Source organism: Mauremys reevesii, linkage group 2 (genome assembly GCF_016161935.1).
Source record: "Mauremys reevesii isolate NIE-2019 linkage group 2, ASM1616193v1, whole genome shotgun sequence".
In the NCBI taxonomy this organism is placed as follows: domain Eukaryota; kingdom Metazoa; phylum Chordata; order Testudines; family Geoemydidae; genus Mauremys; species Mauremys reevesii.
Window position 1 is genome coordinate 246246357 of NC_052624.1, and position 54876 is coordinate 246301232.

A 54876-nucleotide genomic window follows, 5' to 3' on the forward strand; every position below is an offset into this window, starting at 1 on the left:
CCAGCCCTGGAGCTACCACAGCCGGGGGAGAGCCACCTCTCCCCCCTAGCCCAAGTGCTGCTGTAGGGAGAGAGAGCTGCAGGGAGTCCTCTCTCCTCATCGTAGGCCTGGGGAAGCCTGCACCCCCAAATCCCTCATCCCCACTTCAGAGGCTGCACCCCCAGCTGGAGCCCTCACCTCACCCCCCACCCCAACCCTGATCCCTCATTCCCCCGCCACACACACACACCCCAACCCTCTGCCCCAGCCCTGATCCAGTCCCAGCCTCAGCCATTACCTGCTTCTGCCCACACACCAGATGCCTCACTTAGACTCTCAGCTACACTACAGTTAACACTTTGGTTTAGGCTTAGGCTTTTGCCTCCCAGCTCTGACCCTTGTCAGATGGGGCTGGTTCTGAATCAGAGGCTTTGGCTCTAACTGTTAAGACAGACTCTTGCTCCAGCCACTAGGCCAGACTGCCCACAACTTGTTTGTTGACAGGATCACAGCATAAAAGGGATGGTGTCTTTGGGCACCAAGTCAAGTCTGCTGCCTGGTAAATGCACTTGAGGGGTAGACACCCTTCCCCCCCAGACTTTCTTCAAGGGGCCTCTGCCTGTGGGGATCAGGCAGCCTATACTGGAAGAACAGCTATTGCTGACAGGGATCTCTCTAAGGCAGCACTTTAGACCTCAACCCTTGGGATCAGAGGGTGACCCTAGAATCTTTGAAGGATCTCATTGCCTCAGTCTTCTCATTTAAAAAAAAAAAAAATCAAGCAACACTCTGACAGCATGTCCTGAGTAGCTATTTGTAACTTCAATGCCAGGTCAAGAGGTGCGGCACATTGTGACCACTGTAGCAATCACCACGGAGGCAGTGTTTGCCAGGTCCAAGGCTGTCTGCTTTGCAATTTTGGTCACCACATGACCTTCAACCAAGACAGTCTGAAAATTATCCCTGTAATCCGGTGGCAGTTTGTCAATAAATGGTTGTAAAGCACTCCAGTCAACATGGTTGTATTTTGCCCAGAGTGCCTGGTAGTGTGAGATCCTCACCTGGAGACTCAAAACGAAGTAAGATTTCTGGCCCAGCAGGTAGAGGCACTTTGTCTCAGGGATCACTCTCTGGCAGCCTTGATGGGTTCTCTTGCTGGCTGCCATCAACACTAGAGATCCCAGTACCAGGTGCAACCAGAACTGTCCATGCCCAATAGTTGGGATTTGGTACAGTCTCTCTGCTCATTTGGACGTTGGTGCCAGTGATACCAGTGTCTGCCATTGGCACCCACTAAAGCCCTATAACTCCTTGTTGATCTATGATGCTATGCATCTTAGTACTGATGAGCATAGGATATCAAGGCATTTATGTGGTATATCCTGCATCTCCTGAGCGCTTGGAACATGTTGTAGTTCTCAGAAGAGGTAGCAGACTGATCTGGAGCCCGGGAACAACATTTTCACATTGCAAGGCACCCCCAAGGTGTGGTTAGTAGGGCATCATCTGGACAGGAGGTTGTAGCTGGTACCATCTGTCCCTCACTCTAGATCTGTTGCCCTGGAGCAGCCTACTCCTGGCTCTGGTCTGAGAGTTGCAATGGAGACAGGTCCAGTAGCTGGAGTGCAGATGATAGTCTATGCCAAAAGTACAGTATAGTAGCCAATTGTGGGTAGTACTGAGATGTTATGGGGGCCTAAATGCTCCACATGCCATGATCATATGACATCGGACCCCATGATGTTTGGTCCCAGTGGTCCCAGGACCAGGCTGGGTCAATACTACACACTGCCATCAGCCACAGGTATATGCCTCTCATCCCCCGAGCGAGACTGATGCTGTCAAGTGCTGGAACCTGAACTGGGGCCAGCTGATGGCTTTCCTGGGAGTCCGAAGAGAAGAGGGAAGAGTCTTCCAGGAAGGGTGGGGCTCGCCCTGTAGGTGTAGGGGGAACTTGACTGGATGGTAGAAGCAACAAAGTCACCAGGCCCAGAAACCTGGGCAGTGTCGGGGTAAGCAGCTCCAGTAGTTGAATGGGTGCCAGCCTTGGGGATATGGCCCAAGGCAGTGGAGCATCTGCAGATTGGTGCTCAGGCAACTGCACTGGAGCCAGTGGAGGAGGCAACAGAGTGGCCAATACTGAAGTCAGGCTTCTGCTGGTACCATGCTAGCCAGTGGTCTCTCCAACTGCCCAGCTATCAAGGTGGCTAAAATGGCCACAGCAGCAACAGATGGAGCCTCTATTGTGGCCAGGGCCACTCAGCTGCATGGGGTCCAATGCTCAGGGAACTTCTCTTCAGTTTTGAGGCACCTTTAATGTCTGACAGCCTGGTGGCCTTATGCAGCCCCAAAGTCAGATCCAGAGAGGAGGATCTTCAGATTGTCTCCTTTGAGGACTTATGCTTTAAGTCCAATTTGTCTCAGCTTCCCAGATGAAGAAGCCGCAGGCCTGAGTGACTCTTCAGTAGTTTGACATTGAAGCTGGGGCAGACTGACAGCCTCTGGGCTCCTGAGGATCCAGGTGCCCAGAGACCATGATCAGAGACCAACCTCACTGCCTGTTCCATGAAAAAAAGCTCTTGCGTGCCTCTACTTTGAGTGCTCGGTCCATTTTGAGAAGCATCTGCAGATTTCACAACCTTCCAGGACATGTCCCTCACTGAGGGAGAACAGATCTCTTGTCTGTGGTTCAGAGGCATGACTGCCTTGCAGGACAAGCAGTTCTTAAAGCCCAGGGACTTGCCATGGTCAACCATAGAGACTGGTACTGCCAGCAACTGCAGGGAAGGACGATTTCTCTCTCCCTGACCACCCCCCCCGCTCAGCATCCCGTAGACCTAAGTAAGTAACACTAAAGTAGAGGTAAATCCTGAAGGGAATTGCTCCAACATATACCACAGGCAGTGAGAAAGAATTGGTGTGATGAGGCAGCTCAGCCATTTATACCCTCACAAAGCATGTAAAGAAAGGAAGGGTACATGTGCCACCCCATTAGATACTGCTGACTAAGAAAATTCTCCAATGCACGTGCACTAGACTTGCATCCACCTGTACTTTTTAGTGTACATACTTCTTGCTAGGAAGTGCTAACACTTTTTATCTGGCCAGAGCATGTCATTTGGCAAGATCACCTCGGAGACTTTTTTATGTAACAAATAACAGGTGCAAGATAACGGATGCATACAATAGAGTTAATAAGTAATATATTTGCATACAACACATAGGCAGAAATATTTTGATTATCTAAAAAAGCCTACACGTTGTGAATTCCATTCAAATACTCCTTATTTACATCTGCCCTTTGCAGCCTGTCACCGGAGGCAACAAAATGGAACAAAAAACAGTGCTTGCTTCATCTGCACTTTCATGCAGGGGCAGCCAAACTAGTGACATCCTATCAATCAAGGCTCCACTGAGTTCTGAGAATGACTCTTCAGAGAGGTCAAATTTTTAAAGAACACAGCACCCATGTTGAGAGCAAATGTTTAAGTGAGCTCAGCTCCCATTTAGACATCAAAATTAGTAGTCACATTTTCAAGAGAACTCAGTATATGGGGTGCTGCGTGCTTCTGAAAGCCTGGCCCATATTTAGGTGACTAAGTGGGAGATGGGCTGTTGTGAAAACCTGATCTAAATTGCGATTGCTGAGTACTTTTTAAAATTTTGCCCTAACTGCTTCTCTATGGGTGGTCAGATTTTGTACTAGAGATGACAGCAACTCCTTTTCTACATAATCTTGTTGTACAAATATCCTTTTTGCACAACCGTCTAGCCATCTATGAAGATTGAAGAGCCATTTGTATAGTAAATTTACTTCATACTGCAACATTCTATGCTTCACTGAAATTCCTCAGAAAAAATTGGAGGAATGGTGAGCCTTTCCAGAAAGGAAACTACACCTTCTTAGTTCCCAAGCCATCTTTGTTAAAGTTCCCATTACAGAGTAACTTTCAATTTACACCTGCTGGGGAATAAAGGCCTGATCAAAAGCCCATTGCAGTCAATGGGAGTGTTTCCATGACTTCAATGGGCTTTGAATCAGGCCCTAAATTCAATTAGGGTGAAAGTGAATTGTACTAAAAAGGGTTACATTTGCTGGGGAGTAACTAGGAGAAGAGAGGTTGTGCATGAGCTGAAGGACGATAACATCAAGGAAGGTTTATGGTGACATGCTTGTCACTTAAGTGGTACTTTTCATCACACATTCATGGATAACTAAATTTGGCATTGGAACTGCTCACAATTAACAACTTGGTAGGAAAATCTTTAACAATGTTTTAAATTTCAGATCAAGTTTATTTTAAAGTAGCATATCCATTAGGGTTGCCAACTTTCTAATCCCTGAAAACCAAACACCCCTGCCCCACCCTGTCCTGCCTCTTCCTCTGAGCCCCACCCACAGCCCCATCTGTTTCTGCCCATCCCATCACTCACTCTTCACCCTTGCCCCCGTTGCTGACTCCCCCATGCCCCGGGACTCATCTGCTGCCTGCAGAGCTGGGGTGGGAGGAGCTGACACAGAGGGTCAGCACCCAGATTGAGAAGCTGGGGTGGGGAAATCAGGGCACAGCCAGGTGCAGACATGTTACACACACATGTACACAGATGGCGCCAATACCTACCTTGGAGCCTGGTCCGGGAGCCAGACAGTTTTCTCTGTTAGGCTGGGGAGTAGGAAGAGCAGCAGCTGCTAAGCAGAGCCATTCTTCTAGGCTCCAGCAGCAGCCAGTGACCTCCAGGGGAGTCCAGTCACTGCAGGTAACTGGACTTTTAGTATCCAGTCAGCTGTGCTGTGCTGACCTGACTTGATGCTGCCAGTTTCCCCTTTCGACCAGACATTCTGGTAAAAAAACAGACACCTGGCAACCCTAACATCCCCTAATTTTTAAGAGAAAGGACACAAGTTTCAAATCCTAAATCCAAACTGGTTTTGAGTGTTAGGTCCTCCACCAAGAAAGAAGCATTTTTTTTGGAAGCCACACATATTAAATTGACTATAACTCACATGCAGCTTCGTCAGTGTCATTCAAAATTTAAGATTTTTTTTTTCCCATGCTGAGCTTCAGGAAAAAAAAAAATCAGGTCTAAAGGATGTTTTTGTTTGGCCCCAGCTGGTGGAGCCAGTAACCCAGGAATTCTTCTTGCACAGGGGGAAATCCCTGAATGGCAGAGTCAGTGTAAGGCTCTGTGCCACTACTACAGTACTTGCTGCCCTGTTCAGGGAACACAGAGGGCCTGGCCAGAGTGGCACTGCTTTCCGGCTCTTACTGGCTGACCAAAAGGCCCCTTGGGGTCATGGTCACTAGGCACAAGTTATGACAGCCCTTGGCACAGTCTAAGTAGAACTAGGACACAGTCAAAATTGACTTGTTTACGTTATTCAGTTAGACCTAGCCATAAACAATATTTGCCAAAGCATATAATCTTAGTACAAGACAGATTAAGACAGGGGTTCTCAAACTGGGGGTCAGGACCCCTCAGGGGGTCGTAAAGTTATTACATGGGTGTCGCAAGCAATCAGCTTCCACCCCAAACCCTACTTTGTATCCAGCATTATTAATGGTACTAAATATATATAAAAAAAGAAGTGTTTTTAAATTTACAAGGGGGGGGGTCCACACTCAGAGGCTTGCTATGTGAAAGGGGTCACCAGTACAAAAGTTTGAGAACCACTGGATTACGAGGATCTTTAAAACTCAGTAGCCAAATGTACAAAAGAAGGGTATAGACAGGTAGTAGGGATGTCAGCAAGTGGCTCAGGAGTTTGGTAGTGGGATACAGCATCCTTCACCACAAAAATTGCCGTAAGGGCTGATACTGAGTGCATCTGAGCACTGGTAACTCTTATAGCTAACTATGGGCCTAATCCATTGTAGTCAGTTTTAGCAAAGACTTCAGTGGATATGGAGAATGGAGCTATCTTCTCATTTCTTTGGGTCAGTGTTGAGATACATTGGCAGGGAAGCAGGTAGTGCTACACTTGTGGTCTGTGAATAAACTGCAAGCTTCATTTTCCAGCATCTTTTGCAAATATTAAATATGCTTAAAGTTGTGACATTTACCAAAAAAAAGAAGAAATTCATGAAAGGATTTGAGCAGATTGTGACCCAAGAATCTCTTAACCTGGCAAAGGGGTTACAAGAATATCCTGATTCTGGTTCACCATTTGAGGTCTCAAATGAAAGCTGGGAACACACAATTCATAAAGATCATTGTGAAATGTATGCATGTATTGTATACTGAAAATATATTCTTAAACTCTGTATCAAGGTATTACTCACCAGCAAATGTGAAAAACAGGTTATTTCAGATAAACATTTATCTCTGTCCTGATGTAAATTAAGCATTGTAAGCCAACACAATGGATACCTATTTGCATACAAAGTCAAATGTAAACAAGGAAGTGAAATCAACAGAAAAGGAGCACACAGGAAAAAACCAGACATGTGCAGAGGGATGTTACCCTGTCTATGAGTAAAGGCAATGAATTTTGAGGGTATCTGTAAAACAGAAAGACGACACCCGGGTATCCTTATAAATGTAACCCTTCTGCCCCTCTGAGTTGGCAGCAACAAGGGCCGGATTCAGTATCCAGGGGTTCCGTTTCAATAACACAATGCAAAACCGGCTCGAGCCCCCACCCAGTGACCTGGGACAATTACCTACCACCCCCCCGGGCGCCTCTAGGAGGCAATACTTCCCCACTCGCAAGCACAGAGTCCGAGTGTAGCAAAAATCCTTTTAATAAAGGAGGGAACCAATGCGGCATCACGTTGGAGAGACACCACAAACAGGACTATACACAAACCATAAGCAAAAAAACCCACCTCCAAGTACATTTGGCACTGTCCTTTCCCCCTTAGGGTCTTAAGTCCAATCACCCCAAAGTCCAACAACCCAAGAGTCTCTGTCTCTGGTCAGTGCCACCCCAGAGTTCAAAAGTTTATCTGCAGAGTTTTACCCCCCCAGCCTGGGTGGAAATGGGGGGGGCACACGCAGGGTGTTAAGGGACACCTTACGTGGGCCAGGGCCGACTGCCCCACTTCTCTGTGGAGTTCTGCTGCAGCCTTCACCATGACTGGCTCCACTCCATCAGCTGTGCTGCTCCTCCAGCCAACCCGTGGACCACATCAGCCGTCCCCGCGAACCGCTCCACACTGCTCACTGTTCCACGGGCTGCGCCAACGTGCTGCAGACTGCTCCGCTCTGCCAGCTGCTTAGCGATCGATCTTCAGGCTCCCCCACTCAGTGATCTCAGCTCAGTAAGCTTAGCTCTTTTAGTGATTTCAGCTCTTAGTGGTTTCAACTTGTAGTAGAGGAGCCCCAGTGCCACCTTGGCCCAACGTGAATTCAGGTCAGCAGCCTCCAGATAGACTCCTAAAGGATTCAAAATTAGCTCTGCTCTTTAACAGTGGAGAGAGGAGGATGTGCAATTGGTGTTCCAGGCCCTCAAAAGGGGCCCATACCATCAGGTACACACACCAGTCCCCAGCCTCTCTCCCTTCACTGGGTTTTGGAACCCATGTCCCTTGTCTAGCAAGTACTATTTAATGTAGGTTGAGTCATTTCTGTCATAAAGCAGTCTCATAGTTCCTCATTCACATAATTAAGGTAACAGCACTTTTTTTTTCCTTCCTGCCCCAATAACAAAGAAATTGGGGATTCCACAGTGTGAAAATAACCATCCCATGCTGCTGTGTGTTATACTAAGTGGAGTGGGTTTACCAATGCAAATGCACATTCCTAAAATTCCTTTGCCCACTCCTCATAATGTACCACCAGATGTCAGGGTAGATCTCATCCTGACTCTGCTTACATAAAGAAAGTAAACGGACGTGTTTGTATTAATGAAAGCTGGGGACATGGGCAGCTGGTGGACCCCTCATTTGGGGAGGCTAGCTCCTGGCCCCACCCCTTCCACATGAGGCCCCGCCCCCCATGGCCAGAGCCGCCTCCTCCCCCACTCAACTGGAGAAGCCCCCATGGGCTAGTCAGAACCGTAAGCCCCTTTCCCCTGCTGCGCCAGCAGGCTGACCCGAGCAGCCCCAGCAGCGCCGGTGGGCCAACACGCAGGCTGGCCGACCTGAGCACACAGCCCCTGCCACCTGAGCCATCCCAGCTCCAGGCCAGCCTGAGCAGCCCCAGCTGGAGAATGAGAAATGTGGCACGCCTCCCCCTTCTGAAACCCCCAGATGCTCAGCGGAAGAACGCTGAGCTTTTTATAAGTGCCAGGCAGGTTCCAGGGTGGCTGAGGAGGCAGTAACTGCTCTCAGCTTCCCTGGTTCATTAGTAAACTCCTCAGATGCCCCAGAACCTGCATAATACTAAGTAAAAACACACAACCCACATTCTGCAGTAGTGGCTGCACTAGGGAAGGCTGAGCCTTCCCTGGCCTATTGTACCCGCTGCCTATGGCTGGGTCTCAGCCAGCCTTGGCTGAAAAAGTGTTAAAGAGAATTTTGGGTGAGAAACTTTTTTAGACATGAATTTAACCTGTTACTTAAGCTTAGTCTCTTGTTATGTTTGGTCTCATGTTATGGTTTTGTTTGATATATAACCATTCCCAACCCCCCCAAATATCGGTGTACTCTATCACCTGAATCTCTAGTCTTTGATAGTAAACTTATTCTTGTTTTCACTATAACGATATCTGAGTGCTATGGTGTTAAGCAAAGTACTGTTCGGAGTTGAATATTAAAAGTTGGTGTCTAGTGTTCTTTTGAGTATAGCAGGCCTAGTAATACTATCAGTGTTCAGTGGATAAGAGGCTGGACACTGCAAGGAATGCTCTGAGTGGGGGGGGGTTGATGTGTGCCTGTTGCTACCTGTACAGAGAGAGCGAGGTCTGCAGAGGCCTGGAAGGTAGTGGTTATGTTGCCAGAGACGGTTGGTTTTATAGAGCTAATCCACAGCAAGCAGAGACAAGATTCCTTGACGCTAAGGGCAGGAAGTGGTGAGGATCCTCACAACCTGGGCTGCCTGCCCCTGGAGAGCATCACATATACTATGGCAAAACCATAAAACTAACTAGATAATGCAGTGACAATGCTGGTCACTTACTGCTCCAACCTTTGGATCTCTAGCAATAGATTTGAAAGTTTGAGGTTTCTGCTTTGTAATTGAAGTCTTAGAGGTTACATTATATGAAAGAGACACTGGGCTTAAAAATGTCTTTGTTACTACACGTATTAGTTTATTACTGAGTTAAATACGTGAAATTACTCCTGCTGGTCATGTTTTGTCAGGGCACTCCTGTAAATTAAGCATCAATTAAGGCTTTGGTTGAATAGTTTTATAGTGTTACATATAAAAGTATCAGGTCTGTGACAGCACATGGCTGCCCACTTTAGAACAGAGTTCTACTCCCAGATTTACCAGCCATTCTTGTCACCAGCATTTTGGCCAAATCGATACAAGAATGGATCTGAGGACATTAGAGGGTGCAGAGGTTTCATGAGACTTCTTTTTTTGTGTGTAAAAAGAATGCACCAGGTATAGCTATATTTTTGAGAGAGATTGAAAACTGGGTGATGAAGCAAGATCACTGAGGAGTAACAGATCTGCAGATTTTTCCATTATGATATCATTGAAAACCATTATGTTTTTCGTAGAAGTCCCTCCTCACCTTATTATGCTTTAATGTGTTTAAAGTAAATGCAACTCATTGAAAGATTAACTCAATTCACTCTATTTGACAATACAAAGGGCTGTCTTGAAGTACCTTTTCCAATGCTGATACATGATATGTGATGTCTCTGTTTAAAGGAAACTACTGTACCTTTAATTAGAACAAGAAGACACAAAATTCAATGCACTGAGAATAAGGGCAGGAACACTATTTAATAAAACACTCAAGTTTATTCTTTTCTTGTTACTATCAAAATGGCAATAACCTAGTTAAAATTATTAGCAAAAGTCATTTTAATATCTTGTTATAAGATTTCATTGCTAATCATAATACTTTCAAGAAGATGAAAGTTCCCTTTATAAGAACAGTGTTTCTGCTGATTTGCTTACTGAAATATAGTGGTGTCCATTTATCTAACTTCTTTTCTACTGGAAAAATCAAATCAAAGAAAACGTTTGTGGAAATTTTTAGGGAGTTAGCCAAGGAAGAAGTAATATTACACAGTGCATATATTTCATAATATTAAAACTAAGGTGTGGTGGGTTGGACTTACCTTTTTGAGCACCCCCTAGGATCCAGACATAGTACTACCACTCTTCAGCTCCCAGGAGGCTGTCAGCCTACTTCTGCAGGTCTTCTGTGGCTCAGCCCACCAGCCGGATCACACAGTCCAAAACCTTTCCAGGGTACAGTCCCTTCCCATTCTGGGCCAACTATAAACAAAACAGTTTCTTACCCTTTGAAGCTAAATTTCCTCTCCTGAATTGGGTCAGCAGGATTCCCTCTGAATTCCTGCCACTGATTATAGCCTGGGATCAGACCGGGGCCTTTAGTAATAGTCTAGGGAACATCCTTCCTCACTCCTCTGGCTCTGGCCACACTGACTTGCTGATAATAGGCAGCTTCTTTTATTTTAGTCTGGTGGGCCTTGATTGGGTGTTGCTGGCTCCCAGTCCTTCTAGCTGCTGGAGGACCAAATCTCACTGGTTTCCAAAATGGCTACTCTTCTAGGCAAGCTGGGAGGTCGAATATTTGCTGTTCTTTTCCTCTCAAGACTGTTTCCTAGGGCAGGATGCAACGGAACAGCCAGTCAGGGGCTTCCAACAGAGGGCTGTGAAGGCCTGGTACACCCGGTCACAAGAAGTTTTAAATCCAACAGGAATATCACTGTTACTTTATTTTGTGACTGAGTTGGGAATAGGAACATAAATATTACCACTATCTTATTTTGTGAATAGGATCAGAAATGTTATTTTTAAATTATACTGCATTGAAAATGTAAATAATGCTTTTCAAACCACAGAATAAGGGCTTGTCTTCACTGAAAATTTAACTCAAGTTAATATTGCCACTAACTTGAGTCCCATGCACACCCCCCCCCTTAACTTTAGTGTGATGGTGCTTTTAAATCGAGTTGGCTGGCCAATCAGGGGGTAGAAGCTAAAGCTCGAGTGACCATAACTAAGGCTACGTTTTAGTCATGGGTATTTTTAGTAAAAGTCACGGACAGGTCACAGGGAGTAAACAAAAATTCACGGCCGGTGACCTGTCCATGACTTGCACTATATACCCCTAACTAAAATCTTGGGGGAGGGCCGCGGGGGGGCAAGAGGCACCGCGGGTGCGGGGGGGGGGCGGTGGCACGTGGCCTTTGACCCTCGCTGGCAGGGTGGATAACAATCAATGATTTAAAAAAAAAATGCAAAAAAAATCAGATTTTTTTTTATTTAAGCTGGATTTTTTTGATAAAATGATTTTTGAGGAAAAAACCTATCTAAAGACAGTTTTAATTAAGAAACGTTATAGCTCAGAGATATCTCATCAGGGAATAGAGATTATAAATTCTAATTCTATAGTATGAGACAATATATTCATGTAATTTTAAAGGAAAGTTTTGTAAATGAGTTCCAATAGTTCATGGATTAGGGACCCAATTTTACGGGGTTCCAGGGGCTTCTGTATAGATTAATCTTTCTACCTACCCAATGGGACTCAGTGCTCAGTCTAGAAGATACCATCAGAGATGCTTAGTTTTGCAGTTCTCAAACTGTGGATTTGTGTCTCCAGAGATAACATGCTTGTTAACAGCAAAAATGTTTTTAAATAAATAAATAAATAAATAAATATGTAGGGGTGAGAAATAACAGACCTGACCCCTATTGTCCCTCTACAAATTTGTGTACACAGAGTCAATCCCTTACCTCTCTCTAAAAGGGCAAAGTTTCAAAAAAGTTCAATGAATAGAAGATTGTTGGAGACGGAATAGATCTGGACAAGGAGAAGAAGTCTGGAGATAAATGTGGGAAGGGAGGGACAGGCAGCAAAAACAAAAGTGAAACTGGAATATGCTGCTCAAACGGAAGTCTTGAGGTCTTTCTGAGCGTAGCCTTCATTGATTTGAGATCTACCATACCATTCTCTCACTAGAAGGGAAAACCTGGGCTGTAAAAGAGACCCAGTTTGGGAATATTTTAATGAAGTTCTTCAACCTGTGGGTAAGACAGGCATGCGTGCAAAATGTAAACAGTGCAACGAAGAAATGCGAGGCCTGGTTGCCTGAATGAAACATCATCATGAGACATGTTCCTTCTCAGGAGGAAGCTGCGTTGAAGATGATGAAAGGAACATGTCTGAACATGCAGGATTTTCAGGTTGGTATACTTTATTTCACACTCTACTTCTTTCTTAAGGACTGCCTGTCTTTCTTCTGGACTATTCTTGAATTCTCATGTTTGAGCAAAAAAATATAGTTGTTGCTCTATGGTACTATCATTTTAGATGCAGTTGTGATAAAAAATAAATAGCTGAAATAGGCAGATCTTCCTTTTACAATTTCACCTTTAAAGTAGTACTGTCAGTGAATGCAATGAGTAATACTAAATGAGCAGTATGGTAATAATAATTAAATAACTGCATTGACTTATTTTGTTTAGGAGAAGCCACTCTCAACATACAAGATTCTGAAGACTATCCACCTTCAAGATCACCATCATTTTCTCTAGTTTCAGAGTTATCTGCCAATGATAGTGTTTCAGTCACATCATGTATGTCACATAGTCACAGTATATCACCTGTAGCAAAAACAAAAAGAAATCTCCATCAACTATAAATAAGTTGTGATAAGAACCAGTAGATTACAAAAAGAGGTAATTGATGAAAGAATTGCCAGGTTTGTTGTGCAACAAACTCTCCTTTCCATATGATTGAGAACCCATACTTCATTGATATGGTTCAGTCATTAAGACTAGAATACTGTCCACCCAACAGAGCAGATGTTGCAGGCAAATTGCTGGATAAAGTATATGAAAGAGAAACTGAGCAGCGTGTAAAAGGTCTAGAGGGTAAAATTGTTAACTTGAGTCTTGACAGGTGGAGCAATGTCCACAATGATCCTGTTGTATGTGCTTGTGTGACAACAGAAGAAGGGAATGTCTTCCTTACAGAAACAATTGATACATCAGGAAATGCACACACAGCAGAATACTTACAAGAAGTAGCAATAAAAGCTATAACAAACTGTGACAAAAATTCAAATGTCTAGTACGCAGCTTGGTCAGACAATGCTGCAAATGTATCCAAGATGAGAAGAAGTTATTTAGAAGAGAGTCCCAAGCTAACAACATAGGGTTGCAGTGCTCATTTGATGCACCTCCTAGCCAAAAACATCAGTGTTCCAGAAATAAAGGATAATGTTGAAATTGCAAAATACTTCCGTAACAACCACTTTGCAGCAGCTGCTCTGAAAAAAGTGGGAGGAACCAAGCTAACTCTCCCAGAAGATGTGCGACAGAACTCAGTAGTGGACTGTTTTGAGCATTATATCAAGAACTGGCCTAATCTGATGACAGTTTGTGAACAAAATAGTGAAAAAATAGATGGCACTGTCACAGCCAAAATTCTCAACATTGGGCTTAAGAGAAATGTTGAACACATGCTGAGTACCCGGAAGCCTATTTCTGTAGCCGTGAACAAAATGCAGGGAAATAGCTGTTTTATTGCTGACGCTGTTGAAATTTGAAAGGAACAAAGTGAGATCTTAAAAAGAGAAATATGCAATGACAGAGTTAAATTACAAGCATTAAAAATGAATGGGGCAAGCACTATCTCCAGCACATTTTCTTGCAAATATTCTCAATACTTGGTACCGGGGTCAAACCTTAACCGCGGAAGAAGATGAGTTGGCTATGTCATTGACATCCAGCAATCATCCCTTCATAATGCCAACTATAATAAACTTCAGAGCTAAGGGTGAACCATTCAAGAAATATATGTTTGCTGATGATGTTTTAAAGTCACACCAGTGAACTAGTGGAAGTAACTTAAGCACTTGGATTCTGAAACTGTTGAAGTGATATTCTCACTTTTAACAGCAGTAGCTTCTTCGGCGGGTGTAGAAATAATATTTTCTTCCTTTGGACTAATTCATTCCAAATTGAGAAACTGTTTGGGACCTGAAAAAGCTGGAAAGCTTGTTTTTCCTTTTCCAGATTATGAACAAACAGGAAAATGAAGGTGAAGATGACTGAGTTAGCTGCAGAATCCAATATTTTAAGTTTCTCATGTTGACCTGGCTGACATAGTCTATTCATTTATTTATTTTTTAAATTCAGTTAACTATTTGAGTTAAAAACAAAAAACAAACCTGATTTTAAGAAACTTGAATGTTTAACTAAATACAAAAATTCATATGCTTGTTTTGTTAAAATATGTTTGCTGTTGAAGAAAAAAAAGCTAGAATACATAATGCTGATTTAGTTAAATAGAACAGTTTAAATGTCTGTCTAGTGATGTTCTCCTCCTAATACAGCATGGCAAGAAAATCCTCCAAAATATTAATGATTAACCTGTTTAATTGGAGATATTTATGAAGTTATTGGGAGGTGAACTATCTGCTTCAATTACTTTTGGTAAATGAAATAACCAAACAATCATTCATTGCCTGATATAGTTGTAAAACTAATCTGAAAAGTTTTCAAAATAAATCACTGTTTAAAAATGTATAGTGTGTACCTTCTACAAATGAAACCTACATCTATCTCTGAGTTGTGAAGAATATGCATTAAAGTTATAACAACCAACAAGAATGCACTTTTATGTAGAAATCCATGATTAAATAGAGTCTTCCTGACTAATGATTTCAATCAATTTGATTTAAATCAAATCCACCCTGCACACTGGTGCTGGGGGGGGGCTGGGGGAGAGGGTTGGTGGGGGTGGCAGGCTCCCTACCCAGCTCCATGGCTCCCTGGAACTGGCGACATCCCTCAGCTCCTAGGCGGAGGCGTGGCCAGGCAGCTCTGTGCGCTGACTCTGCCCCGAGCACTGGCTCCGCAGATCCCATTGGCCAGGAACCATGGCCAATGGTAGCTGAGGGGGCAGTGCCTGGAGATGAAGGCAGCATGCAGAGCCCCTGCACCTCCATGTAGGAGCCAAGGGATGTCACCGCTTCCAGGGAACCCCTGAGGTAAAGCGCTGCCCAGAGCCCTTGCCCTCTCTCAGGCCCCAACCCCCAGCTCTTAGCCCCCCCACCCAAACTCCTGCTGCTGCTGCTGGGGGAGGAGGGTGCGGGGGCCCAAGACTGCCCCAGCAGCAGCCAGTTTGTCTGACCCAGGGGCTGCCCAAGCTACTTAGGCAGCCCCTGGACCAGCCACACTGGCCGCTGTAGGAGTCACAGACGTCGCAGAAAGTCACGGAATCTGTGACTTCCTTGACAAACGCGCAGCCTTAACCATAACTCCTCAGGAGCTAATATGACCACTCTGCAATGTGAATTAAGGTGAGCTCCACTTGAATGATGGTAGTCCTCTAATGCCTTCCCCCAGTGTCCTCTGTGTACCCAGAAAGGGCAGACAAGTTTTCCCACAATTCACTGAGAAAGTATAGCATGCCTCATCTTACTGTAGTGCAAGGAACCATAGGACATACTCCCATAAGTCTTAGTGCCACACACTAGCGAGTGCAGCACTAATGTAGATACAGTGGTTCAAGTGTTATTTTACAATGTGGCTGCTCGAACTTGTGCTAGGCTAACTTGAGAGGAGTAACTCCAGTGTAGATAACTCAAATTAACTCTACAGTGAAGACATACCCTATAACAGTGATACTCAGACTGAGGCTCCCAGCTGCAAGTGGCTCTTTAATATGTCTCCTGCAGCTCTTTGCAACACATAATATTAAAACACTGTAATTTAATTATTAACCAATCTAAGTTACTAATGAATCAGGATGCTTTTACTATGTTATTAACCAATTGTAATTGATAAAATAATAATACTCGGTCAGTCATTTTGCTGTGAGAATATATATATTATATACATATAAAATTTTAAATAGTTTCCCTGTCATACTGTTTAAATATTAATATACAGTGCTATAGTAAATAAAGCTATGAATTCACACTACTGTGGTTCTTTTGGGTAACGTTGATCGCTAATTTGGCTCCTGAACCAGTGAGGTCTGAGTATCACTGGCCTACAACTGTTCCTCCCCTAAGAGTTCATAATCCAAGGCCCCAATCCTGTAATATGACACAAGTAACAACACTGAAGGTAGTGGTAGGTCATCCCAGGTGAGGTACTAGAGATTATCAATTACAAAAACTAAAAAGAGAAGATTTGATCAGGAGTAGAAAGATCAATTTTGGATTCATAGGCATAATTGCTGTGTCATAAAGTGTATTGATCACAGGAGTGGGTGCTGTAAACTTCTGAATTCTAATCCCGGCTCTGCCACTGGCTTCTTGTATAGACTTGAACAAATCACATACAGAAAATTGTTCAAAAATGGCTAAACATTTGGTCTGTTTTTGTGTGCCCAATCTCAAACACAAAGGGACCAATTTTTAGACTTGCTGAGGACCCTAGCTCCCACTGACTTCAAATAGAACTCAATATTGCTAACCTCAAGAGATATAAATTAATGAGTCAGACCTCCCTCCCATCACGCGGGTAGTTTTTTTTTTTAAATCATGTTTTTAGTCTGTCTTTAGACTTTTTAACTCCCCTCTATTCCTCTGCCAATGCGCGTTTTATAATTTCAGGTTGAAAAGTCAACCTTTAATGCACACAGAAATGCACACCGCTCCTTGACAGCCCAGATAGAGACTTCGCTTACCTCTCCTCACCCCTGAGGTAAGGGAGGCCATGCTTTTCCTAGCATTGTCTTACTGACCCCTCAGCAAGATTTCTTTGCAACCTGTTGCCCTGGCACTTCTTTATCTGGGACTCAATGGCACTACTTTTTTGACTCCCCACTCCCCTGGGTCTTCTCCGCCTGGCACCCAGCAACAGCTTTTCCCCAACTCCTTCCTCCACTGCCCCAGGGCCTCCTTTGTGCTCTAGGGCCATACCTGAAAGGAGGGCTTAGTGGCTGAGCTGCTGTCATGTCCTTAGCCCAGAGGCTCTTGCACAGAGCTCTGCCTCCATTCCCAGCCCTGCAAATGGTGGGACCAGAGTTGCTTCTTGTGTCATTGCAACAGCTCCTCCTGCAGGCGGCAAAATCCGTGAAGCACGATCAATTCGTGCGAGCTGGCAACAGTGCGGGGGCTGCTTGGAGGGCACTCTCCTCACCCACCAGTACCCCCAGGCTGGGGAAGCAGCCATTCTACCCTCTCCATCTCCTGCCCCGTCACTATCCTTTGCAGCCCCCCACACCTACCTCCACAATCCCCTGCTCCCCACTCACCTTTCACAGCGTCGCTGTTGCGCCTCACAGTTCCTGGCATGTCCCGTCTAGCCCCCAGACCATGATGCAGCACAGGTATGGTGCCTGAGGGCATGACTTCAACCTCACTGAAAACAGCGGGAGGTGGCAGCCAACTTTATTACGGGCAGCCTCACTCCCGATGCAGATAGACTGTAGGGAAATGGCAGCCATCTTACTTGCTTCAGCCCTTTAGCAGTAATAGGAGAAGGCGGCCATTTTTAATAAGGGAAAATTCGAGCGTTGGTGGCCCTTCACTATGTTTTCATGGGACAGGTGGAAAAAACCAAACCACCCCGACTACCACCACCACAATTGCTAGATTAACAATCACATTGTGAGAGTTGTCAGCACTGAGAACTGTGAGTACCCACTGTTGGGAGCTGACAAAGAGCTGCACAAAGGAAACCATTTACGGTGCACAGGTTTTATTGATTTTACTAGAGCTGTGCGACATATTCTTCAGTGCCATCTACTGGCACCTTTTCTATTCTCTATGTACACACTGATAGAGCTCGCTGGTAACAGTCCACACTTGTGAACAGCAGGCCCAATGTGCCTCAAACTGAGCAACTGAAAACTCTTCTATTCTACGTAGGTTTTAATACCTTGCTCGTCACGGTAGCATCTGAGCACCTTCCAGTAGTGCATTAAGCCACCTGAACACCTCTATCACACATTGTTTAGTCTCTCATCCTTTCCCCAGAGGGAGAGGAATCTGTAGAGAAGTTTCTTGTAGGAGTGTGTTGTCTTCTTCTTAGATAGATAGCTATAGATATATACACACACATCTGTTGCTATGTGTTTATATGAGAGAAGGCAAGATCAAAGAAAAGAACTTGCACTTGGAGTGAAAGGTGGTGAGGTTTGTGATGATCCTTAGCTCCTGGGGAGTTCATGCCACAATTCTGGACTGCCCCTGGAGAGAATTCTGTCTCCTGCACAGAAGAGCTTTACTCTTATTGTAGAGAGGTCCACTGTGCCAGACAAGCATATCAACCACAGTCTTCATCCCAGAATTTTAGATGATCTTTTAGATGTTGTGGACACAGGTTTGAAAATAAAGAGTAAGACCTAGAACTTGATTCAAGGTACATGATGTTAGTGAATATCCCCCACCTCCCAATTCTCTTAAGTTCTCTGTCTCAGCTTCCCCATCTGTACTATGGGGGTAATGATTCCCTCACCTTCATGGGGGATTAGAGACAAAGATGGTGAGATGATATTATTTAGTGCAGCAGTTCTCAACTGAGGGTCCGCGGAACCCCAAACCCTTTCAGCAGGGCCATGGGGCCCTGCAGTTGAAACCAGGTGCCCCAAGCCCTGGCACCCCACCCTCCCCCATGGGGCTGAAGCTGGGAGTGGCACAGTGCTGAAGCCTGCTCTTCTCTCCGAAGCCAGGAGTGGTGCAGGGCTGAAGCCAGGAGCCCCGGCACCAGGGGCAGCTCTAGGAATTTGGCCGCCCCAAGCAGTCATGCCTGCGGGAGGTCGACTATAGCCGCGGGACCAGTGGACACTCCGCAGTCATGCCTGCGGGAGGTCCGCTGGACCAGCGGCTCCGGTGGACCTCCCGCAGGCACGAATGCGGAAGGTCCGCCGGACCCGCCTGCCGGCAAAATGCTGCCCCAAGCACACGCTTGGCACGCTGGGGTCTGGAGCCGGCCCTTCCCGGCACTCCCTGTGGGCAGAAGCCCTCAGCCCATGAGCAGATTTGGGGGGGCACAAGGGTGTGGGCCCCCCAAACTGCAGTCCCTTACCCAGAGTGGGGCAATCCAGGGGTAGCTCTACCCCCCAGCATCTCCACTTCTCCCCCAGCTCCCTTCAGGCCAGTTCTCTGGCCAGGTTGTAGGTGGGAAGCCAGAGCCAGGCAGTGCGGGGAAGCTGCTCCTCTGGCTGATGGTGCCATGGAGGGGGCAGCTGTGGCATTCCCCCATCTGCTGCTGGTGCCCAGGGTTGCAGCTGCTCCTCAGCTCCCAGCACTTTAACTGCTCACGCAGCCAGTAAGAGAGGGGACCCGGCTTGGGCCAGCAGAGCCCTCCTGGAGCAGCCACTGTAGGGGGAGCCCTCCTGGCACACAGCCCCTAGCTATCCCCTGCCTGCACCCTGAGCTACTCCCCTGCCTGCACAAAGCCCCTAGCTTCCCCCTCCCTGCATCCTGAGCTACCTCCCTGCCTGCACACAGCCCCTAGCTATCCCCTGCCTGCACCCTGAGCTACTCCCCTGCCTGCACAAAGCCCCTAGCTTCCCCCTCCCTGCATCCTGAGCTACCCCCCTGCCGTCACACAGCCCCTGGCTATTTTCTGCCTGCACCCTGAACGGTTTTCAAACTTTTTGAGCTGAGTCCCCTCTTTGAGTTATATTTTTTGGTTATGGCCCTGCACAACCCAGACCAGCTGGGTGGCCTGCTGAGGTGAGTCGGGGGGGGTGGAGGTGGCACTCACTCCCCGGAGCCCGCTGTACAGAGCTGGCCCAAGCCCCATCAGCCTTTGCCCCGCCCCCCCACCAAAATAGAAGTCAAACTATGCCTATGCCCCAGGGTCCCCTCCCAGCCCAGAGTCCCCACCCCTGCTGGGCCCTGGAGTTTTTATAGCATGTTAGTGGGAGGCCTCAGCAAGAAAAAGGTTGAGAACCTCTGGTTTAGAGGACCAACTTCTGTTGGTGAGAGAAAGAGAGAGACAAGCTTCCAAGCCACACAGAGTTCATGGAGGATGTAAGAATTAGCTTATTTAGCACTTGGAAGATGTTAGAAGCAGTAGGTAAGGGCTAAGGTACAAACTGAGCATCTGGATACAGGTGCAGAGAACTCCCATTGAACTAAATGCCTAGGTAGCATGTATATTCCTCTTGGCAGTAGGGCAGGGGAGGCAAGTGCTCTGTAAGTGACAGGTCAGGGAGCAGGCTTGCCCTGTGCTCTCAGCAACCCTACAGTTGGTATCCAGCCTGTGAGCTCCCTGGGCGGGAGCTAGGGGCAGGTGGAGAAGAGAGATACAGATGCTCAATGCCCTGGCAACCTGACAAGTGTAGTGTGAAAAACTGCTATCTGACTTGCTATTTAGGGTGAACTGAGCACATTCAGTAACATCTGCTGAAGCAACTGCCCTTCACCCTACCCTTACTTGGCATCAGATTCTGCAGACAGCTTTTTGGCTTAAAAAGGGGCAAAGGGGGCAAATCGGAGTGGGGGGGCTGGCAGTGGCCAGGGTCTGAGCAGGGGATGGAAATAGACTGGCGGGGGGGGGGGGAGGGTTCAAGCAGCTAGAAGCAGGGTTAGGATAGGGGCTGAGGAGAGGCAAAATCAGGAAGCTGGAGTTAAGTTCAGGGGTCAGAGGCTGCCAGAGGGCAAAACACTGCACAGGGTAACAGTTATACCCCTGTGGACTGAGACACCAGTGTTTGTAAAAATAGAGTGGGGGAAAGTGGGGGCAGATTTTTTTTTATTTGGTCAGAGGGGCTTTTTTATTTCCTGTCCCACAGGACAGTCCATCTCAGCATGGGCTTCTCAGGGCTGGGCATCCCAATGCCTAGTCACCTCAGCTCCTTCCTATCTGATATAATCTACTGAGGCGCGGCAGGAGATTTAATTCAGTGAAATATTTTACATATATCCTCTCAGACACAAAGAATCGCTCATCAGTTTATATGACTGCATAAAGTCTCATAGCAGTTTACAAATTGTCTTATCTGCTGCTGGGATTCCCTGAATTGCGGCTCCCTTCCTTGTAATCCATTTTAAATATACTTTTGCTCCTTTTAATTGATTACTTTTAAAAATGTTATTTTCATTACTCTTAGCACTTCATAATTTACCTTTATTATCACTGAGCAGATGCATGTCATTGTACTATTTAATTTATATTTTAATAACATACTCATCGAAAATATGTATAAGCTGCATAATACATGATGTTTTAAATGACCTCACTCTATTAAGAGGTAATTGACACATTGGTACAGGAAGCAGGGTTGTTTGAAAGCTGAAGACTTTATGCTTCCATCTCACACCACTGTCAAGTTTTTCCTTTAGACGCTCTTTGTTGCACATAAAAGAAAGTTAGTGTAGCCAGAGGTGGGCACTGGGCAGAGTAGGCAGATGTACCCCGATCGCTCACAATTTGCTGTCTATCCCCGGACCAGAGGACGGGAAAGGTGAGAAGGTAGCAAATTTAGGACAAATCAGCAAATAAGAACAACCTTGTATCAGTAACTGCTACCGGTAGCAAATCACACCAGAAGCAGTTTTTTACACTACCGGCACTAGCGACCCGGCGGAGGCGGAGGGCGGCACTGCAGGCAGAGGGTGATTGACAGGAGGGGCGGTGCACCAGGCAGCACGGCGGCCGCCATGGCACTGAGCTGCGGGGCTCGCCACGGGCCCTGTTCCCGGCAGCTGCTGGGGCCAAGCGCCCGCGGGCGGCTCGTGCGGCCGGCGGTCTGGGGAAGGAGCGCGGCCCCGGCCTCCAGCCAGCCCGGCCCCGGGGGAGAGGTGCAGTACTGCGCCGAGCTGCTGCGGTGAGTCCGGTGTGGGGCGGGCGCAGGGCTGTAACCCCCGCCCCCACTCTGCGCCCCAGCCCCATGGGGGGAGGGGCTGTAACCCCCGTCCCCACTCTGCGCCCCAGCCCCATGGGGGGGAGGGGCTGTAACCCCCACCCTGAGACCCGTGGGGGCGGGGGCTGTAACCCCTGTTCTCCCAGTGAGCCCCAGGCCCTTGGGGGAGGAGGGCTGTAACATACTAAAAAAGCAATAAAAGGCATGACCCTAATTTACTTAGTAGTTGTAAGTCACCTTTAAAATTAATCCTCATTTTGGGGGAGGTGAAGTAACACAAGCAATGTTAGTCTTAAAATGTATCCCCCTGCGGGGAGTTTTACCCTCGTGGATGAGGAGAGTGGAGGTAGAACTGGATTTAAAGCACGGAGAACTTTAAAATGAAGACTAATCAGTTTCATTGAAATTCACTGAAAATGTTCATGGCTATAGTGAGATGTTTAAAGGGACACACTAGCATAAAAACACACTTCTGTCTGAACATTCTTTGCTTCCTTGTTGTTACAAGCTACACCTAAGCTGAAATTTATTACAGGGAGGAAAAAGTCTCTCTCTAAACAGGATCAGCAAAGAATCCTGTGGCACCTTATAGACTAACAGACGTTTTGCAGCATGAGCTTTCGTGGGTGAATACCCACTTCTTCGGTGCATCCGAAGAAGTGGGTATTCACCCACGAAAGCTCATGCTGCAAAACGTCTGTTAGTCTATAAGGTGCCACAGGATTCTTTGCTGCTTCTACAGAACCAGACTAACACGGCTACCCCTCTGATACTCACTCTCTAAACAGGGGGTGGGGAGACTTTGTATCATTAGTTTAATTGTTTTCCCCTATGTACTCACTGGGTCAGTTTCCTCTGTTGTTTGAGTGGGGGTTTTCACATACTAAGGGGAGAGAATAACTTCCAAAATAGGGAAATGTCATTGTACAACTATCAATACTGCAGGGGCAGGTGTAGTACTGGATACTTTTGTAACTCATTTTTAAAGAATGACTAGATTTCAAAGTGATGGTATTCCTTTGTTAAGATAATTTTAAAGGAACATTTGGTTGGTCTGTAATTAACTATGAAAGTGCCCTTTAAGGACCTGCTCCTAAGCCTGTTGAGGGGTAGGTGTCAGAGAGGTAGCCGTGTTAGCCTGGATCTGTAAAAAGCAACAAGGAGTCCTGTAGCACCTTATAGACTAACAGACTTATTGGAGCATAAGCCTTTGTGGGTGAATACCCACTTCATCAGATGCATGATCTTTCCATGAAATCGAAAGGTGTCTTTCCATTGACCTCAGTGGGCTTTGGATCAGGCTCCAGAACAGGTTTAGAAAGTAGTTGCCCAAGGTCACCCAAAGTACTTTTAGGGATTTGTTCTGAAAATTCACAGTAGATTTCCAGTTACTGTTTTTACTTCCACAAAGTACTTGTCTGCAAATCTAGTTTTCTTTTTGCCTTGACACTCATAATTAAATAGTTAAAACTTGCCCAGTTATTTTTTATTTTTACCTTGTCTATGAAACAAACATAACTAAAATGGGGTGGGAGGGGATCAACAGTTCTCATGAAAGTGAGTAAATGTGTGCCCAGATGTCTGCCTCTTGAAGTTAGGGGCTGTACCTTGAATGCAAAGTTTCACCCTATGAATGCAAGGGGTGGAAAAAACAGGCACCTTAACTATATAGACAGTTTTGAATTCTGCTTGCAATAAGAATAGTTGAGTAGAACTCTGCATTTTATGGCACGGTTTTGTGTGCTGCAGTTGTTTTTAATTTAATGGCACTCCCAAGTGGCCAAAGGAGTGTATATCAGTTTAGATCAGCAGCATGCTACCTATAGTCCATATGTCACAGTTGTAAACTTTATGCTGTGATTGGAATTGCAAACAAACAAAAGGACATATCTACACTTGGAGCTGAGAGTTTGATTCACAGTTTGAAGAGGCATATTTGCATTAGTGCTCAGTGAGCCTACACACTGAAAATAAAGTGTACATATGGAAGCATAAGTGGCAGGAGAAGCTAGCTGCCCTGAGTACATGCCCATCCAAGATCCTAAGCATTTACTTGGGGGTGGCTAGCCCATCCAATGGCTCGCACTACTGCAGCTATATTATATGTTTAGCTGTTAGTTTCATCAGAGCTAATGTGGGAATGTCTTCTCAAGCTGGGAATATCACCTCCAGCTCCAGAAGTAGACATACCCAGAAACTTCACTAGTTAAACAAACAGTTCTCTGCCAAGCTCCAAAGAGTGTTGTGTTTTATAATAAAATATTACAATCTCTGTAAGCGTGGTTTCATTAGAACACAAGATTGGAAGTCAGTAGATTTGGACTGTAATTGCAGTTTTGCCACAGACTTGCTTTGTGACTTGGGGCAAATCTCTTAAAGCCTGATTCTGAAAGGTGCAGTTGCTCCTGCTGGTGCACAGGGTGTTCAGATTACTTCCCAGGGGGAGTGAATGAAATCTGTTCTTTTAACTGTTTAAAATAAAAACATATATTTTTGCTTTGGTCAGAGTTACTAGTTGAGCTCACAATTCACTCCTGTTAGAAGTAAGTTCAGTGCTGACCAGCTGAATGCTTAATTTACATATAGTTATAAATAAAATGTATAATCTCTTTTTGTTTGTCATATATAGGAAACGTGACTATGAAGGGTTTCTGTGTTCTCTATTGTTGCCTGCAGAATCCCGCACCTCTGCTTTTGCACTGAGAGCCTTCAATGTTGAACTAGCCCAGGCAGGTATTAAAATATATTTGTGAAATACTGAACTATAACAATCATTTCAAGACTCCAGGTTGAACTGTAAAGAAGTGTTCTATGATGAGATTAAAGTTTTGTGTTTCAAAGGATGATAAAAAGATGGTCCACCACAAAACCCCAGATCTAAACACCTGTAGAAACTGAGGGGGCTTGGAATCTAAACTTGGATCTGAATTGTGCAGCTGACTCGTATCTGTAAAGGATCAAACCAAAAACCTTGAGAGCAGATTCATTTCTAGGTCTATGCTGGCAGAGACTTGGCAGACTTTCAGGAGGGAAGGTTGCAGATTTAAAAAAAACGCAATGTGATTACATTTTCTCTCTGCTATATGGCTGTAGTAGGCTATACCTCTCTAATGTCCCCTAGGGAAGAGGGTGGGCAGTGCTCCTGTCTCTGGTGCAAAGCCCTCCAGCTGTGCTGTTCAGGGCATCTGCCCTCTGGTGGGAGGAGTTAAAGTAGTCCAAACAAAAAGTCAGTATGCTTCCACAGCCCTCAAAAAGCAGAGCCCTAGGCCTTCAGGAAGCCAAGGAGAAAAATAAAAGAAAAAAGTACCTGCCCTTCTCTTTCCTGAGAGGGCTTGGGCAGCCAAGGCTCTCAATCCATTTCCTGGTCAGCAACCCCTATTGCAAAGTGACAGGGAACACCTTCAGAGTGCCACCCTACACTGAGCAAGCATCATCCTCCCTTTTAAGGACCTGCTTATTTTCAGGCTTGACAAGCCTCACAAGTGTGCTGCTGTGTTAAGGCTGATTTTGCCCGGAGGAGCTCTTTAACTCCTTTCTGACTGGGGTAGAGATCTGCCCCACCACAGTGACTCACAAACTGCCAGTGCAACCACAAAAGTTGATGCTTGCAAGAAAGGCCTGGCTAGAACAGCCCAGGGGACGAGCTGATTAAACATAATCCTGTTTAGCCTCTGTTGTCAGGACTCTTGGCAAACTCCTGGCAGAATTTAAAGCTGCCCTCCGTAGCAGTGGGAACAATGCCTGTGATCCCCTGGGGTGGATTCCTCTGAGGTGAAACTGGTCCAGGATCTGAACTTTGTGTGTTTGAAATCCAGATTCTGATCTGGATTTTGTGGTTCAGCCCAGTCTCATAATACATGTGCCTTCAGAAGAATATTTGAAATAGCTGCTTGTCTTTGGGTTGCAGTAGTGCAATGCTGAATCTTTAAAAATATATTTTATATCTGATTAAAAAGTACAAGAAAATCTCAAGAGCAGTAAAACAAATACTCATCACAAAAACAAGAATTACATTAGTATGCAATAGCTTGCTGAAGTTCAGTATTTTAATTACCAAGTGATGTATATAAAAACATTACCTACTAGCAACGTTTAAAAATTTCTTGGTAATTTAGTTGAACTGAAGGCGGTAGATGTGATTTTTTTTTTAAATGATAGGTAAAGCAAGTGACTAAGGTGAAATCTACAACAAAGCAATCTTTAATAATTTATAGGAAGATTTGGGCAAAGTGTTTGATCTTCACTGTGGCATATTAGACACATTTTTGTTTCTGTCAGAGGTATTGGCCCTTCCTACGAACAGCTTGTCTATAGTCATAAATAATAGTCATAGACTTATTATTGGAAAATTGCACGACTGGAGAAAAGCTGGTTTTTACACAGGCATGACTGATGAAAAATCTTAATTGTTGCATATCTTGGTGAACTGAAGGAGCGCCAGTTGAAACTTTAAGTTAACTGTCAGAATTTTTTTTATAAAATACCTGAATAACTTGGCAAAATTTTTAAAGAATAAAATTGTTCATTTAGTATGCTATGTTTGCAGGGTGAAATCCTGCTCCGATTATTTCCCCCTCCCCAAGTTTTGCTATTGATTTCAGTGGGGCTAGAATTTCACCCAACATGTGTTGTTTCATTTGGGATATATGTGGCCATATTTTTGAAAGAAGCTGAGTGCCCACCTGTTGATTCACGGGTAAGATGCAGTTGCTCAGCACCTTTGAAAATCAAGCCGTTAATTATTAGGGGCTTGTCCCTGTGAGATGCTGAGTTTTCAGCTCCCCAATGCAATGTACAGGCTCAGCATCACTGGCAAGGGTACTTACTGCCCAAACCTGCAAGATGCTAAGGTATCCAAACTGGAAATAATTTAACATTCTGCTTTGTACATCATCACAAACAATTGAACACTGGAATCCAAGCTCTGCTGGCAGTTTTCTTGATGATAGATATGTCATTATCTGACTTGTTTTCTTGCAACTGTTGAAATCCTGATAGTAGTAAAAATTTGACTCACTCCTGCAAGCCCTCAGTGTCTTTAGTGCCTTCCTTTTGAAGTCATGTTAAAAAAAGAAAAAAGTACATGTGTGTGTGTATATGTATAAAAATTGCATTTATTTTATTTTCTCCTCCTACTCCTTTGGTACGTTGCTCACTGTTTTAGATTGTAATCTCTTTGGTCAGTGACTGTGGCCTAAGAAATTAGGTGTTGTGAGGCTGAGTGTCACAACTTCTAACTTTTAGGCACCTAGAAAATCCCTGTGATTCACAAAGCCTGACCCCTGGTTTACACTACATAATTACTTTGGTGTAGCTAGCTCGCTCAGGGGTGTGAATAATCCACACCTCTGAGTGACACAGTTATACCAATGTAAGTGCCAGTGCAGACAGTGCTATGTTGGCGGGAGAGCTTTTCCCGCCAACATAGCTACCACCTTTTGTGGTGGTAGAGATATAAAGCCAACAGGAGACACTTCTCCCATTGTCTTAGAGCATCTTCACCAGAAGCTCTACAGTGGCACAGCTACTGTACATAGCTACTGTGCTGCTGTAAATTTGTAGTGTAGACCTGCCCTGAGTTAAGTCCTTAACCTCCTATACAACTAATGGGGAGAGACACCTTCAACTGTGATTCACAAAAGCCATCATGCTGGGCAGGGAGCTACCTAAGCTAGTCATCCAATAAGAGGTGTGTGTGCTACAATTCACCCTTGTCTTGGAGAGAGGCACCTAAGTCTGGGCTGCAGGGAGGTGTCCATGTTGTCTTGGGATTCTCAGCTGCAAACTCTCTATTTGCAGTAGGTGCCTACACTGTTAGCAAAAAGCCACAGAGGAGGAAGAGGACTTCTCTCAACTTTTAGCCCAGTGGCTAGGATACTCACCTGGGATATGGGAGACCCCTGGTTCAAGTCCCTCCTCTACCTGAGGGGAAGAAAGGATTAGAACTTTGATGTGACCCCTCTTAAGTGAGTGCTCTAACCATTGGGTTATGGGATATTCTGATGTAGGGCTCCCTCAGTCTTTCATGTTGAAGTCGTTGCACTCTGGCTAAATAAAGTCAATGGATTAGGGAGACTAGATCCTAGGTCTCCTGCTTCCTAGGTGAGTCCTCAAATGACCAAGTTGGTCTACACTACCACTGTAAGTTGATCTAAGTTACACTACTTAAGTTATATCGACTTCAGTTACATAACTGAGGTCAGCTTACAGCAGTGTCTGCACTGAGCTATGTTGACAGGAGATGCTCTCCTGTGGACATAGCTTCTGCTTCTTAGGGAGGTGGAGTAGAGACTTTATGGGAGAGCACTCTGCCATCAGTTTAGCATGTCTTCACCAGACCCGCTAAATCAACACCGCTGCATTGATCGCAGCAGTGCCAATTTAGCTGGGAGTGTAGACATGGTCTTACTTGTGAAAGATGCATATTGATGGCATATGACCAGAAAAATCATTCAGGAAAGATGATACTTAGTTATGCTCTTTAAGTGTCGTAAACGAAATGCCTCCATTAGACGGTAAATTTCACTCTTTAAATATATTCTTTCTAGATTAAAGACTCCATAACACAGAAGACCATAGGTTTGATGCGAATGCAGTTTTGGAGGAAAGCTGTGGAAGATATATACTGTGATAACCCACCACATCAGCCAGTTGCTATAGAACTGTGGAAGGTAAAATATCTTTCCTGTCTTAAAATTTACTTACAATTATTCTTTTACCCGCGGAAAATGTTTTGTTGTTTTGCATGTGCTATACTGCATACTAACTGTATTTTGTGTTGTACATATATTGTATGATATGTTGTCTGTGTTATACTAAGAGCAGCCTGAAGCAAAAAAGGGAGAGATGGACAGTCATGAAGCTGATATCTAGGGAGAAGTTACCAGAAAAATGTAGCAACTAGTCAGAACTATGTTAATCAGAGAATTTGCCTTCTAACCAGGTGAAGGGACAAAATCATTAGAGTGACAACTGTAAATCAGTACCAATTAAAGTGTTTAAGTAAACTTTCCTGAGCCTATGCTAGCCTTTTCCAAAGGTTTAAGAACTAAAAGAAGACAGAAATTAGTGTGATCAGAAACTAAAGCCAGAAAGGCGACCATACAACGAAAGATACACTATAGAAGCCCCACACCCTCACAGTTAAAACTATATTGCACACTATTTCGTATTCCATTGCACTTTGACTCCCTAGAAAACTGCATAGCTGACAGTAGGTCATTTTTAAAAAAAACTTGCACAAAATGCAAGTCCTGATTTGTATGCTGAGTTACAGGGATTCTATGAACCTGCCAACTTTTGAAATATTTGCTTCAAGACACCTCTGTGTAAGTTCATGGAAGCCCCAGAACAACAAACTCAAGCATGCCTACAATGTAGCATCTCCGCTGGCCATGGTTCAGGACAAAATGACCAGCTGACCAAACCTGTTCACTCTAGTTAGGACCCCCACTGCACCAGATAACTGATGATTGCCTGTACTTAACATGAGAATAAATAGACCCCAATATGCAGGGCTGCCTGGGGGGGGGCAAGTGGAGCAATTTGCCTCGGGCCCCGCAGGGGCCCCCACGGGAATATAGTATTCTATAATATTGCAACTTTTTTTTTTATGGAAAGGGCCCCCGAAATTGCTTTGCCCCAGGCCCCCTGAATCCTCTGGGTGGCCCTGCCAATATGTTGCTTTACAGTTATGATTTTCAGCTGGGATAGGTCACTGCCTTAGGACCACAGACTAACATCTAGACTCTGCATCTAAGGCATCATGTGCCTCTGTCCATGTTGAAAGTGCAGAAAAAATATGGAACCCCACCTGTAATAGTGGGTTACTATACTACAATTCCTGTATGATTGGGGGGTTCACTTGAGGCATCATGGCTCCTCATCTACTGCCTGTTGTTTATCTGAGGTCAGAGATCACAGCCCTTTACTATCCCCTTTTTCTGATGTTGGCACTGCTGTGTTAATGGATGCATCCAGTGTGCTCTTCCTCCTTTAGGTGTGATGCCAAGCACAAGTCAGTACTTGTTTCTGTCAACAATCCTATTCAAATTATAAACAAGAAACTCTTGAAGAAAGAGAGAAAATACTGGTAATGCCAAGAAATAAACAGCATCTATTTGAGTCTCATCTAGGAGATCCAACATTATTCCTAGATATCTCCAACTCAGAATTTATTTATTTCTTCAGCCACAACAAAGCTCTATATAATTAAAACAGAAGCTGGCAAGTATTCTGGACCTTAGTTATAGATTATTGGATTCAAAGCCCCAATATTACAGACTAAATGTCTTTGGTGCAAAGGGTAAAATTTGATATTGGTAATCTTATTTCTGCACCTTTTACTTTTTATTCACTTTCTCTTTCTGCCCCAGTACATGCCAGACTGCCCACAAGCAAGCTGGTCTCTGTTCTCCCACTGTGTCTGTGCTTCCAGGAATGGATTTGGTCCTCGGTTACTCTTTTTCCATTCCAAAGGTCCACTCCTGTGTGGTTGTCTCTTGTCTGGATCTAATAGATTCAGCGTTTACTGGCTTGGGGTATGTCTAAACATGTTCTTCCCAGCTCTCCTCATTGAGGCCTTCTTGGATGAATAACAATGGATTCTTCCCAAAGGATAATTGTAGAAAACATCATGTGGATGAGCATCTGTATAAAATGCCAGATTTTGAGATAGTTAGACCTGCTGGTCATATATCCTCTTTCCAGGAAGCAAACCAATCTTGTAATGGCGGGAGATGAATAGATCCATTTCTGCAACAAGGGTTGCTCTCACACCTGGCTTCTCTATCAGGCCCTTTAAACAGAATCAATTGCCAAATGAGCTCATGAGAAATAGTTCAGAAAGCTTAAAAGCATTTCTTGGATGTTCAATCAGCTTTGCTGGGCAAAGAGAACACTGAGGCAAACTAACAATCTCCTTGGATTACCTCATAATGGTGCACTCATATTGGTTCCCAGAGTTGTGATTTTATTTCTTGTGCTGCTGGACGCACCTGGAATGATACTGTATGGTCATTTCAGTCTTTGCAGAGAGTAGCTGCCCAAAAAAGGACAGGTTGTTATAAAAATAAAAAACAATTCAAGTTATTTTTTACAGGAAAAAGCAGTCCAAATTCATGGATAACCTGCTGACCTCTCTCGTAGCCCAATTCATAGCGCTTCTTTAGTTAATGTTTCTTCTATCAAAAACATTGCATACTATATTTTCATTACTAGGTTTGTATGGGGAACAATTGCAGTTTTACACATCAGTTATCGTTTTGGTATATATTAAATACCTATTCCCAAATATTTTATATGCAATATGGCCAACATTTTCAAACGTGGTTCCCAAAGTTTGGTGAACAAATTCATATGAAGGCATCTAAATAAAACTAGCCTGATTTTCAGAGGTGCTGAACGCTTGCAGCTCCCATTGATTTAAAAAGCCTAAATATGAATTTAGGCACTGAAGTTTAGACACCCATGCTTGAAAACTCTGATCTTTGAAAATGTTTTGTATTTTATCAGGAAACTCATCAGATTGTGTATGAAATTATGGGCTCTCTTTTCAAAAGTGACCTCTAACTCCATCTTGAATGCCAGTTGAGACACTGAGAGCCTAATTCTAAACACATTTCAATGGGAGTTGTCAGTGTTCAGACCTTCAGTCAGGACCTGTATGTTTGAAGTTATGCGCCCAAAATTAGAAGTAATTATTTACAATTTGGGCCATGGTGTCTGTAATTTAACAGAACTCAACTTGCTGCTTCTTGACCACTATGGCACTGTTGCAGCCAATGCACTTACCAGACAGTTAGTGCTGACAAACTGGGAAACCAGTTGGGCATCTAAGGCCTCATCTAAAGTCTACTGAAATCATTAAAAAGATGTACCTTTGCAACATTTTTTTTAAATATCTGTAAAAATAGTTATTTAGGATTTAAATTAGATGTAAAGAGGCAGATAATGATCTATAGAAAGCCTTGATTCTGAGAACAGACTGCTCCAAAACTTCTATCATAAACAGTTAATCATGTCAGACTTATTGTACTCAACAGGACATAACTGGCTGCAAAATTGAAGGTGATTTTGAGGGAATTATTGTAAATAATAAGATTGAAAAAAATGGAATAGAATGGAGCAGCTGTGGAAGGAGGGCAAGAGTCTGACAGAGATGAGTGGCTGAACAGGAGATGGTAGAGGATTATCAGTTTTCTATAATTTAATAATTATAATTAATATATATAAAATACTCATGTATATTAGAATATTATGTATAAACACTATCTGTTGACATAACATGTATACTCATACTAATTATTGTTCTCCTGAAAAACCATTTGGGAAGTGAACAATGTGATCTGCAAATATTTTGTGGAAAGTTGTAATAGAATGACTCAGTAATGGAATGAATGTGTAGACTTAAATTACATTTTAAAGACAATATATTTTTAAATTTCTCCTTCACTTACATGTTGGCTTGAGGCACAAGATTCTGTTTTTTCTGTAGCAATAGTAAAGAGAGATCAGCTGAAAAGTTTTGTACTTAATTTCTTTATCACACACATTTTATTCTTCCATTTTGATTTAACCCAGCTGATACGGAGCAAGTCAAATCTTACTTTTAATAACAAAGATCATTAAAAGAATTACAGCCTTGATCATACCTTGCTTTCAATAATTTTCAAAATTTTTCTTTTTTCTAAACTGTAACATGGCTTTTCTTTGTTCATTTCCAGGCTATCAAGAAACATAACTTGACTAAAAGGTGGCTTCTGAAGATTATTGATGAAAGAGTAAGTAATTTAATCTGTGTATGCATTTTAATTTTTCCTCTCATTTTTGACTTTTTGAATCATGAGCTCTTTAAGTTTGAGTTAGATACACATCTTTCTGTTTCTGTATGGTTGTATTCTCTTTTTTTGAACAGGCGTGTCCTATATACTGGCCCTTGGTAGTTTTTAAAAATTTCTCCCTTGCTTTAAAACTCCACTCCTTGAGACTCCATTTCATATTCTCTATTATCTTTGTGGCCATGGTGGAGTGGGTAGAACTTCAAATTTTTTGCTTTAAAAAACTGCAGTTCTCATGAAAGCTTGCAGATTGTCAGTTCTGAATACTAATGCCCTCACTTTCGCAATATCAGTGCAAGCTTCCGAATGCCACCCTGTAAATTTACCTCATTGCTGACTGGAGGGTCTAGGGGTCTGTGGGCTTATGTGGTGCTTAGACCTTGGGCTGGCCCTCTGCACAGAGGTGAGTTTCCCTTCAAGAGATCAGAGACAGTTAGCTCTCACGCACAGCTGGCTTCCGGTCAATTCTCATTTCTAAAAGATGCAGTGCTCTGCAATTTATAAGAAGTCAAAGTGAAAAACTTCCTCAGACTGCCTTTTCATGCCATCCTATTCCTATCCATTTACATCATCTTAATCTCTTGACAGCATTCTGTGACCTTGTCTGTTTGGCTATTAGAAATTACTTTAAAATATTTCTATATTGCCTCATATCAAGATGAATTATGAGCTTAAAATTTCAAACAAATGTCGTTTATGATAACATGCACTTTTATATTGCCTTCCATACAAGATCGATCGATCTATCTATATAAGGTACTTATATGGCCCTGATTACCTAAGTTGTCTGAACGCCTCACCATCTCTAATGTATTTATCCTCGCAACACCCCTGTGAGGTAGAGAAATGTTAATATCCCCATTGTACAGATGGGGAACCGAGGCACAGAGAAGTTAAGGGACTTACTGAAAGTCACACAGGAAGCCTGTGGTAAAGCAGGCTATTGAATCTGGGTCCCCAGTCCCCTGGATCATACTTCCTATCAGAGCACTTTATAAACATTAATTACTTTAACATCACCACATCAGCGTGGGGTAGATAAGTATTAATATGCACATTCTGCACTGAAACTAAGGGACTTGGAAGTCCAGTGACTCGTCCAAGCACACACAAGGCGTCTATGGCATAGACCATCCAGGTCTCTTGACTCTCAGGCCTGTATGTTTTATCCACAAGACCAGCCTTCCTGTCACAGTGAGTGGGTGTTCTGTTTCTGACAGCATTTGCATGAGACAGCCAAGTACACTCAGTAGTTTAAAAGTCCTTTTAAAAAGCACACACTAGAAGAACATATTCTGATATCTGTAATTTTCTTTCACTAAGATATAAGCCTCATTCACTGACAATGGAATAGAATTGGCAGTTAATAGTGTAAACATACTGTACAGTACCTTCATCAGAACTAAGGGTGTGAGTCTGCAGTAGCATGAAGACTCCAAGGCCCGGTCTGCACTACAAAGTTTTGTTGGCATAGCTGTGTTGGTCAGATGTGAAAAAACCACACCTCCTATCTGACATAATTATGCCAGCAAAAATCCCAGTATAGATGCACATATGCTGACAGTGTGTTTCCATCAGCATAGTTAATAATTCAGTGTTGTTTGTAGTCATGTCAGTCTCAGGATATTAGAGCTTGTCTCTTTCAGCAACAGAAATTGGTCCAGTAAAAGATACTGTCTCACCCACCTTGTCTCTCTAGCATAGCTAATGTCATTTGGGGTGGTGGTAGTGTTCTTGCCAGCAAAAAACTCCTGTTGGTATACGCTGTATCTATGGCAGGGGACTCTGTCAGTATAGCTGTACTGGCAAAGTGCTTGTAGAGTAAACAAGCACCAGTTGATTTAATGATAATGCAATATTGCAAGAGAGAATTTAAATCCATAACAGTTTTGGTTCCTTCAACAACCTTAGCTGGTTGCCCTTGCACATACATAATATTTTGTATTGCTGGAGATGTTTTAAAATGTATTCCTTAATGTGTATATGGTTATATTCATACACGCACATGTGATTCCTCCCCATCCCCTAATGTGAGTTACTTTGTCCACTGTACCCTAATGAAGGATTATGTAGATCTGCTCATAATGATCAGTTTGCACAAAAAAATCCATGTTCATGTTGGAATACAGACTCGTACATATTCATATTCTGTGCTTAAACTACAGGAGAAAAATTTGGATGACAGACCATATCGCAGCATCCAGGAACTTGAAACATATGCTGACAACACTCATAGCGCTCTCTTGTATCTCACCTTGGAAATGCTGGGTATGTGCTTTTTTTTTATTTAGGGTTTTATGGAGAATGTATCAGTACTGCTACTATATTTATTAATGGGGAGGATTTTCAAAAGTGCTGATGGTTGAGCTAATTCTGCTCCCATTGAAGTTAGCAGTAAAGCTTCCACTGACTTTAACAGGACAAGAATAGGTAAGCGCTCAGCATTTCTGAAAATCCAACTTTTAAATCTATAAAATTAAGGGCTGTCAATTAATCGCAGTTAACTTACGTGATTAACTAAAAAAAAATTGATTAAAAAAATTAATTGCAATTAATCACAGTTTTAATTGTACTGTTAAACAATAGAATACCAATTGAAATTTATTAAGTTGGATGTTTTCCTACATTTTCATATATATTTTATTCTGTGTTGTAATTGAAATCAGTGTACATTATTTTTATTAAATATTTGCACTGTAAAAATGATAAACAGAAGAAATAGTATTTTTTAATTTACCTCATACAAATACTGTAGTGCAGTATCTTTTTCGTGAAAGTGCAATTTATAAATGTAAATTTTTTTTGTTACATAACTGCATTCAAAAACAAAAAAAGTCAAACTTCAGAGCCTAGAAGTCCACTCAGTCCTACATTTTGTTCACCCAATTGCTAAGCCAAACACGTTTGTGTACATTTGCAGGAAATAATGCTGCCCTCTTCTTATTTACAATGTCACTAGAAAGTGAGAACAGGCATTTGCATGGCACTTTTGTAGCTGGCATTGCAAGGTATTTATGTGCCAGATACGCTAAACATTTGTATACCCCTTCATGCTTCGGCCACCATTCCAGAGGACATATTTCCATGCTGATGACGCTCGTTAAAAAAATATGTAAATTAAATTTGTGACTGAACTTTATTTCCCCTGCTCTGTTTTACCCGCATTTTTGCCATATATTTCACGTTATAGCAGTCTCGGATGATGACCCAGCACATGTTGTTCGTTTTAAGAACACTTTCACTGCAGATCTGACAAAACGCAAAGAAGGTACCAACGTGAGATTTGTAAAGATAGCTACAACACTCAACCCGAGGTTTAAGTATCTGAAGTGCCTTCCAAAATCTGAGAGGGACGAGGTGTGGAGCATGCTTGCAGAAGTCTTAAAAGAGCAACACACCAATGCGGAAACTACAGGATCCAAACCACCAAAAAGTAAAATCAACCTTGTGCTGGTGGCATCTGACTCAGATAATGAAAAAGAACATGTGTGGGTCCGTACTGCTCTGGATTGTTATCGAGCAGAATCCGTCGTCAGTATGGAAGCATGTCCTCTGGAATGGTGGTTGAAGCATGAAGGGACATACGAATCTTTAACGCATCTGGCACGTAAATACCTTGCAATGACAGCTACAACAGTGCCTTGCGAATGCCTATTCTCACTTTCAGGTGACATTGTAAACAAGAAGCAGGCAGCATTATCTCCTGCAAATGTAAACAAGCTTGTTTGTCTTAGCAATTGGGTAAACAAGAAGTCAGACTGTGTGGATTTGTAGGCTCTGAAGTTTTACATTGTTTTTTGTTTTTGAGTGCAGGTATGTAACAAAAAAAAGTAATCACATACTAAGTAAAAAAAACAAACAAACCAAAAAAACCCAATCAAAACCTAAAAAAATAGGCTAATTGTATACAGACTAGTAGCTGTATTCATTTAGAAAGGGAAAAGGAGTGGAGAGTGTAGGGACAATGTCTAACTCTATCTGCATATTGCCTAATGCAATGGGCTCTTGTGTAAGAGAAAGCAGTAGGGTGAGAACTTACCACATGGTTCTTGAACCCTGGACTGTCAGACTCTGTACTTCTAATGTTGATAGTAATCATCTGCCTCCATGCTTTGGAGGAAAATCTCTTTGACGGTCTGACTTGCATCTTTTAATTCGATAGAACCAACTCTGGAGAATGTTATGCCTACCATGTCTGTCTCAGAGCTTACTTTTTCCCTCACCAGCTCTGATGTTTTAGATGGACTTTAAGATTTTTAGCCTTTTTTTTTTTTTTTAAGCCATATCTCTTTGTGCTACGGTACCATAGTCCAGGCCCAAATGTGTAGATATGGCCTGTGGCAAATTGTCAGCACTATTATGATGGGTCTCATGCTTTCTCTTCTTTTGGGGGGTGGGTTCAGGGTGCCATTTCTTGCCCTTAAATTGGAATATTAATTGCCCCACTAGTGTCCTAGAGGAGGGGAGTGGAGAGGGAGGGACCTGGGCCCACCCTCTACTCCAGGTCCCAGCCCGGGGGCCCTGAGGATAGTTGTGAACCACTTGAACTGACGGTTCCTTCCCCTGGGCTACTTCCCTCTCCTGCCCTTCAGCTTTGGGGGGGGGGGCTTCCTGCTCTCCCTCGGCACAAGCCAGGTACCCCTTACCTAGGGTCTAGGACTTCTTAGCCCACCGCAGCACTTTTCCAAACTGTCCTCTGCTTCCCTTCAAACTGTTCTTTGCTCCGACACCAATTCTTTCTGCTCCAACTCCTTCAAACTGTCTGATTGAAGCAGGGGTTTTTATCATGTGACTGGCTTCAGGTGCTCTAATTGGCGTCAGGTGCTCTAGTTAATCTATAGCAAACTTTCTTCCCCTTACAGGGAATAAGGCTCCCTTCTAACCCTCTCCTGCTACCCTCTGGCCATGCTGTATCACAGGCCATAATATAAATATTAAAGAATAATATTGAAAATGTGCTAAGAGAAGAAGCTGTGACTTCATAAAATACAGGCATACCTAAATTAGACAAGTTATATTAGTGAACTAAATATCATTTTCAAATGTGACATGGTAGCAAAGAACATCAATCGGATCAAGGTAATGGGGGAAAAGCAAAATAAAAGGATATTTTGACTAAGCATCCAGTGAGGGGCTTGGGAATATAGATATACAAATATTTGAAGAGAGTAAATGCCAAATTAAGTTTGCTAAGTGAGCTAAGGTCTTTCTCTTCCCTGAAGAGTAAAGCATAAACGTTCTGAGAAACCACACTTCAGCCAATGGCTGCTGCAATACTTTACTAGCTTTCACCTCTGAGATTAGGTCTCAAGGACAATCTGTGAACACATGCTGTTTGAGGCAAATATATTCTTAACAGCTATAATACGAAAGTCGTGTAGTTTCTGCTCATGAGACTTGTTAATATGTTACACTCAGGCTATTCTGTGGTTGGTTATGTGGTTTTTAACCTTTATTTCTGCAAATACAGGTGTGCGGGATATCCATGCAGACCATGCAGCCAGTCACATTGGGAAAGCACAAGGCATTGTCACCTGTTTAAGAGCAACTCCGTATCATAGTAAAAGACGAAAGGTCTTTCTTCCTATGGACATTTGTATGTTGGTAAGAAAGTATAGACTGGGAACAAACAATATAGTATCTGTAACTACATCACTCAGCTTTAGATATATAGTATTTTCTGTTAGACCAAAAAGTAAATGTTGAAGAGCCTAGTTGCTATTAGTAGAAGGTTCACTTCCTGTGGCTTGCAGTACCCCCAGCATGCTCTTTCAGTGATAGGGCTTGTCTTGGTCATGTTGCTTTGTGTCTTTTGGGAGGTATGATTAGAGTGATTTTTATTTATTTTAGTACTAGCTCACTGCAATTTTTTTTATTAAATTCAGTAGCATTTTAGGATTTTTCTTCATGTGCAGAAATACACATGGAGTGGGAATCAATTCCTTCCTCCCAGCGCTAAATTTTCTTAGTGTTCTTCCTTTTGTTTCAGAATGAGCTCCCTAGCCTTCTCTTTGCTGTGCTGTGGTCATACTCTTGATTTTTCTGTGAAACTCAGTAGTAACTATAAGTATTTGCTCAGTCATTGCTATAGCATGTGGGGTCTAGTTGTACAATTTGAGAGAAAACACCTAACTGGCACTGGAATTCAGCAGCCCTTACGCTAACACGTAATTGTCAGTGACACAAGGATTAAAACACAAGTTTCCCATTAATGTTCAAATGAGTCTGTGGCTAAATCTATAGGCATAGGCATTGAATATTTATAATTTTATGTTTGCATTTTCAAATTATGACATCATTCTTATTGCTCTTATATAAATCCATCTAATTGTGGCAGTGCTTAAGGCACATGCACTAGTCTTCTATGAATATCATTTAAATGTGAATTAATATCCTTGATTTGCAAGTTTTGGTTGTTTTGTGTAGAATAATGAAGAGCTCCAAATTTGATAACCTTTGGCTTTGCTTTCCTGCTAGGTCAGTATTATGTGAACGACACAGAAGCATAAAATGGCTGATAATGTCCATACCAAACAGTAACTCATGATGGAGGCTGATTAGGACCTTCCAACTTTCATACCTTTGTTTCAGTATAACTTAATATCATATACCCATGTACACATACACCCACCCACACAGAATTGTGCTTGTCCCTCCCATCACAGCCATGCATGTGACTATGAAACTTTTCAGTCATCAGTGGGTGTAGCAGATGGGTGCAAAGGTAATCTGCCTCTTAACCAGACTGAGAGTGCTGCAGAGGCAAGAGGTATCTTGGCAGCTAGTCAGAGTCACCAGATTGTTCTTGAATTCATATCCTTTGTGTGGCTTTGTCTTCACTATAAAATTTTACCATGTTCAATCAGCCTTGTGAATGAGTAAGTTAGTTGACATGATGCTGAATAAAACTTGTCTTTAGTCTGCATTAACCACAGTGTCATAGTCACCATTGTGTCACCTAATTCAATTCTCTATAAGTGTTCAAACATGGTACCATTTTGTAGTATAGACCAGCCCTATGACAATACCTTTCTTCATGGACTAAACAGCTGTTTTTCTGGTTAATCTGTAACTTTTCCCTTTACCCTGCTTAGCCTCAGTTGATTTTTTTTTTAACTTGACATGCAAGAAGCTGATTGCAGATTACTAGAATTTAAATTCTAGCTAAGTTATCCCTAGTTACTACAAAGTATTCAGCGAGTCAGTTTATGCAAAGACTGAGTTAGTTACTCTTTCCTGTCTTTTTCCTTCACTGAGCTTTGCTTCCTACTGACTACTTCAAAAAGATGCATAAACGTTTTTCAGATTTTTGATTGTAGTCTGTCTGCCAGGCAGGCTTCTGGCTTTCCTACTCTCTTGTTAAGCAGAAATGAGTGTTTTGTTTTTTGCTCTTCGCTCTCAGCATGGAGTTTCGCAAGAAGATTTCATAAGAGCCAATCAAGAGAGAAACGTGAGAGATGTAATTTACGACATTGCCAGCCAGGCGCACGTTCATCTAGAACATGTGAGCTTCCTCTTTTCTTGTTGATAGCATATAATCCATTTTAATGTTAAGAAGTGTTGTCAAAATGTGGTCTTAGATGGTGTCTTGTTGGGCACCTTATTTATTGTATCAAAGATTTTAAAAACACTTTTACCTTCATGTAGAAGATCAATCTCCCAGCCTATTCAGTCCTGGGCGCCTATGCTGAAAGCAGGGGCGGCTCCAGGCCCCAGCACGCGTGCCAAGCGGCTCCAGGCCCCAGCAGGCGTGCCAAGCGGTGGAGCATCCGCAGGCACGCCTGCGGGAGGTCCACCGGAGCCGCGGGACCAGCGACTGGCAGAGCACCCCCTGCGGTGTACCGCCGTGCTTGGGGCGGCAAAATGGCTAGAGCCACCCCTGGCTGAAAGTGATCTTAAAAGTGCTGTTTGCAATTACATCGAGGAGTACAGCCTTGTAGTGTTAAACTGATTGGTCCTTTGAGTTGGAGAATAAACCCACCAAAAAACTTATTCTAAAACAATAAATTAATTTTTGAATGGAGGTTCTCTTTATCATAACACACTTGCATGAATTTATCTATATAGAGTGATAGCTGTATGTGTGTATAACTGCTGACTGAAAGCTTTTGCACATACAGTAGAAGCTCAGAGTTATGAAGAGCTCAGGAATGGAGGTTGTTCATAACTCTGAACAAAACATTTTGGCTGTTCTTTCAAAAATTTATAACTGAATATTAACTTAATACAGCTTTGAAACTTTATTGTGCAAAAGAAAAATGCTACTTTTAACCATCTCAATTTAAATGAAACAAGCACAGAAAGAGTTTCCTTATCCTGTCAAATCTCTTTTTTAAAACATTTTGGTTTTTCAGTGGTTTATGTGTAACACAGTGCTGTACTGTATTTGCATTTTTATTTTTTTGGTCTCTGCTACTGTCTGATTGTGTACTTCCAGTTCCAAATGAGGTGTGTGGTTGACTGGTCAGTTTGTGACTCTGGTGTTCGTAACTCTGAGGTTCTATTGTATGTCATTATGAGATGTAGGATATGCAAGGGTGTGCCTGCACAGATCAGATTCCGTGATCACAGCCATTGACTGTGTGCGTGAGTTACGTTGTGTATTTTGGACACAGGTGCAATTTGTTTGCAATTTGGACACAGTAGGCATTTGATTTTGCCTTTAAGTGCCAAACTTTTTTTTTTTTTTCCTGGAAACTACCTATTATATGCATAGTGAGCTACACCAACAATGTTTCTCTGGTTTTGTTTTTGCTCCACAACCAGTCTGATTGGGATCACTGTTTCAAACTTCAGTATTTGTACAATGGCTTTATCAAAGGTTGTTATTCACATGGATCAATTAGTGGATCTGAACTTAAGATACCACACTGAGACCTACTCTTTACCTCTCTGTTGCTATAAATATTGAAAATAAAACACATGGGCTATGCTTATAAAAAGCACCTTGGTACATACTACATAAGCACTTGTACATTTCCCCATTTTTCCAGAAAATATAAATAGTACAAGAAATGCTTTTAATCAGATGTTACAACAATCTGTGTGTGTGTGTGTGTGTATATACATTTAATTAATTAATTGCATTAAAAGAACATTAAGGTGCCAAAGACAAGCTCTCAAAAGTTAAATGCCTGTGCAACCGTAGTTCAGCCCCCTTGTGCTTATGCATTGTGACAGTCTTTAATTACATAATTATACATGCGAACACCCTCCCAGCATCCCTGCCTCATTTAATGAATGGGTCTTCAAAATTTCTTTTTATCCTTCACAGTTGGCGTGTGCCACCAGGCCTTATTTAGTACCGTCCAAACACTGCACTAACTACAAAATTATTAACTCCCTCATGGGAATTTTTATGGTGCTCTCACTATAGTATCTGAATACATCACAAAATCTCTGTGAGATTATGATGATGATTATTATTTACAGCTGGGCAACAGCGGCACATAAAGATTAAGGTCAAAATTGTCAAGTGTCCACTAATTTTGGGTGTCCAATTTGAAACAACTAGGTCTTGTTTTTTCAGAGTGTTTGGTATTTCCTAACATTTCCTAAGTTTTGCGTGCTTGACTTTGCAACGTTAACATTCTTTTTAGGATTTTTGCATATAATTTCCTAACTTTAATAATAATAATAATAAAAAAAGCTGACCCCAAGAATTCTACCATAAGGAACCATGTTGACCCCCACTTTGTCATCAGGATGGTTCAGACCATTGGAACTAACTGTCATTGGTAGCAGTCGTAGGTTGTTATCCTTTATCTGGACCAGTCACTAGAGGGAGGATGAGATGCTTGTTTTTGCTGGTGGATTTTACAGGTATTTGCTGACAGCAGAGGAATGAAGAGATTTAGGATGCCCAGGTTCAATTCCAGGTTTTGCAAGGGAGTGTCTTAGTGTTTTATGAGGGATTTTGGGTGCAGGCTGCCCCGGGGCTGCAGTGGGAAGAGAGGGTTCCCTCAAGCCTGCCTGGACTGGGCCAGGCCAAGGGAGGGGCTCCTTGCTCCGGCGGGGCTGGGCTGGGCCGAGGGAGGGGCTCCTCTCCTTCTGCAGCAGGGGCACCTCTTCCCGCCGCAGCTCTGGGCCCCTGCAGCTCTGAGCCCCTGCACGGGGCTTAATAGGGAGCTTCACGGAAACTTGGGTAGAGTTAATTTACTGATCACTGGTCGGTCTTTCCATGACTAGACTAAGGCCTGGTCTACACTACCAAGTTAGGTCAATGTAATCTGCCTTGTGTTGACCTAGTTGTGCATCTATCTACACTGAAATTTGTCTCTGAAAAAGTACTGCGGTCGATGCAGTGCGAATGTAGATGCTGTGTTACCTATGTTAACCTTAACAGTCCTCCAGCAGCTGTTCTACAATGCCCAACACTGACTGCTCTGGTCACAGTTGAGAACTCCACTGCCTGGGTGTCAGAGACTGGCAGTTCCTCCCCTTAAAACCCTGCACATTTTTTAAATGCCTTTTCGTGATTGTCCATATTGGCGAGCACACCTACCAGCTTTCCATTACTGTGTGCAGCTGCCCAGCTGACCATGCAGACTACGTGTTCCAGACGCACTCCAGCCTGGACTGGACAGGAGCTGTTGGATCTCCTGGGCCTGCGGGGAGAAGAGGCTGTAGAAACATGGACATCTATGAGCAGATTGCAGAGGGGAAGCAGGAAAAGAGATATGATAGGAATCGACAGCAGGGCTGTCTGAAAGCAAAGGTACTGTGTCAGGTATATCATAAGACCAGGGAGGCCAATATTCAATCCTGTGCTTAACTGCCACTCTTACAAAGAGCTGCATGCCATACTTGGTGGGACATGCAACTGGGAGGTCCAGCTCTGCCATGAGCCAGGACATATTTGAGACTCCATCGCAGTCTGGTGGTAGTGAAAGTACCCAGTTAGTTGTTATAGTACACTATGCCACAACTCATAGGATCAGTGACAAATACAGTGTAATAATCATATATGTACAGCAAGCACCACAAAATTAATAGGTGCATTGACAATATTATATTAATAGATGTGTACCAAGCACCACACAATTCCTAACAGGTCTTCAGACTGCAGGGCCAGCTAGAGCAAAATCCACAGTAATGCGTTGTGGTGTATTGCCATTAAAGTCGTCTTTCAGGTTTTGCTCTGTGCCTTGAGAGTAAATAATGCCAGTTCCCCTCCAATCTACCAAAAGTACATTAAACTGTCGTTTTTCACCTGCTGAGCTGGTAGTTGAGTCTTTCCTTGTTGCTGTTTAGGTGGCCAGCATATGGCTTAATGAACAAGGGGTATGCTGGGTCCTGAAGGATCACTATCAACATTGCCAATGGTAATTTGCTGGTCAGGGAAGAAAGTCTGGGCTTGTAACTTTCTGAAAAGTCCTGTGTTCTTAAAGATTTGAGTGTCATGCACTTGCCTGACAGGACAACATTGATGTCAGTGAAGTGTCCCTAGTGATGCACCAGCGCTTGCATAATCACAAAAAATAGGCCTTTCTGTTGTACTCTGTGGCAAGGTGGTCTGGTGCCAAAATAGGAATATGCGTGCTGTCTATTGCTCCACTGCAGTTCAGGAACTCCATTGCTGCAAATCCACCCACTATGTCCTGCATATTGCTGAGAGTCTCAGTTCAGCATAGCAGGAGATGATTAATGGCCCTACACACTTTTATGACACCCACTCCCACAGTGGATTTTTCAACTCCAAAATGATTTCCCACTGACTAGTATCAATCCAGCATTGCAAGTTTCCATAACATGATAGCCACTTGCTTCTCCACTGTCAGCGCAGCTCTCATTCTGGTGTCCCTACACTGGAGGGCTGGGGCAAGCTCGGCACATTGATCCCTGAATGTGGCCTTGCGTGTCCGAAAGTTCAGTTCATCATCCCAAGCTGCATTAGGATGCAATCCCACCAGCCAGTGCACCTTTCTTGGGCCCAGAAGCAGTGTTTCACTGCTTGCAGCTGCTCTATGAACACCACCAACAATCTTGAATGGTTCTATGTCCTACAGCAATATGCCCACCAGGAAATTGGGCTGTTTCTCCTGGCTCCTCTTGTGGCTCTGCAGATATTGGAGGATCATGCATCCCGTGCATGCAATGCTTATGACAATACCACAGGCTCTGTAGTTCTGTCAGAGATGGCAGACAGTGACAAGCATGTGGGTTTGTGAGATTTTCATAATAGGCACAACAGTTATGGTATAGAGGTGGAGAAAGTAGCATAATGAACTGCACCCTGCAGTCTCAGTCACCCTGCATGACTTGTTTGTGCCCCACTGTGCATTGCACCGTCTTTTGGGAAGTTTTGGCACTGGATGGGGGCGAGTTGTACACTGGCATACTTACCCATAGTGCACTGCATTGTGCATTGACACAAACACTCCTTGTGAGTACACACACCGCCAAAACAAGGAGTAAGGTATGCACGTTCACAAATGATATAGTAACTGTGGCGGCTTTATGCCAATGTGACCTGTGTCAGCAGGTTTTGTAATGTAGACGTGCCCTAAGTGATGTGATATGCTCCTGCAATGACAGTTACTGCAGATACTGAGGGAGTGTTAAATTTATAACCAGTAGAGGGCAAAATAAGCTAGTGAAGAGAGTAATTTTCTTTAAAAGCTTTGCGACTAAAATACAATGAAAACAATCAAAATTGTATTGAATACAAGTGAAAGTCCTGTTGCAAAGGCAGTCCCTTTTAACAATCTTAAGTCCTGCTGACACCTTTTTTTTTTTCCTTTTAAAAATATAGTTCTATTCTGTAACTCTGGAAAGATGGCTTCTGTTGGTTCTTTGTATGCTTCTCAATTGCTCAACATCAAATGTGCTCAGTTTACCAAGCAAAAAGATGCTTTTCTAATTGTCAGCCTTGCAAGACATGGGGAAAGTCAAGCTGGATCCTTTTCTGGCTCATGCATCATGATCAGTAAATATAACCCGACAAAAGTGTATTGTAGATTTAGTTAAGGGTGAACGTAACCCTCTAAAACGGGTGTGTGTGTGTGGGGGGGGAATTGTCCTTTATTTCTCCTGTTTAACGTCAGAGGTTAAAATAAAAAATCCTGCTCTTTGGAATATTTAAGGGATATTCCTTTCAGTTGAGGGCTGTTAAAGATTCAACTTATTACTATTCCATTCTGTTTGTCCAGTTCTCCAGGAGGCTGTTTAGAAAAACAGGGAATTCAATCACTGATATTCTTGGTATTTTTAAAGTTAAAAAAGCAGAAAAAATGTTTTTGGGAAAAAATTGATCCTGTATTTATAAATAAAGAAATATTAAAGGAAATTTTTTCTTTGATTCAATGAACTGTACACCTTGATTTAAAAATAATGCAACTGCAGTTTATGCTCCAGTCCTGCAGTCAGATCTGTTGTCTCGGGCTCCGCATGGCTGCGGAGGTCTCATAGAAATCAGTGGGGCTTTGCCCAGACCCAGCGGTCTGAGCTAGTGGATTTGATTGCAGCATTGGAACCTAAGGCTATGTCTATACTACAGCTACAGTGCTACAGCTGTTTTGTGGTGGTGCCATAGTACAGATACTTGATACAGTGAGGGAAGTGTTTTTTTTCATTGCTGTAGTTACAGCTGGTAGTAAGGTTGATGGAAGAATTCTTCCAATGACCTAGTGGTGTCTACACCAAGGCGTAAGTTGGTTCTTTCTCTCTCAGGGGTGTAATTTTTTTTGTACCGGTGAGTGACCTAGCCAGGTCAACTTAAGTTTTTGGTGTAGACCTGCCCTAAGTTATGAATTCTTATGATGTGGAGACCAGAAGTCAGCCCCCCACCCCCGTCTCTCTCGTAAATTGCTAACAGAAATAAAAGTAGTAAAACCATATTTCTTACATTAAAACAAGCAGAACACGTGGGGAGCGGATATGTGGAATAAAAATATATCAGTTTACGTAGTAAATTTTCTGATTATACCTACAGTTTAAGCCTGCGAAAAGGCACAGGAATGGTAACGGGCATCTCACAATATTAGACACTTGGTTTTGTAATTACTTCTATATATGCTGAATGTTGGTGCTTGGTTTTTTATATAATGAAAGTTGTACTTTTCATTGCAGTATATTCAAATCTGAAAGATTCAAACTCATGATAAGTTTTGCCAGTTTGAGCCATAAAACTCAGTATTTGAAGTTCACTTTGACATGATAACTTCCCTACTCAATATTTTTTTTCTTTCTCTTTTCAGGCTAGGTCTTTCAGTAAAAATGTTCCTGTTAAAGCATTTCCTGCCTTTCTCTATACAGTAAGTGTGATAACAGTGCACTCTTTAAGTGGTGAAGTAATTTGTGACTAGTTTAAGTTCTTCGAGTGCTTGCTCATGTGTATTCCACATTAGGTGTGCATGCTTGCCACGTGCACTGGTGCTGGATGTTTTTCCCTCAGCAGTACCCGTAGGGGGAGCGCTGCTGCGACCCCTGGAGTGGCGCCTCTATAGTGTGCTATAAGGGGAGCCGCATGCTCCCCCCACCCTCAGTTCCTTCTTGCCGCCAGTAAAAGTGCATTGGAATTACTTGCTCCAGCTTTGCTGCAGCTCATCCCAGAACTCGTTTAGTTGTTAGTAGTACCTGTGTGTGTTAGTTCAATAAGGTTTCAGCTTAGTTAGTTAGTGTTCGAGTGGGGGCATGCCCCGGGCCCCAGGGTTTAAATCATGCGAGTCTTGCAGGCGTTCGATGCCTAGAAGTGACCCGCACGCCAACTGTCTATGCTGCTTGGGCGAATCTCTCATCAGTGACCGCTGTAAGATCTGCAGGTCCTTTAAACCCAGAACTAAAAAAGAGAGAGACATTAGACTTCAGGCCTTTCTCATGGAGTCGGCACTGGCCTCCAACCCTGGTGCGCCGAGTGGAATCGGCACCGGGCACTTCATCTTCGGTGCACAGCAATCTCCCGGCACCTTCCGGTGGCTGGCACCGCTCCCCGTCCAAGAAGCAGAGAAAAGCCCCGTCCTCTCAGAGGCGTCAAGAGAAAGCAAGAGGTGAGGCTAGACCTGTGTCGGGCAGCCTCAGTTCCCTCCCCGGGCTCTAGAGTTCCAACTCAGGTTGAGCGGAGCAGCCTGTTTGCGTCGACTCAGGCCTCTCTGGATGTCTGCATGCCTTCGATGCCGCAGGCCCTGCAGGCGGCCAAGGACATTATGATTCTGCAGGTGCTCGGGGCACCACCGGCACCCAGATCCCACACTAGGGGCACTCTGCCACTGAGCTCTTGACAGTCGATGCCGACCCAATGCAGATCCCGGTCAGGGGATCGCTCTCTGGCCCACTCGCCGCTCAATGTCCTGTCAGGACACAGCCTCCAGCCTCCACTTTCGTCGCCCAACAGGTTGTCTGGTCAGGTGCCGCCGGACCGGAGTTCCATGCACCGCTCCACGCCAAGTACAGAGTATTGGTGGGACCGGGGCAGACGCCATAGACGATCCCATTCTTGGCGGAGCTACTGAAGCCGCTCCCAACATGGGCGCCGTCGCCGGTCACACTCCATTTCTCTCACCTTGAGGCACTGTGCCCACGGCTCCCGGTGGGGATTGCCAGCTCCATGTTGTTACCGATCCAGGCGTCGAAGCGTCTTGAGGAGTAGCAGCTTGAGACGGCACTGTTCGTCGACGTCGGAGTCCAGGTCCTGTGGCAAATGTCACTCTTGGTACCACCACTCGTGCCGCTCCCACGGCACCGATAGGTCATTGGTAACTCCGACCTTGACCTACATGCAGCACCCTATGCTCCAGCCGGGCCAAACTGACCAGCTGGTGCCGCACCAGAGTCAATGGCAAGGGCCTCCATGGCAAGGCTAGTGGTGCCAGTGGACCCCCTGACGCCCCATGCACACCCAGCAAGGCCCTCCGTCAATAGCAGGGGCATCGCAGGCTCCTTCAGCTGCACTATCCAGACCCCCGAGAGATAGATCGGTCGGTCATGGATCCTCGGCACCGCATGAGGAGTCCAACCAAGAAGTGGATCCCGTGGCACCGGCTGACGTGCAGAGCCCCGTACTGGCCCCCTCCCCCGCACTGGATGACAAAATTGCAGCCCTACCCCCCTCCGCACCGCAGGAGGATTTCAGGGCTTAGCAGGAGCTGCTAAAGCAAGTTGCATCCAGTCTCTAACTCCAAGCTGAGGAGATGGAGGGAACTTCAGACTAGCTGTTTAACGAGCTCTCGTACTCGGTACCGGGCAGAGTGGCCCTCCTGCTGCACAAAGGGGTGGCTAACATCTCCAGTGCCCTCTGGCGAATGCCGGCCTCCCTCGCCCCAATATTGTAAAAGGCTCACGAAAGGACACAAATACCTTTATACCCACCTGGCCCCCAACCCCCTAGTGGTGGAGTCCGTAAATCATAGGGAAAGACAGGGTTAACCAGGACCCACACCCAAAAATAAAGACTCTAAAAGACTGGACTCATTTGGCAGGAAGCTTTATTTGTCGGCCAGCTTCCAGTTCCGGGTGGCCAACCACCAGGCCCTCCTCAGTCAATATGGAGTTTAACTTCTGAGGGTCACTGCTGAAATTCGAGCCCTCCCCTCTGGAGCACGAAAGGAAGGATTTTAAGGTGCTGGTGGAGGAGGATGCCGCTGCCACAAAGGCTGCTCTGCAGGTGGCGTAGGATGCAGCTGACAACGGCTACTCGGTCCATGACCTTGGCTGTGTCCATGCACAAGGTATCGTGGCTACTGCTGTCTGGGCTCTCCACGGAGGCGCTGTCTGTGATGCAGGATCTTCCCTTTGACGGCAAGGACCTGTTCACAGAACAGACAGACATGAGGCTCCATGGCATGAAGGACTCACATACTACCCTTCAAACCCTCGGGCTCCATGTCCCGCCCAAGGAAAAGCCTAAGACGCAAGCCTCCATCCCTGCGCCCCAGCCGAGATACAAGCCCGCCTACAAGAGGTCCAAGACCCAAAAGAGGCGACCTCAGAGGCAGTCTCGCTCTGCCCCGTAGCCTGGGCCCTCCAGGGGCAAGCAGCAGGGCAAGAGGCAGTTTTGACTGGTTGCAGGAGGGTACCCCGGTGACCCCCGAGAGGACCCTCCTACCAATAAAATTTGCCTTCAGCAATCGCTTGTGTGCGTTCTTTACAGAATGGTCCCGAATAACATCGGACCAATGGGTCCTCAACACCATTTCCCAGGGTTACACACTACAATTTCTCACCGCCACCCTCCCACCCCCCTCCCTCGGACGGTGGGGGGACCCGCCGCATCTACCCCTGCTACAGCAGGAAATGGGTTGGCTCCTCAACTTGGGAGCTGTGGAGAAGGTTCCGGGGGAGTTCCCGGGGAAAGGGTTTTACTCCCGTTACTTCCTGTTTCCCCCAAGGCAAAAAGGGGGCTCAGGCCCATCCTGGATCTGCGAGACCTCAATCAGTTCATGGCAAAATGCAGGTTCCACATGGTCTCTCTGGCATGTCATACCTGCTCTGGACCCTGGCGATTGGTATGCAGCCCTGGATCTTTAGGACCAGGGGCGGCTCTAGCCATTTCGCCACCCCAAGCACGGCGGCATGCCGCAGGGGGTGCTCTGCCGGTCGCCGGTCCTGCGGCTCTGGTGCCGCGGGACCAGCGGACCCTCTGCAGGCATGCCGCCGAAGGCTGCCTGCCTGCCGCCCTCCCGGCGACCAGCAGAGCGCCCCTCGCAGCATGCCGCCCCAAGCATGCGCTTGGCGTGCTGGGGCCTGGAGCCGCCCCTGTTCAGGACGCATACTTCCATATCCATATGTTCGAGGGGCACAGATGCTTCCTCCATTTCCTAGTGGGACAGGACCACTACCAATTTACGGTCCTCCCGTTTGGCCTGTCCACCGCACCCAGGGTATTCACAAAGTGTATGGCAGTAGTGGCAGCCTACCTCAGATGCCATGAGGTACAGATATTCCCCTACCTCGACAACTGGCTGCTCAAGGGCAGCTCGCAGTCCCAGGTACAGAACTACGTGGATCTGCTCTTGGCTACGTGTGCCAACCTAGGCCTCCTAGTAAATGAGGCCAAGTTGACATTGGTGCCGGTGTAGTGCATAGAATTCATAGGCGCTTTCCTGGATGCCTCCAAGGCCACAGCCTTCCTTCCCCTTGAAAGGTTCCAGACCCTGAAGGGGCTTATAGCCTTGGTCATGGAGTTCCCCGTCACCACAGCCAGGACATGCCTGCGGCTCCTGGGCCACATGGTGGCATGCACGTACGTGGTCTGCCACGCCAGGCTTTGGATGAGGCCCCTCCAACTCTGGTTGGCCTCCGAGTTCTCCCAGGTCCAGGACAAACTGGACAAGATCCTCTTGGTACCGGCACGGGTGATCCCCACGCTATAATGGTGATCCTGCTCGGCCAATATGCTCCAGGGAATTCCCTTCCGGGACCCAACGCCATCACTAGACCTAGTGTCCGATGCGTCAGACCTGGGCTGGGGGGCCCACATAGGGAACTCAAAGACCCAAGGGATGTGGTTAGCCGCAGAGCTGTCCCTTCACATAAACGTCAGGGAACTCAGGGCGATATGCTTAGCCTGTGTGGCGTTCAGCTCCCAGCTGCGTGGCAAGGTGTTCAGAGTACTCACGGACAACACCGCCACAATGTTCTACATCACCAGGCAAGGCGGGACGAGGTCCCCGGCCCTCTGCCGGGAAGTCCTCAGCCTCTGGAAGGTCTGTATAGCTCACGACATCTCCCTGAAGGCTTTCCATCTGCCAGATGTCAACAACACACAGGCCGATCGCTTGAGCAGGGTTTTCTCCGCTCAACATGAGTGCTCGCTCCACTTGGAGGTCACTCACCAGCTCTTCTGAGCATGGAGCACTGCCCAAGTAGACCTGTTCTCGACCTGACAGAACCGCCATTGCCACAGGTTCTGTTCCAGAGGTGGGTGGTGGGGAGGAACGCGATCTCAGATTCCTTCCTCCTGTCATGGTCGAGTCAACTCCTTTACGTGTTTCCCCTCATTGGCAAGGTCCTGGAGAAAGTGAAAATGGACAAGGCTCACGTCCTCCTAATCGCCCCAGCTTGGTCCCAGCAATATTGGTACAGGACCGTCCCGGGCTTGCTCGTGGCCCCTCCACGTCCATTGCTGCTCCACCCGGATCTACTCTCCCAGGACCAAGGCCGCCTCCTCCCCCCAATCTGGCCACCCTCCATTTCATAGCGTGGCTGATCAGTGGCTAGATGAGGAGGAGAGAAGGTGTTCGGAAGGGGTCAGGCGTGTCCTCCTCGAAAGTAGAAAGCCATCCATGCGCCGAGCCTACTTGGCGAAGTGGGCCAGGTTCTCCAGGTGGGCGGGGTACTTCCCCGATGTCTGCCTCGCTCCAACTTATCCTTGAGTACCTTCTTCACCTTAGAACTCAAGGCCTGGCCTCTTCCTCCGTCAGGGTGCACCTGGCGGCTATTTTGGCTCCACCCACACCCGGCATTCCTCCCCAAGGTGATCTCCGCTTTTCACATGGGGCCAGGACATCTTCCTGCCTATCTTCTGCCCCAAACCTCATGCCTCTAATGAGGAACGTCATCTCCATATGCTTGATGTGCGCAGAGCACTGGCTTTTTATCTGGATTGGACTAAGCCGTTCCGCAGCTCTTTGCAACTCTTCGGTGCTTCAGTCGAGCGCATCAGAGGTCAACCGATCTTCACCCAGAGGTTTTCCCAGTGGATTACATCATGCATCCGCACATGCTACGACCTGGCAGGGGTTCCCGCACCACCTATCGTAAGGGCTTGCTTGACAAGGCTCAGCCCTCGGTGGCGGCCTTTGTGGCCCATGTCCCTATCCAGGACATCTGTAGAGCTGCTACCTGGTCCTCAGTATACACGTTCACGTCGCACTATGCGATTGTCTCCCACACCAGGGATGACGCTGTTTTCGATAGAGCTGTGCTTCAGCCAGGGAATCTGTGAACTCCTACCCACCTCCATCAGACATAGCTTGCAGTCACCTACTGTGGAATACACATGAGCAAGCACTCGAAGAAGAAAGGACAGTTACCTGTTCCGTAACTGGCATTCTTCGACATGTGTTGCTCCACATCCTCGACATGTCTATTCCACATCCTGCCCTCCTTCCCCTCTGTCGGAGTTGGTCTGGCAAGAAGGAACTGAGGGTGGGGGGAGCGCGTAGCTCCCCTTATAGTGCGCTATAGAGGCACCATTCCAGGGGTCACAGCAGAGCTCCCCCTACGGGTACTGCTGAGGGAAAAACTTCTGGCACTGGTGCACATGGCGAGCACACACACCTACTGTGGAATAGACATGAGCAACACATCTTGAAGAATGCCAGTTACAGAACAGGTAACTGTTCTTTTATGAATGGTAATGCACCAAGTTAATTGTTAATTAGTAATTTTTTTTTTATTTCAGTGGGAGTCCTGGGTGCTTAATACATCTGAAAATTATGCCACCTAATTAGGTGCCTAAATATAGATTCAGGTGTCTAACTGGCCAGTAGTTTTATTTTCTATTTTTTAAGGGCACAATTTCTCAAAAGGTTTTGTATTCAGATCTATGGCCATGTATTCATAGACTGTCAAGAATGGTTTAGATGTTTATAAAAATAATATTTCATATACTGCTGTTTGTACGTGTTGGCTATTTGTGTACGTTATACATACTAAACCTTTTTTATTTCTTTTCTAGGTTGCTTTAGAGGACTATTTATATAAAATACAGAAAGTAGATTTCAACATATTCCATCCAAGCTTACATAAGAAGAGTACGTTACTACCATTGTATTTATATATTAGATCCTGGAAAAAAAAATATTAAAAATAGACTTAACATGTCAGACTGAGTACTGCTTTTTTTAAACTGATAATTTTATAGAAAATTTTGTTAAATAAGCAATTTTGTTATGCTGTGAACTATTCTTAATTTGAAGTAACATATGAGCATGACCTGTAAACTAATAGCTTACTGATCATAAGAAAAGCTTGTTCTTGTCAGTAAATTAGGCAGATGTGATTTGGCAGACACATAGATATGAACTGTCTAAGGTTACTCTTGTAGTAATTTTTTTGTAATCACACTTGAAGCCAAATTTTACTTCGGATAATCCTCCATTAATATTATTACGCTATCTGCTAAATGCTTTCCTGACATAAAAGAAGACACGATTCCTGCGCAAAAGAGCTTACAGTCTATACTCTCGCATTCAGCTAAGCAACGTTATTTAGTATTTTACAAATTACACATTACACAAAGCAACATTTCTTGTGTATGCCATTAGTTTGACGGCACCACCACTGAAATCCTTCTCGATGCCTTCATCTTGTCCCCAAGTCCTTGCTCTTCAGTCCCCACATGGGCAGAAACCTGCTTCAGAGATATACTGGATGTTCACACTTCCAACTCTCGATGGAGTTCCTCCATATTTCAATGGGAATTGTTAGGTGCTCAGAATCTCTAAAGATAACCTAAATGCTCAATATTTCTGATACTTGTTTTCTTTCATAAAATTGTACTTCCTAATGTCCATTTGTTTGTTGTACAAATCCTGTAGTTTCCTTTGCTGTCATCCTTTTCCTGTTGCATAGATATTTTGCATTTAGAGGTTTTTCTTTCTTTCTTTTTTTTTTTTAAATCAGGTTTAATCTCCCCAGATGCTTGGTTGCATAACAAGATCCTATGTTTTTTATTGCACAGTGCTGCATAATGAATTTCTGAGAGCATGAGCCTTAGCTTTTTCTGTCACAGTATCTGTTACTCTGGAGGAAACTTTGGGAATCCAATATTAAACATTTAAAACTATTCCATTGAATGAAAGACAAAAGCTGTGCTTCTTACCTTGATTATATTTTCAATGCTACAGGTATTTATCAATCTTGCAGTGCACTATTTCTGAATGAGAAATTTCAATTTGAAGCTGTTTCTTTCAGGACTTTCTCTTGACTCTGTATTCTGTGTTGTTACAAATGCAGTAAGCAAAGTCGGCATGAAAGTAAAAAGGCATCTTGGGCATTATGCTGTCATGTATGAATACACTGGATTCTTCCGCCCAGGACTAGAAGTCAGGAAATCTGAAAGGTTCAGTATTGCGATCACCATCTCTTCAGTCAACTAGCTCATCATTGCTGTTTTTGAATCTGCCAAAAGGGTCTGCTTAAAAAAATAGTTACTGTTGCCACCACAGTGCTCCCTAATGTGCTACTAACAGGCCAGCAACACATTTTTCTCTGATTTGTTCTGTTTTTTTATAGAAAGCATTA

At 44.4% G+C, this 54876-nt stretch overlaps 1 protein-coding gene and 2 long non-coding RNA genes across 11 annotated transcripts; 1 reads left to right on the plus strand and 2 right to left on the minus strand.

The window, feature by feature from the left end:
- Positions 1-7303: 7303 nt before the first annotated feature.
- LOC120397472 lies at positions 7304-17430 on the minus strand. Its single transcript, XR_005593817.1, has 3 exons — positions 17291-17430; positions 10161-10320; positions 7304-7356 (listed from the first exon to the last, which is right to left on the minus strand). It is a non-coding gene; the product is annotated as an uncharacterized LOC120397472 (long non-coding RNA).
- Positions 17431-17543: 113 nt separating this feature from the next.
- Positions 17544-54425, plus strand: NDUFAF6 (NADH:ubiquinone oxidoreductase complex assembly factor 6). Of its 6 annotated transcripts, none has more exons than XM_039523927.1 (9): positions 17544-17670; positions 24483-24586; positions 28402-28524; positions 32578-32634; positions 34857-34959; positions 38162-38295; positions 40094-40195; positions 46890-46946; positions 53309-54425. In XM_039523927.1, exons 3-9 carry the CDS (start codon positions 28438-28440, stop codon positions 53435-53437), a joined length of 669 nt encoding a protein of 222 aa, XP_039379861.1. In that variant the 5' UTR covers positions 17544-17670; positions 24483-24586; positions 28402-28437; the 3' UTR covers positions 53438-54425. The 6 variants fall into 6 exon arrangements, with proteins under 6 accessions (XP_039379861.1, XP_039379859.1, XP_039379857.1 ...); XM_039523925.1 differs by having other exon boundaries at positions 24483-24582; XM_039523923.1 differs by lacking the exon at positions 17544-17670 and adding an exon at positions 21433-21454 and having other exon boundaries at positions 24483-24582.
- On the minus strand, positions 29761-37396 carry LOC120397675. 4 transcript variants are annotated; one of them, XR_005593921.1, is made up of 5 exons: positions 37338-37396; positions 33018-33182; positions 32311-32342; positions 30784-30893; positions 29761-30650 (listed from the first exon to the last, which is right to left on the minus strand). It is a non-coding gene; the product is annotated as an uncharacterized LOC120397675 (long non-coding RNA). The 4 variants fall into 4 exon arrangements; XR_005593920.1 differs by having other exon boundaries at positions 29990-30650; positions 30784-30849; XR_005593922.1 differs by having other exon boundaries at positions 29990-30650; positions 30784-30849; positions 33018-33104; positions 37338-37359.
- Positions 54426-54876: the final 451 nt, after the last annotated feature.

Excerpts from the sequence above, each read along its gene's own strand:
- NDUFAF6 (XM_039523922.1), top strand. The coding sequence starts at position 21,651 with ATGGCACTGAGCTGCGGGGCTCGCCACGGGCCCTGTTCCCGGCAGCTG. Across the intron at positions 21,818-24,482 it reads TACTGCGCCGAGCTGCTGCG|GAAACGTGACTATGAAGGGT; the intron begins GTGAGTCCGGTG and ends TGTCATATATAG. Across the intron at positions 34,960-38,161 it reads TCTCACCTTGGAAATGCTGG|GTGTGCGGGATATCCATGCA; the intron begins GTATGTGCTTTT and ends CTGCAAATACAG.